The 72089-nt window shown below is 39.7% G+C and overlaps 1 non-coding gene across 1 annotated transcript; it reads left to right on the plus strand.

Annotated features, from left to right (window-relative positions):
* Positions 1-8206: 8206 nt before the first annotated feature.
* On the plus strand, positions 8207-8312 carry LOC145577242 (small nucleolar RNA R71). Its single transcript, XR_014098705.1, has one exon. It is a non-coding gene; the product is annotated as a small nucleolar RNA R71 (small nucleolar RNA).
* The last annotated feature ends 63777 nt before the right edge of the window (positions 8313-72089 follow it).

Below are 72089 nucleotides of genomic sequence, written 5' to 3' on the forward strand. Positions count from 1 at the left end.
AAATACCACACAACAACCAACTACAACCTGACGCTTAAAAACAAGACTTCCCAACAAAAGCTTTTCAAACCTTCCCACGAGTCCTTAATGCCTTCCCCCACACCGACTCGAAAATACTCCCTTTTGATTCAAATACTCCCCCCACACTAAATACGAGCATCGTCCTCGATGCTTCACATGCAAATGAAAAGAATAAGGGAGGGACCAAAAGGGGTGGGGAAACATGCATACAAGGGGGGGACTAGTGGGGAGGGTGGTGGCCCATGAGGGTCCCAACCACCGGTATAACCGGGAGGGAACCCATAGTGACCACGGAAAAGGTCAAGCTGGGACTGGGTCAACTGATCGAAGGGCTCGGGTTGCCCCAATGGTGCGGGGTGCTCGGGATGAACATAGTGGTAAGCGGGGTCACCTCTATAATCACTCCCACCCGAGACACGGTAATCATAGTGACCGGACTCGTCAGGGAAGTTACGCCTAGGAACATCGGGGTTCTCAACACCCTGCCAGAAAGGGTACGTAGGGAGGTTGTCACCGTTCCATGACGCCACGTGCCCTTGTTGGGGCGGTGTGTATGGATAGTTGACAGGAGGGTCGACCTCCCCCCTACGCACACTCAAGTCATATAAGGCGTTAGTTTGAAAAGAATTGTTTTGGTAAGAGGCATACATACCTTGCATGCAAAGTTGCATGCTTTCCATTTGTGCTCTCATGGCCGCCATATCTTGTTGAAAATCGGGTTGTTGTTGTTGTTGTTGCCTTCTTCTTCTTCCTTGTTGTTGTTGTTGTTGTTGGAAATGTTGTTGTTGTTGCTCCGCTACTTCATCCTCTTCTTCTCCTTCCATCCCAATCACATCATCCTCCTCGAACACCTCCTCTAAATCGACATGCACATTGTTAGGGAGCACCCCCAAATCCTTCCTCACCCACCAAGGGTGTTGTGCTCCCTTTCTTGTATGAGAGGTGTACTCCGGTCTCGGTAGGAAGCAATGATGTTGGCGAGAGACAAGGAGGCTCCACACTCCCTCAACTCCCTTGATGCCCCAGATGAATTGCATTGTCTTCAATTGCTTCTCATCAAGAAAAATGTCACTTCCATCCCCTTTTCCCACTATGGTGCATGACCTCAATTTATCCTCATGGCCACACTTTATGGCCAACCTAGTCACCATAGCTCCACAATGGATCTCTTCACTCTTGGCACCCGAGACAATGGCTTCGATACATTGAGTGAAGATGAACCCCAAGTTGACTCTATGCCCCAAATCCGGCATTGTTGCCAGCCAAAGTATCCTAATCTCCTCCAAAGTTATCTTCCCCAAGTCTTGCTTGTTGAAAACCATATACCCAAGTATGCGGAGTAGCAATCTCAAGGTCGGATGCATGATTTCACTTGCCAAAGAATACTTGGCATCAAAGTTGTTGTGTTGGGAGATATGCTTCCACCATCGGCGGGGGTTGTAGTCCGGGAGTTGGACATATTCGGGTAGGAGGATGTCGGCATTGGGGTTGAGGTCAAGGTATTCATTGAACTTGTGGAGGGACATTGTCTCTTTTTTGTTCAAGAGTTGGAAAGAGACGGAGATATTGTTGTTCCCCGAGGTGTGTTTCTCAAAGGAGGCAAGAAACTCAAGGGTAGGTTCTCGGTAGGTGTTGTATGTTTTGGTGACGAAGTCGGTTAGCCCTAGGTTGTTAAAGAGGAACCAACATTGCTCGTCAACACTAAGCTTGGTGGTTATGGTTTGGTCGTAGTGTTTGGTGGGAAGGAGTTTCGGGATTGGAGGACATCATAGTTAGCTCGGTGTTGTCGGTTGGAGAATTTTAGAGGAGGCAAAGGTGGTGGGGGTTCCACATTTTGTTGTGCTTGAGAGGATGATCCTCTAGGTTCCTTTCCACTCTTCCTCTTCTTTGAACTACTACCAACCTCCATTCTCCCTCTTGTTTTTTTTTTTTTTTTTTTTTAACTCTTCCTTCTCAAGGAGAACTACACCAAAATCTTACTCCAAATGAACCAACAACCACAAGAAACACCACACAACCACCACAAATATCACCAAGCAACCACCACAAACAAAATACTTCACAAGACAACACAAATTAACCAAGAACACAACAAATAATTCCAACAAGCAACTCACAAAACCAATCAACCAAAAGTTAGAACAATACCAACAACAAAAATCACCAAACCATACATAATAATTTCCAAATCAAAAACTCAAAAATTTATCATGAAATTCATCCAAAATTGTATAATAGTTCAATAAAAACTAGAAAGGAGAGAATTATACCAACAATGAAGCCAAGAATCTCCTCCAACTAGCTTTCAAGAACAAGACCTCCCAAAATGCTTCAAGGAGTAACAATGGTGGAAAAATCAATTTTTTTTGGATTTTTGATGATGGAAAGTGGAAATGGAACATGAATTTGATGATTTAAGGAAGAAATTTGTGAGTTTTAGGAGTGAAATTGAAGGATTTGAGGTAGTTAGGGTTGGGGTTTTGGGGGTTTTTAGACAGAGAGTGAGAAATGAGAGGAGGAAGTCGAAAATGGGGGTAAAAGGGGTCGGCGCTGCTTGTTAAAGTGATTGTGAGGGCTGTAGAACCTGCGGGGCCGCGCCCGCAGGTCTTCTGGTAGCCGCGCCCGCGGGTCAGGGAGGAGAGCCCTCTCATGGGGCGCGGCTAGCCTTCTACTGAAGTATTTGAAATCTCTGTCTTCCAATCCTCGCGCCCTCTCCTCTGAGAGCCGCGCCCGCGGCTTCTTCAAATTTTCTACACTTCCTCCTTTTTCTCTTAACTCGAATTTAGCTCAAAAATCATCATCATAGGGTCCCCAAAACCCAACCATACATGCACCACGAGGCAAGTACCTACAAATAACAAAAGAAAGCCAAAACAAATTGAATATTAAACTCCATACAATCATGCTAGATGCACCGTTTATCAAAGACACAAATACAATCAAAACTCACAAATCCCACTAATCAAAGTTGTAAAAAGAAAAATGAAAGCAACATGAAGAGAAGAAAGTAGAAGAGGGTTAGAAACTCGGGTTGCCTCTCGGAAGCGCTTTTGGTTAGCGTCGTTAGCTCGACGTTCTTCGAGATGATTAAGGAGGGTGGAATTGACGATGCACATCAATTAGAGTAACTGAAATTGGTTCATCACTTGGGGATACTTCAAAATAAGGCTTGAGGCGGTGGCCGTTGACTTTGAAAGGGGAGTGGCCATCTTGGGAAATTTCATATGCTCCATACGGGAATACCTCCGTAACAATGTATGGCCCACTCCATCTTGATCGGAGCTTGCCCGGGAAGAGCTTCAACCTCGAGTTAAAGAGGAGCACCTTTTTCCCTTTGACAAAATCTTTCTTGATGATTTGAGCGTCATGCCACGCTTTTGATCTTGCCTTATACATACTTGCATTCTCATAGGCACTCAACCTGAACTCCTCTAGCTCATGCAACTCTAAAAGCCTTTGCTCCCCCGCACTATGGAGATCCAAGTTGATTTGCTAGATCGCCCAATGAGCACGATGCTCCATCTCCACGGGCAAATGACAATTCTTCCCATATACAAGCTTGTAAGGAGTGGTCCCAATTGGCGTCTTGAAGGCGGTCCTATAAGCCCATAGAGAATCAATGAGTTTAGAAGACCAATCCTTCCTCGTTCTGGCAACCGTCTTCTCCAAGATCAATTTGAGCTCTCTATTGGTGCCCTCCGCTTGACTACTTGTTTGGGGGTGGTAAGCAAGCCTTCGCTTGTGAGATACCCCATATTTCTCAAGTAGTCGAACGAAGGTGTGGTACTTGAAATGTGACCCCCCATCACTAATAATTGCTCTTGGAACACCGAATCTTGGGAAGATCACTTTCTTGAAAAGGTTAACCACCACCTTTGAGTCATTTGTTGGAGAAGCTACGGCCTCCGCCCATTTGGACACGTAGTCAACGTCAACCAAAATATATTTGTTCCCATTTGAGGAGATGAAAGGGCCCATGAAGTCTATAGCCCACACATCGAAAACTTCAAGTTCAAGGATGGGGTTTTTTGGAATTTCATCCCGTATCGAAATATTCCCCACCCGTTGACATCTATCGCAGGTCTTGACAAACATTCAAGAATCCTTGAATAAAGAAGGCCAAAAGAGCATTGATTGAAGAACTTTTGAGGCGGTTTTTTGACCACTCATATGCCCACCACAGGGAGAAGAGTGGCACATATGGAGAACACTTTGAAACTCGTCGTCGGGGACGCATCTCCTCAACAACCCATCAACCCCTCTCTTTAACAAAATCGGTTCATCCCAAATATATCTCTTTGCCTCATGCTTGAGCTTTTGACGTTGTTGTGAAGTGAAATCCGGAGGTATGGCACCACAAGCCAAGTAATTCACAATATCCGCATACCATGGTGCCGACTTCACCTCAAGAACATATAGCACATCATCCCTTAGAGCATCCTCTATTGGCAAACCATCATCCTTGAACCTTGCACCGCCCAACCTTGAAAGGTGATCCGCCACCACATTCTCGGCTCCCTTCTTGTCTCTCATTTCATAATCAAAGTCTTGGAGAACTAAAACCCATCTCAACAACCTTGGTTTAGCTTCCTTCTTCCCTATCAAATATTTGAGAGCCGAATGGTCGGTGTACACAATTGTCCTAGAACCAATGAGGTAGGCTCTAAACTTCTCAAATGAGTGAATAACCGCTAAGAACTCCTTCTCGGTGGTTGTGTAGTTTCGTTGGGCATCATTGAGAGTTTTGGACAAATAATGTATGACATGAAGCTTCCCATCCTTTCGTTGCCCAAGAACCGAACCAATAGCCTCGTCGCTTGCATCGCACATGAGCTCAAATTAAATAGACCAATCCGGACCTTGGACAATAGGGGCGTTGCAAAGGGCCTCTTTCAACCTACAAAAAGATTCTTGACAAGCATCATCAAATATAAACTCTTTATCTTGTTGCAATAGGGATGTAGAGGCTTTGCAATCAAAGAAAAGTCTTTTATAAAACGCCGATAGAACCCGGCATGGCCAAGAAAAGATCTCACTTCCCTCACGTTGGTGGGGGGAGGAAGTTTCTCAATGACCTCTACCTTGGCTCTATCAACCTCAATGCCGGCATGGGAAATTTTGTGCCCAAGAACAATCCCACTTTCTACCATAAAATGGCACTTTTCCCGATTCAACACGAGGTTAGCCCTCTCACATCTTTCCAAGCAACGAGATAAATTAGATAGACAATCTTCATAGGTGGCTCCTCCAACGGAGAAGTCATCCATAAAGACTTCTATCTCATCCTCAATCATATCACTGAAAATAGACATCATACAACGTTGGAATGTTGCGGGAGCATTACAAAGCCCGAAAGGCATCCTACGATACGCATAAGTACCGTAGGGAAATGTGAAAGTCGTCTTCTCTTGATCCTTGGGGTCAATCGGGATTTGGAAAAATCCCGAATAACCATCAAGGAAACAATAGAAGGAATGCTTTGTAAGCCTCTCCAACATTTGATCAATGAACGGTAATGAAAAATGATCTTTGCATGTACTTGTGTTAAGTTGGCGATAGTCAATGCACATGCGCCAACCGGTTGCAAGCCTAATGGGGACTAGTTGATCATGATCATTTTTCACTACCATCATTCCCCCTTTCTTAGGCACAACTTGCACGGGAGATACCCAATCAATATGAGCAATTGGGTATATAATTCCCGCATCAAGAAGCTTAGCCACTTCCTTCCGAACAACCTCTTGCATGGAAGGGTTAAGCTTCCTTTGCCTTTGCCTAACGGGTTTAGCATCTCCCTCTAGATGAATTTTGTGCATGCATAAAGAAGGACTTATACCTTTGATGTCATCAATGGTATAACCTAAAGCTTTCTTGTGTTTTTTCAAAACATTGATCAAGAGGGAGGTTTGCTCCTCCGTTAGGTTGGAATTAACAATTACGGGGAAAGACTCATTAGAACCAAGAAATACATACCTCAAGCCCAAAGGTAGAGGTTTCAAGTGTACCTTTGGTGCTCCCATACCATTGGTGCTCTCCTCTCTTTCCTCAACTTGAAAGAGATCATGGGTGTGAAAAGCCTCTTCCTCCATGCTCTCATCCATGCACTCGCTCTTGCTCTCCTCTAGCAAATCCTCATAGAATTGAATGTCGTCCTTGTGAGCACCTAGCTTAGAATCATTCAACAATATGCTTTCTAGGGGATCGTTAGAAGCATGCAAATGGGAACGAGAAAATTCACTAAGCATGGTATCTAGAACATCTACTCTAAAGCACTCACAACTTGAGGAAGGTTGTTGCATGACATTATTCAAATCAAACTCAATTGAATCATTGTCAATTTTCAAAGATATTTTACCCTCCTTCACATCAATGATGGCCCTAGAGGTGGCTAGAAACGGCCTACCCAAGATAATAGGAATCCTCTCATCCTCATCCATCTCTAGCACATAAAAATCCACGGGGAATGTGAACTTTCCTACCCTAAGGGGAATGTCCTCAACCTTACCCATGGGAAACTTAATGGACCGATCTGCTAGTTGGAGAGTAATGTTAGTGGGGGAGAGGGTTCCTACACTAAGCTTTTGGTAGACGGAGTAGGGCATGAGGCTCACACTTGCTCCTAAATCATACAAAGCTTTGTCAAACTCAATGGCATTAATAGAACAAGGGATGGAAAAGCTACCCGGATACTTCAACTTGGCGGGAAGTTTGTTGGAAAGGATTGCACTACAATTGGCGGTCAAGCTCACCGTTTCACACTCCCTTCTCCCACTCAATAGATCTTTAAAAAACTTAGAGTAATGGGGCATTTGTTTCATGGCATCAACAAAGGAAGGGAAACATGCAAATTCTTAATCACATCCAAAAACTTCCCAAATTGAGCATCAAGCTTAGCTCTCACAAATCTTTGGGGAAAAGGTAGTCTCTCCTCTCTAGGTTGGAGATTTAGGGGCAAGGGGGTGGTTTCTTTCTCCTTTTGCACCTCAACATCCTTCTCCTTCTTAACATTAGAAGGCTCTTTGGTTCTCTCATCCCCTCTCTCTAATTCTACTTCATTTTGAGGTTCCTCCTCAACTAAGGGGTCACTCCCCACTACCTTTCCACTCCTTGTTGTCACGGCATACAAAGGTTTTGGGTTGACTCCTTGACTAGGGATAGAGGAAGAAGAAGAAGAAGAGGAATTTGGGTTTCAAGCATTTTCATATGAGCATTGGCTCGCTTTTTATCCTCCTCCTGCATTTTCATGATGGCATCTAGCTTAGCCATCATGGGATCATTAGGAGGGGCCTCAATTTGAAGAGGTTGTTGAGGTGGAGGAAGTTGGGTTTGATGGAAACCCGGAGGCCTATTGGTTTGGGCATAGTTAGAAACACTTTGTCCCCTATTGCCTCCGGTGCCTTGGTTGGGAACATTGCTTTGTCGATTGTTTCCCATGTTACCTTGATCACCAAAATTTTGATTTTGATGGTCATGGTATCGGGAGTTGGGTTGTTGGTTTTGATAACCATACCCCCTTTGGTTAGAGTAGCCTCTTCCATTGAAATTGGAAGGGCCTCCCCCACCATGGTATTGGTTACCATAACCACCACCACTTTGGTTCCAACCACGGTTTCCACCTTGATTCCAATTCCCCATTTGATTGGAGTTTGGCCTTAAGTTCCCTACATTTTCCATTCTAGGAGCAAAATTTATAACATTGACATCTTCTACATTATCATCATGTTCATAGGGAGGGGGATGAACTTCACAAGCATACACACAATGGGAGGTATCATGATCATAGGTTTCACAATTTGAGCAAAACATGCATCCTTGAGGCATTTTATTATAAGAAGAGGGGGAAGAAGTGGTCATACCATTGCCTCCCTTGGTTGAAGGGGAGGTATTACCATGAGGGTTGGATCTTTCTTTCATCATTTCGTCCATTTGCTTGGCCATCTTGGAGATTTGGGAAGAAAGGTTGTTGATTGCGTTGGCTTGCTCCAATGCATAGACACCCTTGCTAGAAGTGGCCTCCCTTTCTCCTTCATACCAGTCATCATAATGCTTTGCGGCCTCCTCTATGATGCATTCCACTTCATCCTCTCCTTTGTTCATGATTGGACCGCCGGCTGCGGCATCTAGGCTTGTTCTCCCTTGAGGTGAGAGACCTCCATAGAAAGTGTGGATGAGTTGATACTTGGGTATCCCATGATGTGGGCATTGACGTTGAAGCTCTTTGTACCGGTCCCATGCCGCACTTAGAGTCTCACCACTCTTTTAACGAAAACCTTGAATCAAAGACCGAGCCTCGGCGGTCTTCCTATGGTTGTAAAATCTCCTCAAGAAAGCCGTAGTTACTTGATACCAAGTTGTGAGAGAGTTAGGGGGCACCTCCTTCTCTAGCCATTCTAGACCTCTCCCAATTAAAGAAAATGGAAACATCTTGAGGCGCATGTACTCTTCACTTTCGGACTTAAAGATTGAAAAGGGGTTGATTTCCGGACTTGATGGTGAATTAGGGCTATCTAAGTCTTTACTTGAGGGTGAAGATGGTGGAGTATCTTCCAATTCTCTTACTCCTTCTTTCGTTGGGGTGTGAAAATTTCTACTCCTCGCTCTCGCTTCTCTTCGAAGTAAGGACAAAGATCTCTCTAGCTCCGGATCGATGGGAATCAAAGACCTTGAGCGGGTTCGTCCTCTGTTCATACAACAAAGCTAAGGAGAACGTAAGCACTGACAAGTAACAAGTAGTAGCAAATACTAACAAACAAGGAATGAGATAGTCTCAAATAAAGTAATGAAAAAGCAATGGAAGCCGTCTCCCCGACAACGGCGCCAATTTGACAAGGGAATAAACGCGTCGTCAATTGTCTATCCCTAGATCAAATACAATTTATACAACCTAAACAAACCTAATACGAGTATAAGGCAAGCATAGGGGTTGAACCACAAGGAGACATGCATAAACACCACATTCACTACTTAAGACTTAAGCTACCTCGGGACAAGAAGTGTGAATAACTAAGAGATTAACTAAAGATTAAAAATGATTAAAAATCAATATAATTAAACACCAAGGGAAGTGGGTAGATGTAGTTTCCATTTGATCATGCAATAACACAGAAGCAAAGCAATGGTAAACTAAGCATGCAAGAATATCGAAATAAAGCTCAATCTAACCGCCTTCCGGGGTTAATCGATTTCTCCTAACATAGCCTCTATGTTTCCACACTAGAACCATATATTAGAAGGTGCAATCAATGAACTATCGATAACAATGAACCTTAACTAAGTCAACTTCCGTTTCTTGTTAGCAAAGATTCATCTTTAATCAACCAACAATGTGCACTTGCAAGAAGATTAAAGAATATCAAACATACAAAGACTTTAATCACCATTAACTTAACCCCAACATCATAAGCATGAATCAATTAACAACTACACCATCCCCACACCCTTGGCTAGGTGACTACTCACAAATCATATTGAAGACAATATCAATCATCAAATCAATAAGCATCAACATGATCAATAAGCAAAGAAGGAAAATCAAAATAAGCAAACAAAACTAAATACAAAAGTAAAGAAAGAGAGTAAGAGATTGCTCATTAATTGAAGATGAAGATTTACAAAGATTCAATCAAGCTCCTTCTTCAATATCCAAGTTCATCAATGAAAATCCACACTTTCTCTCTCTACCAATGAAGTTCCTCTCTCTAGATTAGGGCTCAAATGTTTCTAAGTAATGATAGATGATAATACAAACTTGAATAGGAGGCTATATATATGAAGCATAAAAGACGGAAATAATAAGCCTTGGAGAGCCTTCTAGCTTGCAGCCGCGCCCTCTACATCGTGGGTTACGGGGATGCTAAACCCAGACACCCGTGCCTGCGGCATGAAGACCCGCGCCCGCGGCTCCAAGGAGATGGCATCTCCTTCTGAGGAGAGGCCGCGGCACAGCAACAGGAGGAAAGTCAGCTCGCACAGCCGCGCCCGCGGCTTCTGGTGCCGCGCCCGCAGGTCAGGGAGGAGAGCCCTCTCTTGAGGCGCGGCGCGGCATCTACTGAATGATTGATAAGCTGCCCTGCTCAGGTCCCCGCGCCCGCGGCATCAAGCTCCGCGCCCGCGGCTCCCCTGCTTTGCCAAACTTCCAACTTTGATCAACATATCCCCACTCCAAGTCTAGCCAAGATTTCAATGGTTCATCCAGAAGGGCCAAAGACCTACAAAACAAGAGAAAAAGATAGAAAAGACATGAAAAAGGGAACGAAAGAAAGAAAACACGAGAAAGGCAAACAAAGAAAAGAAGAACAAAAAGGGAAGGAAAAGGGGCAAACAAGCTACAAGTGGGAGGAAAAACCTCGTAAAAGGAGCACTATACCGTGGCATAAATGCCACTTATCACTATCTATCAATAAGAGTTGACAAATAAATATGGTTCAATACAAATAATGATGCTAACATTTCGTAATGTGTAGGAAAAAAGTGAGCAAGCGAGAATCAATGCGGTGAAGAAATTGTATAGCCATCATATGGGTTGTAAGACATTTGCGGAAAGTAGACCAAAGTGGATCAACGAGGGTCTATACCCCACATCAAAGCTATCAACATTTGATAAACCAACGTCGTCCACGGTCTCCACTTTGGTATGTCATGCAATTGATTGGTGGTGTGCTATGTATGGTATCGATAAGGGCACCGACAAGTATGTCATCTCGCGTCCGGATACTAAAGTCGTAGAAGATGCACTTGTGAGCAATCTATGATACTTATGATAATATTACAACCTTATTATTATGTATTTTCATATAAACTACAACCTAACTTTGAACTGGTACTTTTTGGTGTTGTTACAGCTCGAGCATACGTTGAAAGTGGTTGAAGGCAAGATCACTCCAAGCATAGACAACAATCCTTTCACCTTAGCTCTTGGAAAACCATATCACCTTGGGCGAGTTATTGGATCGGGAGGAAAACAACTAGGGTGGGAAAAGGTGACGGGTCCAGAATACACCAGATCAGGAAGAAGTAGATCAAGTGTTAATTTGCCACACCGTATGAATGAAAAGGAAAAGGAATCAATTAAGGCGGAGATACGCAAAGAGGTGCAAGAACAATTGCAAAGTCAATTCAATGCCATTTTGAAGCACATGAACTTGCCGATCTTGTCGTTGCCCTCGAATACTCAAGTGGACTCATGTAGTCATCCAAAAGGCGTCGGGGATGATTCAGTTGTTGAGAGCGAGGTAATTTTATTACAATCAAATTTGGTGAAAATATGAACGTGGTCCATACACTTGTTGAGAGCGAGTTACTTATTTTACTATTGAGGTTCCTAGTCCTATGCATGCAGACACATTGGAGATTGCACATCCAACACCTGATCCTTTGCCAGATATTAAGGTAAACGTCAGTAACTAATCAAATGTGCTTCTATTAGACTTACGTCGGTCACTTCATAACTCATGGCCTAATCTAATGTGTAGGAAGAGACACCTTGTGAGTTTCTTCACCCTGGGGAAAACATGGATGGAAAGTTGAAGTTGGTGGGGTATGGTAGCGCATAACCGTTTGACAAGGTCCATTTCAAGTCTAATACTAGTACTCGGTATATCTCGGTCGGCATCACTTCTATACTACCTGGTTTTGAGGACTTACCACTATCGGTGACTAGAGAGGAGTATGACTTCTTTAAGCTACAAGATTCGATAGGCAGCTTTATGAAATGGCCACGTGATTGGGTGAGGTTGATAGGAGGGGTAAGTATCAAATACCTTTTTTTAAAACAAATATAACATATCTTGTAATATGACATGTGCTTTTATGTTACCAGATTTCAAAGGAAAATCAACCCTCAAAAAGGAAGAAGGTGGAGAAGGTGGAGAAGACAAAATCTAAGGTCGTCCAACCTCCAAACAGCATGGAAGAAGGACAAGGGTTGAAGGGTGAACACTTGTCGAAGAAGAGCTCGAGAGGTTCTGCCTTGAGCTGTACTCCACTAGTTGAAGCTGATCTCCTTCGTTCGCTCTCTAAGGCTTGTACTTTTCTTCACAACCGCGTTAGTGAGTTACCATTTGGTAGATCTATTGAATTGAATTTACTTAAAGCGTTGTTCCACTATGATGAGGATGCAATCGCATTTATTTCAAGAGTGGATGTGACGGAATTTCTAACCGGTTCCATGCTTAACATTTCCATCATTCAAATTTTCATGAGGTAATTCAATGGAACTATTCCTAATTATATTGTTGTTGCATTTCTATTTAGATAGAGCATTTAATAAATGATCCACACATTGCTTTCATGAAGGTCACTACAGGAGCACCTTCTTAGTAAAGGTAATTCTGAGGCTACATTTGGGTGGTTATGCCCCGAGCAGACCTCCGTTACCAGATGCTTATGCAACTCGCGTGATGTGCAAGATTACCTCGAGCGGAGTATTAAGGAATCAACCCGAGCGCGAGACAAGTTCACATTAGCGCCATGCTTTGAGGAGTATGTCTAAATATGTCATAATTCAGTTGATTGCTTAGTAATTATGTTGACGTCTAATCATTAATGGATTGTTCTTTGGTTAATATATATGTAGTGCTCATTGGACTCTTTTAGTGATTTGTGTTTCCAATAACACAATCTACCATTTTGATTCAGCTCGTGTGAGTTCACTGCGAAAGCTGCTAGTGAAGAACCTACTGAATAGGTACAAATTACGACCCCCTGTTGAATGTCCTCACCTAAGTTATTGGCTAGTTATATTTCTAACTTTGAGCTTATTTCCCTACAGTGTTATGAAGAAGCTAAATTGTCGTTCGGTTACGGGTCCTACGTTGAAATATGCTAAGGTAATGCCTTGACATAGTGCCTTGTTTAATAAACTTTGCATCGATAATGGCTATACATGATATCATTAACACATGGTATTTTAGTGTGCGCAACAAGACAACGGAGTTGACTGTGTCCTGTACGTGATGAGGTTTATGCTTGACGTAGTCAATAGTTGCACGGAAGCTCAACGCATTGATGAGGTATCGGTTTATTTTATTATTTTTTTCCGTTCGATCAATACTAGCTTCCATTATTACACCGAACACATAAATGGGAAAGAGAAAACCCGAGCCAGCATCCCTACTATATGCTGAACCCGAGGCATGGTCCGAGATTGCTGCACCCGAGACAACTTCACCCGAGGCAGCTACACCCAGGACACCTGCCTAGGCAGCTGCAGCAGTAGCCTAGGCACCTGCCCAGGCTGCTACAGCAGCAGCCAAGGCAGGGCTGCCCATGGAAGCTGCAGCAGCAGCCCAGGCAGGTGCCCAGGCAGCTGTAGTAGCGGTCAAGGCATGGCTGCCCATGGCAGCTGCAGCAGCACCCCAAGCAGGTGCCTAGGCAGTTGCAGCAGCAGCTTAGGAACCTGCCCAGGCACCTGCAGCAGCAGCCAAGGTAGGTTTGCCCAGGACAGCTGCAGCAGCAGCCCAGGCAAGTGCCTAGGCAGATGTAGCAGCAGCCAAGGCAGGGCTGCCAAGGCACTACCAAGGCAGCTGCAGCAGCAGCCAAGGATGGGCTGCCCATGGCAGCTGTAGCAGCAGCCTAGGCAGGTGCCCAGGCAGCTACAACAGCAGCCATGGCAGGGGTGCCCAGGTAGATGTAGCAGCAGCCATGACAGCAGTCGAGGCATCTGCTGTATCGCCGCCGGGGAGTGGCCGAGGCAGCTACTGCATCGCCGTTGGGGAATGGCCGAGGTGATTTTTGTGAATGTGTTTACCTTTCATGAATTTGGTTAATTTTTGTGAACTTGGTGCGTAATTTTTGCTAAAATTGGTTAATAAGTCATTTAATATTCTTTGTGCGTTATACGATGGAAATACGTCCTTAAACTTACTAAAATGCTATTTTCATATGATTATAAACCTTATACACCTAATACTAGGTAATATTGACATTTGATGAGAAAGAAACACTTCATTTGATAAGTAATGTAGAAAATGGGCAAAGTAGACGTCATATAGGCCTTATATGGGCCACTTTGGATTTATAGCATCCTAAAACTTAGTAAATTGCTATATTGGTGTGATTTCAAACATTAGACACTTAAGACTAGGTAATATTGACATGTTATAAGAAAGAAACACTTCATTTGATAAGAAATGTAGAAAATGGGCAAAGTAGAAGTGTTATAGGCTTTATATGGGCCATGTTGGATGGAATGCGTCCTAAAACTTAGTAAATTGCTATATTGATGTGATTTCAAACATTAGACACTTAAGACTAGGTAATATTGAAATGTTATGAGAAAGAAACACTTCATTTGATAAGAAATATAGAAAATGGGCAAAGTAGAAGTCGTATAGGCCTTATATGGCTCATTTTGGATGTAATGCGTCATAAAACTTAGTAAAATGCTATATTTGATGTGACATGTCAACGCATGACATACAAGTTTGTGAAAGAAACATTTTTTTACAATTTTTCATGTCATACGCATGATATACTAATATATAATAATGGTTGGTTGATATTTTTTCCAAAGAAATCATTGAAATTCGCGACATGTGGGCTTTTTTCGTGACATTTGATGGCATCTAGTGAGATCAAACTAGTTTAGTTTACTTGTGAACATTATTTTATTAGTTATGTTTTTAAATATTATTATGTCAATTATATATTAACGTTAATTACTTACATTAAATAGTATGAAGTATTTGTGAGTGTTATTATTATATATTTTGGTGTAATGACATAATACTTTTAATTAAATATATTAATGATGTTACTCATTTTGATATTTATGATAATTACATGTTATTTGTATTTTTGTTGTATTTAATATTAATTAATAATATATTAATATTATTATTAATTAATATTACTAATTAATAATAATATTAATATTAATAATAATTAATATATATTATAATTAACCAGTAATATTATTATTATTGTTACAGGTCACTAATATAATTATTATATTATAATTATAAATAATAAATTAAAAAAAAAATTCAAAAGGGAAACGGTTTGGCGCCAAAACCGCTTCCCATTACCCTTACCATAATGCTGCCAAAAATCAAAAAGGGAAGCGGTTTGGCGCCAAAACCGCTTCCCTTTAACCCAAAAAGGGAAGCGGTTTGAACCGCTTCCTTTTCCAAAGCTCAAAGGGAAGCCCCCCAAGCCGGAGCGGTTCAAAACCGCTTCCCTTTTGAGGGTTTGAACCGCTTCCAAATTGGTTTTTTCTACTAGTGAAAACCATTGACCTCTACACAGACCAAAACTTATAACACATCACTTTATTGAGGTTTAAAGTCTATAAAAAAGATAAATATGCCATATAAGTCGAGTAACGCTATAATTAAATGTTAAGGCTATCAACACAAGATCTTGTAATATCACATTGATGCTTAGAAGAATCAAAAATATGAAATGAATACCTTTGACAACAAACAAATCTGTCATAGAGACTAATAAGAGGAATATTGTAATGTTAGCTACCACGCACCATCCATTTCAATTCCCTTGTTGGTAGAAAGGGGCTTGCAGGTCTTAGCCTTTTGTGTACCCTAAGTTGTCGCTTTGATTGACTTAGTTGTTCTTATCATAATCATAAAATAAGGTATTGATTAATATACATGCATTGTAGCCTTCAACTTTTGACAGCAAGTAGTCAACCATTGGATATTACATCCCTTGCTTACCTATCAGAGTACCTCTTTTTTTCACCTTTGATATCCAATGTCTTTTAGACTTTTAAAAAAGGATTATTATTAGTGTACAACTATGGATTATCAATTAGAACTAAGAATAAACACAATCATGTCAAATAAATAAATAAACACAACAGTGCCAACCATCATGTCCATGTGGTTAAACAAGCAAGAAATTCCAAGCTAATTGACATAATCATACTCTGACAACAACATTAACAATCCCTGCAGCCTAGCTTTATCCATCCTCACCAACACAATAGAAGAACAATGCATATTCAAAATTATGTTGTAAAATACAATATGACTACCGAACAATATGAATCACCTGAAATGATAAAGAAGCCCCAAATTCCTACAAATCAAATCTTAATTAAGAAGTCAAGACTATTGTCATTAGTAGTACATCATTCAATATACCAGGACATAGGTCCATAGATTAATCCTCAAACAAATATGAAGTGCATTCTATTGCTTGCAGGTAAAAGCATTTAAAAGGATGCTTATTTCAGCATGGTGCTATCAAAACCATGTTTCCTAGTTGATCTTGTTTTTTACTCATACGTAGAGTTTGAGCTGCAAGGCTTCTTGTTGCCAAATTTTCCAAGCTTAGAACATTTTGTGGCACCAAAAAATGACTACTAAGTAGAAAAATAACAACAGGGAACAACAAATTGAATAGCATGGCAACTTTAAAACTTAAAAGTCAGTTACTTATAGGTGTTCTAAGGTCGTATAGAGAAACTAGCTTATTGATGAAACTAACCAAGTTAGACATGTGCATTATTCATGTTAAATGAAAATTGGCAAAAAAACATAATTCTACAAAAATAAACAACATCAGACTGAATCAATATGTGAAATACAAAATCTAAAGCATAATATCACCCGAAAAATCCATCACAAACACAAAATTTAGAAATCAAACAAAACCCTTAATAAATGAGCAGATGAAATCGAAAATAAAAAACGAACAACATCGAAAACAAAAAGGAACAAAATTGAAAAAATTAAAGTCGAAATTTAATCAATTAGGGGAAAACATCGCGAAAATCGCAAAAGCTGGAAAAAATCGCAAAATTCTAGAAAAAAAAACCGATGAATTGCAATTTTCAAACAAAAAAATAATAGAACAAAGAAACTAAAAAAATCGAATATAAATTGCAAAAAATTAACAAAAATCGCATAAAAAATCAGAGAAAAAATTATCAAATTCGAATAAAAGTTCACAGTAATTCGCAAAAGAAATGAAAGAAAGAATATAAGCAACACAATCGAACACATAAATTCAATAAAGAAAGAATAGTAATTGTATAGGATAGCTCTCGCTGAACTATCACCCAGCTCCTAAGGTGCGCACTAATGGTCGAGAGAACAACAGTGAGGGGCTCACCAGCCCGATGGAGTCAGCCCGCAGAGCTGACCAGGTCAAACTCTCCACAAAGGAAATCGTACACCTATAAATAGAGGGCAAAGTACAATGGAAAAGAGGTTAGACACACAAGTTATTATACTCTCTACATCTCTTTAAGTACACTTTCTCTCTCTAAACACTTTCTAAATTAGGCATCGGAGGGGGGTTCCTCGAGCCACCCCCGAGGGCAGTTACGTGTGTTGCCTTGTGTAGGTTGTCGACGGGGCCCAGCTCACCTAGCAGAACCCTTGGATCCATACCTGGAATAGTAATCATAAGAAATATTATAACAAACCTTAAGTAAACCTTAATTTCTTCAACCAATTTGCAGCCAAAATTATGAGAGAAAAGGGAGCAGAGAGAAAGTTGTATCAACGCTAGAGAGAGATTATGTGTAAAAGGAGGGGTTGAGATAAGTTTCTCCTTAAATTTACTAAAAAGCCATTACTACAATAATCATTTTGAGCGGTCAGATCTACACAAATTCTACGGTTCAGATTTGTTCTTATATAAGATTAGTTCTTATATAGAGGAGGGTTCTTACATGAGTCTTCCTCGATATATATATATATATATATAATCAAATTACAGTCCTATTAGAATTAATCTTCCTATTTCCTATATCAAATGTATGAATAAGTCAAATTGCATTATCTTAACATTTCATTGTTTCACAGGTAAATAGCTATTTAAAGCATTTAACTATAAAAAAACCTTTGCCTATATATAGCTTGAGTCTATATATAACTTGTGTCTATCTATATAAACCTTTGACTCTATCAAAATTATACATACTCTTCTTCTTAAAAAAAAAAATAAATAAAAAACAAAAAAAAAAAAAAGGAGAATGAGAATTTTTATGAATACATAGAACATTGGACTATGGAATGGAGATCGTCTTGAATAATTTCGTTGGAAATCCTAAGCGGCTTGAGGGCGTGGTATACTTTGACCACTTATCCCCAATATCAAGTGACCTTAGACAATTCATCTAAGTGGGAGAACCGGAAGAACCAGTTCTATCTAGTTTCGGCCCCCACACGGAGGGAAAATCATGAATACTGCCGGTATAATAAGAAACTTGACCTTTTGGGTTAAAAGTGCAAGTTCCCTGGTATCCCGGATGAGGACTACGAGAAGATCATAGGGTCGGGAATTTTTGAACTTACAATATCCACCCTCTCAGTCGGGAAAGTAATATGCGTTCCTAAGAACTAGATACTAAACCTTGAGTGGTTGAGAGACGAGGCATTGTCCGCTGTAGTCTGAGCACGATGTTCTATAAGCGTAGGTCCATCATGCATCCGACAACTTTGCCGTCTACATTGCTACATTGTTCAATTATATTGCACAAGTCTTGAACTGGCAGTCGTTTGTTTTTGCATCAACCGCTTTGGAAATCCTTCCACACGACAAGACTCCCAAGCACTCTGTCGCCCAAATCCGCAAGGATGCTGCGGAAACTAAACGTGCCCAGATAAAGGCCAAGGTAAAAACCGCTTGCCCCTTCTTTGCGAATACTTGAATTTGGTTGTATATGGAGATGATTTCTACCGATTGTGTGCTTAATGAACAAATTCTTTTGCAAGGTGGAAACAAGGAACCTCCCAGGTCCTTTAACAAGTTGCTCAAACGGGCTTGAGACGATGATGTTTCAGCCCCGCCGAATCTCAAAGGGCATGCATCATCCGCTCAGACTACTCCAAATTTTCCGTTAGGGAAGGGCCGCCTGAGCATCAGGGGGAAAACCATCAGCTTAAAGGGCTTCGGCCTAGGAATTGATCTTGGAAAAAAGTCGGGTGCCCATGCGGTATCGAAGGGTGGCGAGTGTTGGGTTACGATGAGTCCAACTCACCGTAGAAAATAAAACCCAAGCCCAAGAAAAAACTCACAATTCGTGTAACCAAAATGCATAAATAACAAGATTAGAGAAAAAACTAAATTACCCTTGTAGCGTGCTTCGCTCGACCAAATGGAGCTCTTACTTGAGAAAGCTTAAGCCTCGCAAGCACAACGGCCTTCGACGATATCCAACTACAACACAATCGCGACAAGTCTCTTACTTGGAGGTTATCCAAGCCGGACCAGAACACTACTCGAGTAATTAATGAGCTTATAAGTTTTCTCTCAAGTGGAGATGCCTAATTGAGCACACTCAAGTGAGTTTTCCCAATTCCCAAGTGGGATATTTATAGGGAAACTCAAGTGAGAAATCCACTCTCCCATCAATGTGGGAGAGTTGGTAAAATCAATTTTCCTTTTTTATTTTTAAATCAAAAATAAAAGAAAATAGCCAACAACTATTGCCACACGCACCAACTGGGCGTGCACAGCCTTGGGTGCCAAGGCAGCCTAGTTGGCACCAAGGCCCTTGGCTGGGCTGCCCGCATGGGCCAAATGCTCGGGCTGCTGACGCGCCATACCAGCTACTACTATGCGTGCCTGCTAACTCGCTTGGTGCGCCATAGTTGCTGCTGCTATGTGCGTGCCTTTCTAGCTTGCTGGCGCACCGTAGCAGTTGTTGCTATGTGCGTGGCATGCTAGCATTGGTGCGCTAGCATGCACCAGCCAGCCTAGGCTCGGCTTGGTGCGCATGCTAGCCACCTTGCTATACCAAATGCCCCTAGCACTCAGTTTGCTTGGCGGATTCCGATGCTAGGGGTATTTCGGTAAATCGTTAATTAATTATTGATTTTACCGTCTCGTCTTTTATTTATTCTACTTGACTTGCGACGCTCGGTTTCCACACTCCTATCTCGATTTCTGACGTCTAAATATTTATTACTCGAGCGACTCCTTAATTCCTTCCGAATTAATTCATCGTGTCGGATTGTTAGTTGTTTGGGTGTGACCCGAAGGGTTCAGTCAAGATTACGCTGTAATATTAATTATACATTAATAGTACTGATCGGAAGTGAACTCCACCTAGGCATTTTGATCACTTGAACTTACTGAATAAATAGCTTTCCAATAGCTTCGAACCCTCTGTCGAAATACTACACTTGTTTAAAGGACACCATTCCTTTCAATCTCCCACTTGTCCTTCCGGACAAGTGCGCTTTTAGTGTATAGCCTTTTCCTATGTCACTTAATGTCTCTTCATGAACTATAAGGTAAGATTATTTGTCATCCTTATTACGTCCAGAAGTGTTTCTCGAAATCCGAGTTTGACTGTCAATAAAAAGAAGATTTTTAAAATCCATCCGAGCACGGTCATGCATTTTCAGTCTCACTCTTTAAGAAGCCTTGTAAACAATAAAGACATATTTCCTATTGTTAATAGGGGGACATTCCTAGTCTTGTAATGTAAGATTCTCTTACTAGGAGGACCTACCCGTCCTAGTGTTGCCGTTATAATCTCCATGTACGGCAGACGTTTGACTAACATCAAAACGGACTAGTACTCAAACAACAGAACTCACAATACTCATGGTCGAGGAAAGAAGTTCTGATAGCCATAATGAGAAGTATACTTATGAGGATTTTTAAATCTCTTAAAGTATTCGCATAGGTCGATCCAATATTGTTCTAAACCAATACCTGTGCAAATGATTTATGACAATCATGTCCTTATAGCACAAGAAATGGTTCTATAAATAAAACTACACACTTAATCTCAAGCGGTCATTAATCGTCCATCATTTAAATGACCTTGAGTAGGGATAAATTTTTATTATAATATTTAATGATCACTTAATAGGTGTTTCTTTATCCAAGACTGGTCTTGATACCCTATTTTGAATATTCTCAAACTCGAGTGGACTTAATATTTAATACTAAACCACAATTAAATAGAAAAGGAGTGATAAAATTGCATGAAATTAAATTACTTCAAAAACTGAATGGTTCATATTAGTGTCTTACATTAAAATATTCAAAAATTAATAAAAAACACTAAAAAGGGAAATCAAAGCCAATCTCCAACGTGCCTGATTCCCATTGCCTCAACTTGCTTGTTGTGCTTCACTTGAGGCAGAGGTTTTGAAAGGAATGGTGTCCTTCAAACAAGTGTATTATTCTGATAGCGGGTTCAGAATTATTAGAAAGCTAATATATTCAGTAAGGTCAAGTGATCGGCATGCCTGGGTGAAGGCCGCTTCCGATCAGTAATATTAATATAATTAATATTACAGCTTAATCTTGACTGAACCCTTCGGGTCACACCCAAGCAAATATATGCGAACCAACTCGACTAATTAATTCGGAAGAAATTAATTCGTCGCCTGAGTGTTAAATATTTAGACGTCGGTAATTTGAGCTTAGAGCGTCGAAACCGATTATCGGAAGTCGAGTCTAAAATGATAAAAGACGAGACGCGCAAAATAATAATAAATCGACCATATTCCCGAAAATACCCCTAGTATCGGTATGCCCCGAGCATCCGAATGCTAGGGGTAAGACGAGCTAGCACACCGTGCTAGCAGCCCCGGCCAGCCGCGCCTAGGCACAGCAGCAGCCGCACCCGCACCAAACCGCAGCAGCTGGTGCGGGCTGGGCTCGGGTCAGGTGCGGGCTGGTTGCGGGCCAGGTGCGGGCCGGGCTCGGGTTGGCTCGTGGCTTGGCTCGGGCCATAGGGCCATGGACAAGGGGAAGCTTGGAATATGGGAGTAAGTGGGAGAGGACATGTGGCACAAGGAGAGTATTGAGTGGGGAGCAAGTATGGTCCCCTACTCTCCATGTGGTCCTCACCAACCCATCTCACATGGTAATGCCACTTGTAGATTTATTATTAGTTTGCAATTTTAATTTAATTTAGCTTTAAATTAATTTGTGGAATTTCATGATCCCACATTGATGGGATATAAATTCCCACTCATACTTTCCTCAATAAATACCAAGCTTGGGATTTGGAGTAAAGTGCTTGAGTGGGAGTTAAAAAGAGCATTCCATAATTTTTGGGAAACCTCTTAAACTCACATAACACTCGGGTTTAGGTCGGACCTTGCTAACCCCAAGGTAGTAGACCTTAAAGTTGTGTTCGCCCATTTGTGGGTGGATACCGTCGGAGGCGCTGCGCTTAACGTGCTAGTAGCTTTCAAGTAAGAGCCCCGGGTTTTGGGCGAAGCTCGCTTCGAGGGTAAGATTCGTTATCTTTTCTTTGTGAATATTTATTTATGCTTTGTGATTTCAATTATTGCGAGTGGTTCCTCGAGAGGGGTTGTTTCCGAGGTGAGTCGGACTCACCAAACCCCAACAGGTTTAGTAAGTGGATCGGCTACATTGTCGTCCATTCCAACTTTACAAATTCGGATTTCACCCTCTGATTTCCTTTCTCTTATCATGTGAAATCGCCGCTTGACATTTTTGACCTTCTGATGTTCCCTTGGCTCTCTAGCCTAAGCAATAGCTCCATTGTTGTCTCAATAAAGGGCTATTGGACACTTGATGGAGGGTACAACATCAAGTTCACCAACGAACTTACGAATCCAAACTGCCTCCTTAGCCGCTTCAGCAGCTGCCAAGTATTTGGCTTAAGTTATAGAATCTGCAATTGTGCTCTTCTTGGCACTCTTCCCAATAAAAGCTCTTCCATTTAGACAGAAAACTTATCTACACTGTGATTTGAAATAGTCTCTGTCTGTCTGGAAGCTTGCGTTGGTATAACCTTCAACAATTAATTCTTCTAAGCCACCACATAGCAGGAATTTATCGTTGTTCCTTTTCAGGTACTTTAGGATATCCTTGGCCGCAATCCAATGCGCCTCTTCTGGGTCTTATTGGTATCGGTTTGTGGCACTTAAGGCATACGATACATATGGCGTAGTACATATCATGACATACATGATCGATCCAATAAGCGAAGCATATGGAATCTTATTCATCCTTTCTCGCTCATCAGGTGTCTTTGGACACTGCTTCTTGCCTAGGGTTATGCCATGTGACATGGGTAGGTGTAGGGAATATTTCAAGCATTACCCCAAACTTGAGCCCCACTATGATCATACACTTAAGCACGGTGGCGTCTAAAGGGAAGGAAGCTAGAGCAAAAGAGTCGCCAACAAGTTTTAGGAACTTGTAAACCGTTCACAGGGTGAAGGTTACACCCCTTAACGATCCATGAGATCGCCAACTCCAATAGGTCTGGGACCATGACTAGTGTTTGGGGAAGAAGGTACAAATCTGCCCTAAAAAATATTGAACCTGCCCTAATAATAGGTTTACCCTAAACCTGTTATCTATGTTGGTTGAATATTAATGCACAAATAAATCTATTATTGGCGATCACTTGAATTATATTAAAATTAACCCTAAACAAGATTATTAATTATCTTATTAAGCGTGATTACAAGTACAATTTCCCTTTAATCCTGCAAGAGAGGGCGTGATCAAGCAACAACAATAATAATATATATCAAGCAACAATAATAACAATCATCATAATTATAATCATAATCATAATGACAATCATAATTAAAATAATGATGTTAAAGCATAATAATAGCAAGATCCTAGGCATGATACTAACAAGATTAATAACAAACCCTAACATGTCACTAAACAATAAAAATCAAAGCTTTAGCCCTAACATGATACTACATGATATTAATATGATATTAGAAAGCATAGGAAGCGCCCTAAACATGATACTAGGAAGCAATAAAACATCCTAACATGATACTAGCAATCAACAAAACAATCTAAGCATGATTTCTATATCAAAAGATCAATAAAGCAATTAAAGCACTTACTTCGATGCCTCGTACCTCTTTCTAATAACAAAATACACGCGTTAGTAACTTCAAGGAAAATATAAAAAAAAATAATTAAATTAAATAATGGAAATAGGGATTTGGGACCAAACCCTTAGAAATTATAACTTTTCACGTCTGGGGCGAAGGCAACTTCGAACTTGGCTAGGTGTGTCTAGAACTAATGTATGAGGAATTTTGTAAGAGGGTAGGTTTAGAAAAAGAAGAGAGAGAAGAAAAGCTTCTAGCTTTAGAGAGAGAAAGAGAGAGATGATGATTGTTGAGAGTTGATGATAGAAAAAAGGGGAGATATGACCTCTATTTATAGGAAAAAAAGAGAGTCGAAAAATAAGAAAAGAATCCGAATTCGAATCGAAATAAAACTCGTCGGTCGGCAGTTTTTGCGAAATTTTTTTTATCATATCTTTTGATCCAAAAGTCCAAATAAGTCATATAATATGTCGTTGGAAAGATCTTGAAGTCTAATTTCCAACCCTATTAATATCAGATTAAAATCTTTTGTAGATAAAAAGATATGGCCGAAATAGTGGGATGGTGTCAGTTTTGGATAGAGTTTCGTATTCCATTCATATCTTTTTTGTTATAGCTTGGAATTAATAATATAATATATCATTGAAAAGATAATTTCAAGATCTATCCAACCATATAAGATTTGGATAAAGATTATGAGGGACGAAAATATTATCTGACTTTCTTTGAACATCTTTAAATTTGAATAGAATTAGGACATAAAAAAGGAAAGTTTTTAAAAACGGAAAGTTTTATTCAATTTAAAATTCTATGATCTTATCTTTTCAAAAAGATAATTAAGATATTTTAGAAACTTATAGAAGCTTCTAATTAATCCTAATTATTTAAGGAATAGGATTAAACCTTTGGACCCTCCACATGATCATTGGGTCATAGGTAAAATACGGTTTGGGCCCGGTTTAGTATTTTGGCCATAACTTCCTCATTATTCATCGGAATTGGGCTTATAATATATCGTTGGAAATCTCTTCTTGAGCCCCATACAACTACACCATTATTGGACCCTTGTCATGGACCAATCTAAACTATATTGGCTATTTTCATAAAATAGGGTAAGAAAAGAAATATTTTCAAAAACAGAAAGAAGAGATATTTTAATAAAAACATCCTCATCACTAGACTTTCACACTTTCACTTTGTTCGATAATCAAATGACATGAAAGGTATTCATCACTGGGTTTGGTTTTGGGGAGACACATTTGGGTGTCTACAGTACGTGACCTCTTCTGGCCTCCTACATACTAAATCCTGCCAGTACCTTATCGATATAAGTACTCTGGCTCAATCCAATAAACCTCTTAGATCTATCCCTATAGATCTTGATGCCCAATATGTACTGAGCCTCCCCCAAGTCTTTCACTGAAAAACATTTTCCAAGTCTTTCACTCTAACATCGGAATGCTATTTCCAATGAGCAACATGTCATCGACATAGAAGACTAGGAAGGCGATGTCACTCCCATTGACCTTCTTGTAAACATAAGATTCATCTAGATTCTTGATAGAACTAAAGTTACTGATGGCTTCATCGAATCGCACATTCCAACTTCTGCAAGCTTGCTTTGGCCCATAAATGGACTTTTTAAGCTTACATACTTTCCCAGCATTGTTTTGGTCGACAAAACCTTCAGGCTGTGTCATATACACAGTTTCTTCCAAATTTCATTTAGGAAGGCGGTTTTGACGTCCATCTGCCATATTTCATAGTTGTAATATGTAGCACTCGCTAGGAGGATCCGAACGGATTTAAGCATTGTGACTGGAGAAAAGGTTTCATTGTAATCAATACCATGAATTTTCCTGTAACCTTTTTCTACCAGTATATCTTTGTAAATGAATACATTTCCATCTTTGTCGGTTTTTAATTTGAAAATCCACTTACATCCAATAGGTGTGTAACCCTCGGGTAAGTCAACCAAGTCCCAAACTTGATTTTCAAAAAAGGAATCCATTTCAGATCTCATGGCCTCTTGCCATTTAGTAGAGTCGGTGCTTGCCATTGCTTTCTTGTAGGTTGCCGGTTCGTCTTCATCCATTACCAGGATGTCCCGATTCTCGGTTAACACAACACTAAGATACCTATCAGGTTGAGACCTCGGCCTCTGCGACCTACTTAGGGTAACGGACTAAGCATTTGCATTGTCGGTTTGACTTTGCACATTTTAACCAACGTCAACAGATGTTGTTTGAGTACTTTGACTGTGAATCTTATTTTGTTATTTGTCCTCTCGAACTTCATTGAGTTTGATTTTCCTACCACTTGTCATTTTTGAAATATGTTCCTTCTCCAAAAAGACACCATCGCAAGCAACAAATACTTTGTTCTCGGATTTATTGTAGAAGTAATACCCTTTGGTTTCTTTTGGATAGTCCACAAAGAAAACCTTGCCAGATTTGGGGTGAAGTTTGTCAAAAATCAATTTCTTGACATGGAGGTTTCTTCGTCCATAACTCGTATGGAGTCTTTTCTACAGCTTTTTATGGAGCACGGTTTAGTTTTAGTGCCGCGGTTAGAAGTGCGTGTCCCCAAAAAGAGATAGGAAGATCACTAAGACCCATTGTTGATTGTACCATGTCCAGCAAGGTTCAATTTCTCCTTTCGGATACTCCGTTCCATTGTGGAGTTCTTGGAGGTGTAAATTCTGAAAGTATACCCTTTTCTTTCATATGGTCATCGAATTCTTGGCCCAAGTGTTCACCACCTCGATCCGATCGAAGGGCTTTGATTTTATTGCCAAGCTGATTTTCTACTTCACTCTGAAATTCTTTGAACTTTTCAAACGATTCAAATTTGTGCGACATAAGGTAGACATATCCATATCTACTATAGTCGTGTGTGAAGGTGATAAAATATCGATGGTCGTTTCTTGTGGTGGAGCTCATTGGCCCACATACATCGGTGTGTATTAGGCCCAACAAGTCACCTGCCCTTTCTCCCAACTTGGAAAATGGCTGCTTTATCATCTTGCCTAATAAACATCCTTCGCAATTCTCAAACGATTGTAAATTGAATGAGTCATCAACACCTTCCTGTACAAGTTTCTTGATGCATTTGATGTTAATGTGGCCAAGACGACAATGCCACAAGTACGTCTGATTTGACTCAATGGTCTTAGCATTCTTGGTGGTATAATTAACACTATAAACTTGTTTGTCTAATGAAAGCACATTTTAGATAAACATGTCATACCATAAACATATAAGCAAGACTTTTAAAACAATAGTCTTGTGATCAAAACAAAGATGATGTCCAACGTCAAAATATCAATGTATGGTTGATAAAAAAAACTTAAACAAGTTCTATGTCAAGACAAACTATGGGATTACAAGCCTTCCGGAAAGATTATCTTCTTCTTCCGCTTGTATATCCATATCCACTTGGTAAGCCCTTCTTACTTGGTTCCTGAAATAGGAGCATATAGTGAGTCATTAATGGTATCTAATACCTTATGAATTGCTTTTATTTAGGTGTAGTTTATAAAGAAGTTACCTGAGGTAGAGATTTCTCTTCCCTTTGCCTCATCTTCCAGGTACATGCTGCATTCTCTCTTATAGTGGCCCCGCCGACTATAGTAGAAGCATCGCATTCTTACCTTGTTCTTGGACTCCTTCTTCTTTTCCCTTAGAGCAAGCTTGAGTATATTACTTCCGCAACGATTGGCCTATTGAAGCTCATTGACAACCTCCATCAAAGAGTGTTTGTCACAATTGGCAGTTAGCCGCATCTTCAATGCGATATAGCTTGAGTGAAGAGAACTCAATAGCATGTGAGCAGCTTGCTCATCCTCCACCGGCTTGCCAATGAGCGCCAAGTGAGTGAATAGCCTTGTCATTCGAAGCACGTGAGCTCGAAGTGGAATTCCGAATCTTAGTCTAGAATTGTAGACTTGCGCCCATACCTCTTGCCTCTCCTTGGCAAGGCAGCCCTCTTGCGGTGGCTTGATCTTCATGTTGGAGAGTGACCAAGTAACTTCCTCCACGAGACCATCATAGTTGCCTTTGATGCTATTGGTGACCCTCTAATTGACTATATCCTCTAGAGCTTTGAGGAGCATGTCCAAAAAATAGTTGGAGAACTTCCCCTTCCGTTGTTTCGGGATGGAGTTCGCCATAAGTCATGAGACTCTTTTGCAATCCCAACCTCATTCCTCATGAGCCTTATCGCTCATAACCCCTTTTGAGTAGAAACTCGGGATGGGTATGTCAAGAATGTGCTCTAGGTAGCAATTTCGGAGGGTCTTTTGGAGTTCTTCTTCCCACTCCTTAAAGTTCACCAAGTTCAAGATAAATGGTAAATTTTCGGGAAGTTCCGGGCACATTAGGTTGTTGTCGTTGTTAGTTGAAGACATGATTCTACAATTGAAAAAATTTTAAATGAAAAACCATTCATAATCTTTTAATAAGATTGACATCATGCATATTAATCAAAGTTATTTTAACGTCTTATTCATACATTAAATTGTCCCCTTTTGGTGAGAATATGTCGATTCCAAGATCCAAAGAATCAATGAGTAGTTAAGCTTGCTTTGGCTTGACTTAACACTCAATATTATAAGTTAAGCAACTCTTTTCTAATGGATCAAAGCCACTCTTGGTTAGATAAATCGTCGCATCTAATGCTCTCTCAACAATTTATCAACTTTGCCACGACATGTTAGGACTCTATCACTCATATCGTTGAGTATAACCTAAACCAACATGCATACCCGATATGCCTAACGTATCCTAGGGAAAAATAGTGATGCCTCGCTTTGGTGTAGCCAATAACTACTCTCAAAAGGTCGATAAATGTTGTTTTGGAATTCCAAATTTTACGCAATATTTTAGGGACCTAGGGTTTCTATGTTGGTTGATCTAAGTGAACTTAATTAATCATCGCAACATTCGAAATCCTAAAGATGCGTCTAACATATTATTCATATATATAATCATAAATATATATCGAAAACATAAATAAATGATGCATTTGGCAATTAGCATGACCCCTTGAGTCTTCAAGGGTCTCATTTGCAACTTCATAGCTTCGTCTTCCAAGAACCCCCGTCTCCAAAATTTTAATTAAAATTAATAATCATAATTAAAATAATTAAAATAAATAAAACAGACAAAACGCAAAATAAAGCCTAACGCTTTCGTGTGCCTAACACCAAGCAACAATGCTTGGTTTGCTAGGCACCAAGCTTTGACTAGACATGCACTAACCTGCTTATGCACCAAGCATCACACGTACAAGCTCACACTTGCACCAGCCGCACACGCCACGCACACCACACACACGCACAGCAGCGTGCATGGCGCGCATAGCTAGCTGCTGCTGCTGCGCCATGCTACTGCTTGCTTGCTGTCCGTGGCGCGCCATGCTGCTAATCAGCAGGCAGCAACCATGCACGGCTGCACGCACCAGGCAGCCACCTCTTGGCAGCCACATGCGGGCTGCTGTGCAGCCCAGCTATCCAAGGGTGGTTTCGCCTTGGTTTTTGTGCCAAAACCTCAGGATTTAAAGCCTAATTTTGCGTGACTTAATTAATTAATTCCAAAATGATTTTAGAATTAATTTAGTGAGCAAAATGATAATTATAACAAGTCCAACTTAATAAATTCATCCAAGTGCACAAAACCAAAATTATTTCCATGAACTATTCTTTAATAAAATTGGTTCAACTTGATGTAATAAAATAAATAGGGCTATTCTCACTATTAATTTAATTAACTTAAATTAATCATGAGATTTGACAAAAATAAAGGGGAGTGGGAATTATGAACACAAAATCCAAATAAAGATTCCAACTTTTACTTGTGAATCCTGGAAATTATATCTTCCAATATGAAGATACATTAAAATTCTATCACAAGATTGAAACTTTATGATTCCAATCAACTTAATAAATTATTAAATCAAAGAGTTCAACAAAAATTCATGGAATTTAGTAATTCAAAGTTCCAACCACTTAAAACAATTAAAGATTGGATCTTTAGTACTTAGAAGCATCAAATAATAAAATTTTCACATTTAATGCAATGGATTTGAAATTATGTGAAAATTTAACCAATCTTTCAAGCACTAATTACTACAAAGTAACCATGCTTAAAGAGGTAAAAAAATGCAGAAACATTAAGGAAAGAACCAACTACATAATCACCATAAATATGCCATTAAGATTCAAGGTTAAAAGATTTAAAAAATTTTGTCAAAAATGAAAAACCCTCGAAAAAAGGAATTATAGTCGGATTTTGGCTTTTTCACAGCCCTGACAACTTTCCAAAACGCTGTTTCCACCCAAAATTCACTGTTTTTGGGCAAAAATCTTGGTTCGGGGCCAAAAATCAAATTAATACGGGATTAAAATTAATAAAACCGAGCTACTAATCTAATTAGTAGCATAAACCAGAAAATTAAAATCATAAAAAACACCTTGAAAATTTTTAGTTATAAAAATAAATGAGCAAGGCTCCGATACTGCTGTTGGGTTTTGATGAGTCCAACTCACTGCGGAAAATAAAACCCGAGCCCAAGGAGAAACTCACAATTAATATAACCAAAATGCATAAATAACAAGATTAGAGAAAAGACTAAATTACCCTTGTAGCGTGCTTAGATCAACCAAATGGAGCTCTTACTTGAGAAAGTTTAAGCCTTGCAAGCGCAACGGCCTCCGACGATATCAACCCACAACACAATCGCGATGAGTCTCTTGCTTAGAGGTTAGCCATGCTTGACCAAAACACTACTCGAGTAATTACTGAGCTTATAAGTTTTCTCTCAAGTGGAGATGTCTAATTGAGCTCTTACCTAAGTGAGTTTTCCCGATTTCCAAGTGGGATATTCATAGGGAAACTCAAGTGAGAAATCCACTCTCCCATCAATGTGGGAGAGTTGGTAAAATCATTTTTCTCCTTTTATTTTTAAATCAAAAACAAAAGAAAATATGCAACAACTAATTAATCAACAAGTGGCATTCTAAGAGGATTGGTTAGTTAAGGACCACAAGGAAGGGGGGGGGGGGACCAAAACTTGATCCCTTAGGCTTCCCCAAACCGACACCCCTATTGCCACACGCACCAACCAGGCTGCGCCATATGGTGCGCCCAGCCTTGGGTGCAAAGGCAGCCTAGCTGGCGCCAAGGCCCTTAGCTGGCTGCCCGCATGGGCCGTGCTCGAGCTGCTGGCACACTATAGCCACCTTGCTATACCAAATGCCCCTAGCACTCGGTTTGCTCGGGACATTCCGATGCTAGGGGTATTTCGGTAAATTGTTAATTAATTATTGATTTTAACGTCTCGTCTTTGATTTATTCGACTCGACTTGCGACGCTCCGTTTCGACGCTCCTAGCTCGATTTCTGACGTCTAAATATTTATTACTTGAGCGACTCATTAATTCCTTCCAAATTAATTCATCGTGTTGGATCGTTAGTTTCTTGGGTGTGACTCGAAGGGTTCGGTCAAGATTAAGGTATCATATTAATTATACATTAATAATACTGATCGGAAGCGGCTCTACCTAGGCATTCCGATCATTTAAACCTACTGAATAAATAGCTTTCCAATAGCTCCGAACCCTCTATCGGAATAATACACCTGTTCGATGGATACCATTCCTTTTAGCGAGCCACCCAAGACTACAGCCGTTTCAGCAGTGACTGTAGGTGATGATAGCCTATGGATTCTCGAAGGTATCGCTAACCCTTTCAATAATAAGCCTAAGCTTGGCTACGCCCCGCGAGTGAAATTGCACTTCCAGGAGACGTATGAAGGATCGTCGGGCAACCGTCAGCAAATAGGTGCCGCCTATATAGCTCACTCAACCAATCTTAATTATGGTGCAGATCAATCCCCCCGATGCCCGGACGTACAACAATATGCCAAGTCTATGCTTAGGGCCATCTCTAAGAAGGAAAAGGATGCCATCCCTAGCATAGAGACGTTCAGTGCTGAATGAATCCTGGCCCTTTTCTCTGAGGTATAACATCTTCCTTTAGTTTCTCAAGTACATTTCCACCTGCATTCTTAACACACCGTTTGTGTTTCATAGGCTATGCTGAGAGTTGATGGGCTCAAGAGGTTGTATACTCGCAAGCAAGAAGAGGTAAAGCGGGCCAATAAAGAGGAAAAAGATTCCGCAAACGTTTCCCAATATCAAAATACAATAAATGAACTTGAGTTTAAAGCATTAGAAATGGTGCAGGCGAACAACATCAGGTGTCTAACGGCTGCCTTGGAGACCGCCAACAAGAAGGCTACTAACTTCGAGAGTGCTCTCAAGAATGCCTAGGAGGACCTCAAAGCCTTGGATGGTGTCGACAAGGAGAACACAACTCTCCGAGCAGACGTCGACCGGCCGAAGAATAAGATGGTCGTGGCTTAGAGAAACTTCAAGACAGCCTTGAAAGCCGAGCAGGACCGTCTCATTGAGGAGAACGAGTCAGAATGTGCCGAGCACATGAAGATGGCTTGGGACATCCTTCATCTAGGAAAGGAGTATGGCATCTGGTCCTTGACGTATCAGTATGTTAGCGAGGTCCTGGTCGCTAGAGAACAGGGCAAGCCAGAGCTAGAATCGTTCGATGCCTGGGGAAACAGGGATATAAGAGGAAGAGGAACCGACTAAGAATGCAGGCCTGAGGAGGAGAAGAACAGGAGCAAGTAGAGAACACTCCCTAGGACTCCGCTGTTTCTCCGCCTGAGAAGGATGGCCAGGGCAACCCGTCTACACCTCAGTGGTTCAAGCTTTTATTTTTCAATTCGGCTTAGGCCGGCTGCATTTCCAGCCTGCGCGCCGAGTAATTTCAATGTATGGATCAACAATTTATCATTTTGCAGGATATGACTTCGATATAACAATTACTCTCCCGGCCATTTGGTCGGGTTTATTTTATGAAAATGCCAATTGAGTCAGTTTTGTTCAATCTACTTTTGTTTTTACAATTTTTGAGTTTTTGCATATATACGCTTGAGTTTTTGCCTAACTTAGTAATAGCATACGGTAACTAACAAACCGACTATCCTTTTCCCCTGGGCGGCTGTGTGGTTGGTTTTAATATATCACAATAGTGATTTGATGTGTGGTAATCTAGGTTGTTGAAATCCAAAGCACCACCAATCAAACAATTAAGAAAAATAAAACTTACTCCTAGTATAGGATAAGTCTGAGTCAAACCACGAGGAATGAGGGGGAGAATGCTATAGCCTATGGTCAAGTTACTTCGAAGAATGAGAGGTAAGCTGAGGTGTAACTAAGGTTTCAATCAACGAAACAATGAAGAAAACAATATGATAAACACTAGGGATTAAGGTTCCACATGCAAGCTCAATGATCATGCCAATCGATGAAGAACTCAATTGATTCAAACGTTGCATGGGACAAACAATAGTTGCAATCAATAGAATTCAAGAGCAATCTCCTATAAGTCAAACAAGGGTTCACTATGAATGACTAATAAGGAAAATCACAATCAAATTCAACCAATTAAAGCAATTCTCAAATCAAGGGTTCATGTCATTGAAAATTACTATGAAATGTAGATTAATCATCAAGGTTGGTCACTCCTAATCAAATTAATCACATGCACAACTATGTAAACCAATTTAATTGCATCAATTTAATCAATCAAGAATCATCAACTAGCAAACATCATAAATCAAGCATGCTTCCCCTTCTCCCTAGATACTAATCTACTCACTAAACATAATGAATTTGAAAGACAAAACAAATTGAATCACAAATATCATCATTTCAAGCTTAATAAAAAAAGAAGATCAAATCAAACAAATTCTCAAACTAAAGATCAATAATCAAATCAACCATGCAAGAATTAAAGAAAGAATCAAGCAAAAGTAAATTCAAGGGAATAAATCCTCACTAATTTTCAATGATTAAGGAAGAAATCCAAGCTCAATGAACTAATTTTAAGTACAAATCAAATAATCAAGTGTTTCTCTCTCTACTAAATCTGGAAAAATGTATCAAGTACTAAAAAAACGTCATCCCCTAAAAAAGGAAAGGTCAAGAGGTATAAATAGTAAAAAAAAAATAAGGGGATAAAACGCGACGGTGTGCGCGCACGGACAGGGGGGTCTGCGCGCATGCAGACCTGCTGCTCTCTTGCGGCTCGCGGCTCCTCTTGTGCTAGCTCGTGGCCCCTCGCGTGAAGCTTCGCTCCTAGCGCTCTCGTGCATCACTATAGTCGACGCTCTCATGTGATGCCCGCGAGGAGGGCATCCTTGAAAACTTCATTTTTGTTCGTTCATGATCAAGTCAAGCGATGATGGTGATGCACGAGAGCGCCAAAGCCAAAAGTAGGAGCTTGACTCTTAACTTGCACATATGCATACCAAATGATACGAAAGCTCATCCCAAGCATCCGAAAGACTAGGAAAGCCTTCCAAAATGAATCCCGAGGCCGAGCAAGTCCTGAAAAGAAAGAAAGTAGAACAAGTAAAAAGGAAAGGACGAAAATACCCTTAAAATGTAAGAAATTGCAAAGTAAAGGGAATGAAAGAACTAAATCATAAAAGACCAAAACTAAAGCATTATTTGAAAATAATATCCATAAAATATAAGAAAAACATCCTAAAATGCTACCATATGAGTGCCATAGATGACACTCATCAAATTCCCCCAAGCTAAAGTTTTGATCGTCCTCGAGCAAAACAAAATCCAACCCAAGGGAAAATGAGGACATTATTCAAGAAAAAAAAGAAACAAGAAAACTAGAGAGGATGGAGATATACACTAACTCACTTTCGTAGGAATCACTGTCAATTTTAGCAACTAAAGACAAGTCATTTAAACCTCTAGACCGCTCTAGAGGACGAGTGATGCTCTCGTAAGGGTTTCCTAAGAGATTAACTCATAGCTCTCACAAATCAAACAAATAAGACAAAGCTTAAAAAGGAAATCAAAAGAAAAGTAAAGAAAATATATGTTCTTGAAAGGACTTTTGCAAATGAACAAGCACAAATGGATGCAATTCTTCCCAAACAAGTAAGGCAGTGCATGTTTCAAGATATCCAAGGTTGATTGAAACATAGAATATGCTAAGCATAGAGAACTAATAAGACACAGTTCACCTTCATCTCAAATCATTTTACTACAATCTCCCAATTAGCTTCAAATCCACCTTTAGCGAGCATCTCAATGATTCCTCGAAGAAACCGGAAAAAGAAAGAGATTTAAGGCTACTCGACATCTCGACTATTGCACACCGCTCTATAGGCTTGAGTCACATCTCCCTCCACCGACTTGTGACTCAACCAAAAACGTCAAAAGGTCTTGAAAAAAGTTGTAATGTAAGGGCAAAAAGGGTGAAGGTAGGCTAAAATTTGAAATTTTGTGGTACACCTAAATTGTGAAGCAAAGGGTGATCAATCCTCAACACCATAATCGAGCAGTCACCAAACAAAAACCCCAACAACCCCAAGCCTATTCAAAGCAAAAATACCAAACATATATAACAAAAGCGTAAGAACGCTTCCCCCCAAGCTTGAACAAAGCATTGTCCTCGATGCTTAAAATAGGGAGAAAAACACTTACATCAAAATATTTATGAGATTTTACATTTTTCACAGTTTTATCACTTTTGCCAAAGCATTTGAATTTGCTTTGCTTTTTCTCATTTTTTTTTTATTTTTCTATTTTTCACATTATTTCATTGTCCTCGCCTTTTTTAACTATGGACGGTTTTTTCAACTTTGCATTTGCTTTTTATTCGCAAAATATTTACAACACAAACTTGCTTTTATTAAAAGAACCAAATAATCATTTTCATCCACCAAAACTTCAACAATAGAGACCAAATGCTTCACAAAAACCAATGATGGGAACAAGAATGAAACAAAAGTCTGAAAAGCTAAAGAACTGGCTTAAAAAGAAGGGTATAAGGCTCAAATGGTTAGCAAGAAAGCAAATGAAAACCCAAAACAAAGAAAAGAAAACTATCCTAGAAAAGTAAAAATTATCACCCCGAAAAGATGCCTTTGTCCTTCCTAAATGGCTCGGTCGCAATTTCGGGAGATGAAAGTCAAATTCTAGATAAAGCATACAATAGTCAAGGATCCATGTGCCGCTCATGCAAAATATGTAGAAGGCTTGAAAAGAATGAATCCTCACATGGTTGTAGCAAAAACTTACTATTAGTTTCAAATTCACAAAAAGGGAGCAATTTTAACTTTTCAAAAACAATTAGCATAATCTATCCAAGAGTCAACCAAAGAAACTCTCAAACCGTGCACACCGTTACCATTTAAGAAGAAAAGCATTCAATTATACAAGTCCAAAAGTATTATGTCCAAAGCAAGAACAAAACAAAACACAATGCAAATTTGCCTTGAAAGAAACAAAAATCTTTTTTTTTTTTTTTTTGGAGTTTTTCAAAAATAAAGAACATGGAAATGCATAAATGTGCATGGGATATATGAACCAACGTCCCACCAAACATGATAGAATACCATCCCCCAAGCTTGAATGAGAAAACATGCTCAAACCTAAATCAAATACTCCACGGGAGGGAAAAACAAAGAGATCAATCCAATAAACCAACACGTGGCAACAAGTCACAAACCATTAGAGGAAGAGCAAAGAAAGATATTACTGGATTTAGGTGGGTGTAAATACCTGCAAATGACCCAATTTAACCTTTCAAAGCAATGTTCCACTAAAATTGAATCTTGTTTTCCATGTGCTACCAAAAATAGGAGTCAAACTTCCTTGATTCTTGATCCAAACAAATGCACCAAATTATATCAAATCATGTTCCTAGAAAAAGGCACACAAACATTTCCATGAGAGAGAATCTATTCTAAAAACAAAAGAAAATGAAAGCAATAAAACACGGGTTACTTCCCGGGAAAGGCTTGTTTAACGTCCAAGCGAGACCGCTCTAAGAAATAGTAATTCAACGCACGTAAGAGCTTGTCAAATGAGCTACCACACATTTCATGGGGGTGTAGATAGGCAAATGACGGAATAAGAACCTGCAACAAGATCATTGCACGCAAGTGAAGAGGGAGATGCCAAAAGAAAGAAGAAGAGGGGTCAAAAGGAAATTCAAGAAAATAAGAAGAAGAAAAAGAGGGAAAATAAGAAGGGAAAGAAAAGGAAAAAGGAAAATTCTCCTCACTAAATTTTTGGTTGGCATACTTCCACTCTTCCTCAACAATGATGGAATAAGGGACATGAAAGTCATCCATAGAAGACGGATCCCCAATAGACTCTTTGAGATAGGAAGGGAGAGAAATAGGGCAAGGAGGGATGTGATCAAACCTTTGAGAAAAAGGGGTATGAGAAACGGGAATAGCTACTCCCTCACCACAAGGTCTCACATCGCTAATGAGGGCATAAAAATCAATCATAGAGTCCTCAAATGAAGAACTCTCACAATCTACACCTCCCTCAAGCTTAAAAACTCCAAAGGAATCAACCTCAACCTCCTTTCCACCACAATAAACAACATTTCCTTCTATTTTCTCAAAACCCAAGGCCTCAAAACCGTGCATGAATGGAGGTAGATTCATCTCAAACTCATCTATGTCCCAAGAAGCGTTCTCGATTAAATCATCGAAAAATCTATAAGTCCTCATATGACTCTCAAAAAACAAATGGGACATTACCTCAAAAGAGTCTATATACTCATAGATAGAAGGGTCACAAACATACACTTGAGACTTATCAAGATAGTAGAGGGGGTAAGGGTTCACAAATTCCACATTAGCTTCATTCCCAACTCCTTCACCATCAATCGAATGCTCTCTAATGGGATCCTCACACTCTCTTGGTTGCTCAAAATCATCATCATCATCCTCAATACAAACATTAGTTTGAGATTTTTCACAAACAAGCATAAAAGATGACAATTGATTTTCCAACTCTTCTTTTCTTTTCAATTCTTCACGAAAAAGATCTTCACACTCTCTAATCATCTCTAATTAGCTCCTTAAAGTTTCCATTATTTGTCTCTCCAAGGGCCTAAGATTAGGATTCATCTCCAACTCCCTCAAAGATTCATTAATTTGGCTATAAGAGGTTAAAGACTCATCACAAGAGTTTGGAGAATGAAAAGGTGAAGAGGTTTGAGGATCAAGAGTAAAAGAAGAGTCACAACCAAAGGTAGGATCATAATCATTATGAACATAAGCATTTTCATTAAATTGGGGAAAGGGGGCACAATCAAGCATATGAGATTCATCATTTAGGGAACAAAGCACATCACAAGAAGGCATGGTATATAATGAAGAGTATTGAAACACACCATTAGCATCAACTTGAGCATGTACCTCATCATCACAAGCAAAAGAGGAAATAGAGTTGAATTCATTTATTCTAGGTTCTTTAATGGGATCATGTGACAAATCATGGAAATACATGCTAATATTAGAAGAATCAACACATTGCACATCAACATTAGAATCATGATTACCACTATAATAGACATCTCTAGCAAACAAAACATTAAAATCCCAAGCATCATCGATTGACAATGCTCTAAATTCACCATTATGCATGCTTTCAACTTCATTCCTAGTTTGCTCATTCAAACAAAAATAACAAATCTCACAAGCCTCACAAGGATAACAACGATTAAGTTCAAAAACCCTATAAGTCTATGAAAATATTCACAAAAGGCTTATTATCATGTTGAGGAAATGAGAGACATGCCATTTTTTTTTTTTAGAAAAAAAAAACAAACATCAAATAAAATAAAAGTATATACAATGACCTAGACTCAATCAATCAAAAACACTCAAACATAGACACCGTTCCCCGGCAACGGCGCCATTTTGATGTGTGGTACTATAGATCGTTAAAATATGAAGCACCACCAATCAAACAATTAAGAAAATCAAACTTACTCCTAGTATAGGACAAGTCCAAGTCGAACCACGAGGAATGAGGGGGAGAATGCTATAGCCCATGGTCAAGCTACTTCGAAGAATGAGAGGTAAACTGAGGTGTAACTAAGGTAAAAATCAACTAAACAATGAAGAAAATCAATATGATAAACACTAGGGATTAAGGTTCAACATGCAAGCTCAATGATCATGCCAATCGATGAAGAATGCAATTGATTCAAATGTTGCAAGGGACAAACAGTAGTTGCAATCAATAGAATTCAAGAGCTATCTCCTATAAGTCCAGCTAGGGTTCACTATGAATGACTAACAAGGAAAATCACAATCAAATCAACCAATTAAAGCAATTCTAAAATCAAGGGTACATGTCATTGAAAATTACTATGCAATCTAGATTAATCATCAAGATTGATCACTCCTAATGAAATTAATCACATGCACAACTATGTCAACTAATTTAATTGCATCAATTCAATCAATAAAGAATCATCAACTTGAAAAGATCATGAATCAAGCATGCTTCCTCTTCTCCCTAGCTATTAATCTACTCACTAGTCATAATGAAATTGAAAGACAAAACGATATCAAATCAAACAAATTCTGAAATCAAAGATCAACAATCAAATCAAACATTCAAGAATTAAAGGAAGAATCAAGCAAAAGTAAATTCAAGGGAAGAAATTCTCACTAGTTTTCATTGATTAAGGAAGAAATCCAAGCTTAATGAAGTAATTTGAAGTACAAATCAAGTAATCAAGTGTTTCTCTCTCTATTAAATCAGGAATAATGTATCAAGTACTAAAAGAACGTTATCCCCCCAAAAAAGGAAAGGTCAAGGGGTATAAATAATAAAAAAAAAATAAGGGGCCGAAAGGCGAAGGTGCGCGCAATATAGCCTCGTTCGCGCGCACGCAGGGGTCTGCGCGCATGCACCACTGCTGCAATCTTGCGACGCGCGGCTCCTCTTGTGCTAGCTCGTGGCCCCTTGCGTGAAGCTTCGCTCCTAGTGCTCTTGTGCATCCCTATAGTTAACGCTCTTGTGTGATGCGCATGAGGAGGGAAGCCTTGAAAACTTCAATTTTGCGCGTTCATGATAAAGACAAGTGGTGATGGTGATGCACGAGTGCGCCAAAGCCAAAAGTAGGAGCTTAACTCTTAACTTACACATATGCCAACCAAATGATGCGAAAGCTAGTCTTAAGCATCCAAAAGACTAGGAAAGCCTTCCAAAACGAATCGCGAGGCCAAGCATGTCCTGGAAAGAGATAAAGTAGAAAAAGTAAAAAGGAAAATACCCTTAAAATGCAAGAAATTGCAATGTAAAGGGAATGAAAGAACTAAAACATAAAAGACCAAAACTAAAGCATTATTTGAAAATAAAAGCTATAAAATATAAGAAAAACATCCTAAAATGCTACCATATGAGTGCCATAAATGACACTCATTATGATTGCCCCCAAACCAAGTACACAGCTGTCAAATCGCAGAAGCGGATAAGCCTTTAGCCTAGACGGTTAAATTGTTATATTGAACTATTTTTTTATCGTCTGGGGTGTTTGCAATCCAATTATACACTCGATGTCCTTTTGTCCCATTGTGAGGACCTTTTGGAAGTGAAAATAATCTAAGTTAGAACTTCGCTCGGTTACCGGTTGTCGTCTTTACACACACGGTTCTCATAGACTTGGTTGATTTTTTTAGATTACTTAGGTCAGGCGGTTATGAGTTGGAGCAGACGCATTTATAAATTTGAATCATTCGGACATTGGCCTCATGTTGTCTTTTTAATATGGTCGTTTAGCCACTAAGTTTTTAACTTTGCTTATTTTTTACATAAGAATGGGTGATCTGCATACATTGCATAGGCGACGCTTCTGAGATAATACGCATGTATATAAAGAAATAAATAATCAAATTGAAAATAAAAAGAAAATTTTCATTGATAGGCCTTTCATTTACAAAAATTTACAAATCTTAGAAGTATTACTTTTTTAGGTTGTCTATATTCCAAGTTCTAAGCAGCCGCCTGCCGCCTGGAGTTTACAGGCGGTAGGTTCCACCTCTTACTTCTTTATAGATCCGGTAGGGGCCTTCCCAATTAGGAGTTAACTTCCCTTGCTCATTGGCCCTACCTGTTGCCTCCATTTTGCGTAGCACAAAGTCCCCAACTTTTAAAGGTTGTTTATGTACTTTCTTGTTGTAGGCTCTTGTCATTCTCAGACTGTAAATTTCATAACGCAAGGCGGCATTGCCCCTGTGCTTTGGGAGCGTGTCCAATGCTAGTCGCATGGCCTCATAGTTTGCCTCTTCATCGTATAGCATGACTCGGAGAGTCGGCTCATGATGCTTGACGAGGGGAAAAACTAGGTCGGTGACTAATCCTCCCTAAGCCAAACAAAATTTATAAACACTTAACAAACCTAAATACAAGTATAGGGAGGTAAGTCAAGGGTCGAACCCAAAGGAATGGTTGTGAACCAAACAAATAAAACACTAGGGAAAGGGGATCAACAGGTAATCATGACAATTGCAACAACTTGGGAAAAACATGCCAATCAAAGGTTGTGAAGACTAATGATAAGAGCTATCAATTGGAATCAAAGAGCTTCTCCTAATCGTTAAGCTAGTGGTCTCTACGAATAACAAACTAGGAGAATCACAGTCCAAACCGATCGATAATTGCAATCCCTAAATCAATTGGTCGTGTCATTAGCAATTACAATGCAATCTAGCATAATTCTCAAGGCCTAATCGAATTACACACATGCAAACTTACATTAATCACTTTAATCTCAAAAATTAATCAACACAAATCCCAAATTAATTACAATCAATCAATCATACAAGTTTCACCCAATCCCTAGCCAAACAACTACTCAAGAATCATCATCTAACAGCAACCAACTAAGAAATCAAGAATCAACAAAATATCAAGAACAATTACACTAATTAAGATCAAACATCCAAATCAAATCAAACAAATATGAATCTAAACAAAACAATAAGATGAGATAGAGTTAGAGATGCTTATTGATAATAGAGAAGATCTTCAACACAATTGTCACCCTTGTATCATTAATCTCTCAAATCACCATTGAAATCTCTCACTATCTCTCTCTAAATCTACTCCTAAACTAACCCTACAACTAGAGAGAGAAACTCTCAATTGAGCTAAAATTATAATCAAAATTATGTCTAAAAACTTCTTACAAAAATCGGCTGCAAAAGGTATTTATAAGAGGTGCAAAAACGAAACCGAGCGAAACCAGGAAACAAGAAGGAGTGCTCGCGCGGGCAAGGGCACGCGCCCGCGCTCTTCTAGGTTTCTTCGACTTCTTCGTGACAAGGGAATAAACGCGTCGTCAATTGTCTATCCCTAGATCAAATACAATTTATACAACCTAAACAAACCTAATACGAGTATAAGGCAAGCATAGGGGTCAAACCACAGAAAACGGATAAACACCACTAAATGTTATCGACAATTAAGCTAGTCCGGAATAGGAGATAAATAAACTAAAGTCTAAATATGCTAAAACAAGAAATAAAACATTAAGGGAAATGGGGAAATTCTAACCTAGAACATGCTCAAGATCCAACTACACCACAACCATCCCCTTAATGGGGAAATTACTCATTAATCATGATAACAACAAGATTAATCAACAAATAATCAAGAATCAACATGATTAACAAGCTATACCAACAACAAAAACAATAGTCAAGAGAAAGCAAAAAAAATAGAGGATAGAGAGTTAGAGATTCTCATTGATTGAAGATGAAAGTCTACAAACAAGATGATCAATCTTCTTCTTCAAAATCCAAGCTCAACAATGGTGAAACCCTCACTTTCTCTCTCTAAACTACTCTAATCCTAAGCTAAACCTAGAGAGAGAATCTCTCAAAAACAAGGGAAAAAAATCTAAAAGAATGAATTTCTCCCGTACAAAACAAGCCCCGCAATATATAAAGAATCGCGCAAAAACGCTGAACAGGACCCGCTGTGCCCCCGCGCAAGGATCTGTGCGCCCGCGCATGGTAGTTGTGCGCCCGCACGTGCGCCTTTGCAGCGGTCTGTGCGCCGTCGCAGCGGCCTGCGCTCCCTCTCAGCGGCCTGCGCGCCCGCGCAATGTAGCTACGCGCCCGCGCATTTGTGGGTTGTGGGGCTTGTGCTTGGGTGTGCGCGCCCGTGCTGCTGGATGCGCACCCGCGCACCGTAGCTGCGGGCCCGCGCGGTGTGGGTGTGCGCCCGCGCACATGTCGCGTACAGGCCGCACAAAACATTCTGCCTCGATTCTGCAATTTCGCCAATTTTGCGCGGGTTCTCACAGGGCTGTGCGCCCGCACATTATTCGCGCCCTTGCACCTTGCTTTCTTCGATTCTTCTCTCATGCTTCCTTGGCTTCTTCTTTGCAATCCAAGACTTCAAATACCTAAGCACAAACACCAAGGGAAGCAATAAGGTATAGGGAACGGTGCAAACACGCAATGAAGGCAAGCATTCAACAATATACGCGATTTCATTAAAAATACATCGAGACATGTATGCACGCATTATTTTAACAAAACAACTGCTGAACACCCTAAGACAAGCTAAAACAAGGCATAAACACTATCTTAGGAGTGACATAAAATGTCACTCATCAAATTCCCCAAGCTAAACCTTTGCTCGTCCTCGAGCAAAGCTAGAGCAAAAGAGAACAAGATGAAATAATTGGAAGCAAAAGAAACAAAATAGAAACAAGGAGAAAAAATGTACACTAACTCACTGACGTAGGAATCACGGTTTTTTTTAGCTACAACAAGCCCTTAAAACCCCAAAGTCGCCTATGAGGACGAGTGAGGTCTCGTGAGGGTTTCCTAAGAGCTTAACCCACAACTCTTGACAAAAACCAAGGCAAGGCAACAAAAGGAAAAGAAAAAGAAACATGAAAAGAAAGAGAAAAACACAAGTTCATATATGGACAAGAGATAGGGACAAGTATTAGTGAATGCAAACCTTTCTAAATAGATAAATGAATGCACGTTCGAAGATGTCAATGGTTGATTGAAACATAAGACATGCTAAGCATAGAGAACTACTTAGGACTCAATCCACCCTAGCCACAACCAATCGGGCCACGTTCTCTCCACTAGCTTCAAATCAACCCTTAAGCTAGCTTCTCAAGATTCCACGAAGGAACCGGAAAAAGATAAAGAAATGAAAAACTTTGAGAAGGTAATCTCGACGTCTCAACTATGCATACTCTTTCCATAGGTTTGAAGTCTATCTCCCTCCACCGTTCTTTTGACCTAACCCACTAGAGTCTAAGGGTCTTTTTATTGGTTGTAACGTAAGCCTAAGGGTTAAGGCGGGGTAAAAATTTTAAATTTGGTGATAATTCCTAAGTGAAGCAAAAAGTGCGGCCGACACTCAAAAACAACTCAAGAAGTCTCTAAATATCAAGCAAAAATACCACTAATGCCATTCCCCCAAGCTTATTCAACACAAACACACAATATTCAATTCCCCCAAGCTTGTTCAAAGCATTGTCCTCAATACTTAAACTAAGGAAGAGAATGAATCCATCTAAAATATTTTTGTTGTTTTGCTTTTTTTTTTTCAAATTTTATTTTTCTTTTTTTTTTTACTTTTTTTTTTTACTTTATTCATTGTCCTTGCCTTTTTTAATTTTTGAACGGCTTTTTCTTGAAACTTCACTTGATTTTCATAAATTTGCATATTTCTTTACAAGCTCAACTCTAACCAAATCTCAAAATGCATCTTGTTTATGATCAACAACTCAAAACTCAAACCTCACATGTCAATGCTTCACTAACTAAAAGGGTTGGTAAACATAGGCCATTAGGTTTGTAACATGGTTTAAACAAGAGCGGGAAACATAAGCTCAAATTGGTTAGCAAGTAGGTTTATGCACAATAGAAAATCAAATTTGTAACAAAACAAAAAGAAGATAAAGAAAAAAAATGAGAAAGAAGTGCCCTTTTCCTCCCCTAGAGTGCTTCGATCTTGGGAGCTATAAGTCAAAACAAGGATCAAGACATGCATAGCTAAGGATCCAAATGTGCCACACAACAAAGTGATGAAGGCTAGAACAATGTTACCTCACACGGGATTATAACTAAGCAAATACCAACTAAGGGTGCCAAATCCACTATAGAGAGCAACACCATCTTACCACATACCACGTGAACTAGGGCTTCATGGATTCCTAAAAGTTCTTAACCCGGCTACCTTAGCATGTAATATCCTAGAGTCAACCAATAACACTCTCAAACCGTGCACACATTAACCACTTAGGAAGAATGGCATTCAAGAGTAAACAAATCCAAAAGATATAATGTCCAAAATAAGTACAAACAAAACACATTTTTGCTAAACTTGCCTTGAAGTAAACCAAAAATCTTTTAGGATTTTCCAAAAGCATGAAAAACATGGAAATGCATATACTCAAGTGCATGACATATATGAATCAACATCCCACCAAACATGATAGAATACCCTCCCCCAAGCTTGAATGAAACCAAGCTCTCAAATCATAAACGATGAAACCAAGGAGGGGAAAACAAGGAAAAATTAATCCAACATTACCAACACATGATCTTCAAGTCACAATAAGTAAGAGAGAGAGGGAAAAAAAGGATATTACCGGATATGGGATAAATGCAAAATCACACAAAAAGCCCGAAATAACCTCTTATGGGCCACAATCTCTACAAATAAGGCTTGAATTCCACATGATAGGTAAGTTGAGGCACATTTCCTTGATTCTTGATCATCACCAATGCGCAAGAGTATATCAAGTTGTGTACCTAGCAAGGAACACAAACGCGTCCATGAGAGAAAATCTAATCTAAAAACAAAAGAAAATGAAAGCAATAAAACACGGGTTACTTCCCGCAAAGGCTTGTTTAATGTCCAAGCAAGACCGCTCTAGGAAATAATAACTCAACGCACGCAAGAGCTTGTCAAATGCACTACTACACATTTCATGGGGGTGTAAATAGGCAAATGACGGAATAAGAACGTGCAATAAAATCATTGCACGTAAGTGAAGAGGGAGATGCCAAAAGAAAGAAGAAGGATCAAAAGGAAAGTCAAGAAAGTAAGAAGTAGAAGAAGGAAAAGAAGAATGGAAAGAAAAGGAAAAAGGCAAATCCTCATCACAAATTTTTTTGTTGGCAAAATTCCTCTTATCCTCAACAATGATGGAAGGAGAGACATGAAAATCATCCATAGAGGGCGGCTCCCCAATAGGCTCTTTGAGATAGGAAGGGAGAGAAATAGGGTAAGGAAGGATGTGGTCAAACCTTAGAGAAAAAGGGGTATGAGAAACGGGAAAAGGGGTAGCTACTCCCTCCCCTCACCACAAGGCCTCACATCGCCAATGAGGGCATGAAAATCAATCACATAGTCCTCAAACGAAGGGCACTCACGATCTACACCTCCCTCAAGCTCAAAAACTCCAAGGGAATCAACCTTATCCTCCTTTTCACCACAATAGACAACCTTTCCTTCAACTATCTCAAAACCCAAGGTCCCAAAATCGTGCATGAATGGAGGTAGATTCATCTCAAACTCATCTAAGTCCCAAGAAGCGTTCTTGATGAAATCATCCAATAATCTATAAGTCCTCATATGACTCTCGAAAAATATGTGGGACATTACCTCAAAAGAGTCTATATACTCGTAGATTGAAGGGTCACAAACATACACTTGACCTTACTCATCTAGATGGGAAAGAGGATTAGGATTTTCAAAATCAACACTCTCTTCATTCTCTACTCCTTCACCATCACTCGAATGCTCTCTAATGGGATCCTCACTCATATGGGGAAGAGAAGAAAAAGGAAGGGCATTTTCTTGAGAGTTGGCTAATTGGAGAATTTGGCTCTCAAGCATCTTCATTCTAGCTTCCACCTCCCTATTCTCAACTTCCCTCATCTCGTTATACCTCTCCATCATCTCCATTATCTTCATTATCCTCTCTTCCTTCAAATTTTCCATAGAATTACCCTCATAAAAGGATTCATTATCAACAATACGAGAAAAAGAGTTGAAATCACTTGTACTAGGTTCACATATAGGATCACAAGACAAATCATGGGGATTCATGCCACCAATAAAACTATTATCACATTGAGAATCAAAATTAGCAACATTACATGCCCTATTGCGTACATCCTTAGCGAACCGTACAAAAAAGCTCCAAGCACTATGAACCGTTAATGCTTGAAATTCACCATTAAACCTACTTTCAACTTCATATCTCGTTTGTTCATTCATGCCATAATAACAAATCTCAAAAGCTTCACAAGGATTACAACCATTATAGTTCAAAAACTTTACAAGTCTATGGAAATAGACATAAAAAGGCTCACCATCATATTGAGGAAAAGAAAAACGTGCCATTTTTCAACAACAAAAACAAAACAAAGAGAACAAAAATAAATCAAAGGAAAAATATATACAATGGACTAGTCTCAATAAGATAACACAACGGTAATGGAAGCCGTTCCCCGGCAACGGCGCCAATTTGACAAGGGAATAAACGCGTCGTCAATTGTTTATCCCTAGATCAAATGCAATTTATACAACCTAAACAAACCTAATACGAGTATAAGGCAAGCATAGGGGTCGAACCACAGAGAACGGATAAACACCACCAAATGTTATCGACAATTAAGCTAGTCCGGAATAGGAGATAAATAAACTAAAGTCTAAATATGCTAAAACAAGAAATAAAACATTAAGGGAAATGGTTTAGGAATAGCATTCACTTGAACATAAACAAAGGCATAGAAATTGAATTAATTATGAACTAAACATGCTCAAATATCGAAATAAAGGATCCAATTAGCCGCCTTCCGGGGTCAATTGGCTTCTCCTAACATAGCCTCTATGCTTCCACATTAGAACCATATACTAGGAGGTACTATTAAATAACAATCGGTAACAATGAACCTTAGCTAAGTCAACTTCCATTCCTTGTTAGCAAAGATTCACCTTTAATCAACCAACAATGTGCACTTGCAAGAAGATTGAAGAATATCAAGCATATAAAGACTTTAATCACAAATAAATAAATTCTAACCTAGAACATGCTCAAGATCCAACTACACCACAACCATCCCCTTAATGGGGAAATTACTCACTAATCATGATAACAACAAGATTAATCAACAAATAATCAAGAATCAACATGATTAACAAGCAATACCAACAACAAAATCAATAGTCAAGAGAAAGCAAATAAAATTGAGGAGAGCGAGTTAGAGATTCTCATTGATTGAAGATGAAAGTCTACAAACAAGATGATCAATCTTCTTCTTCAAAATCCAAGCTCAACAATGGTGAAACCCTCACTTTCTCTCTCTAAACTACTCTAATCCTAAGCTAAACCTAGAGAGAGAATCTCTCCTAAAACAAGGGAAAAAAAATCTAAAAGAATGAATTTCTCCCGTACAAAACAAGCCCGGCAATATATAAAGAATCGCGCAAAAACGCTGAACAGGACCCGTTGTGCGCCCGCGCAAGGATCTGTGCGCCCGCGCATGGTAGTTGTGCGCCCGCGCGTGCGCCCTCGCAGCGGTCTGTGCGCCCTCGCAGCGGCCTGCGCTCCCTCTCAGCGGCATGCGCGCCCGCGCAATGTAGCTGCGCGCCGCGCAACGTAGTTGCGCGCCCGCGCATTTGTGGGTTGCGCGGGTTCTCACAGGGCTGCGCGCCCCGCACATTATTCGCGCCCTTGCACCTTGCTTTCTTTGATTCTTCTCTCATGCTTCCTTGGCTTCTTCTTTGCAATCCAAGACTTCAAATACCTAAGCACAAACACCAAGGGAAGCAATAAGGTATAGGGAACGGTGTAAACACGCAATAAAGGCAAGCATTCAACAATATACGCAATTTCATTAAAAATACATCGAGACATGTATGCACGCATTATTTGAACAAAACAATTGCAGAACAACCTAAGACAAGCTAAAACAAGGCATAAACACTATCCTAGGAGTGACATAAAATGTCACTCATCACTTCGCCGCTTCGTGCGCTCGCAAATGCGTCTTGTGAGCTCCACTTGATACATGTTAGGGGTGGCAATTTCCAAGGGCCTCCACGGAGGGTTCGACACCACATCATCATGAGAGCACAGCTTGAGAGCGCAAGAGCTAAAACTTGGAGCATCCACTTCCTTTGATCTTGAGCTTTCCCAATGCTATAAGCTCACTCCAAAAGCATATTCCAACTTAGAAAATCACCAATATCGTGACCTAAACCTCGTACAATACCTACAACCACGAAAAGATGAGAAATAAAGGAGAAAACACAAGAAATACCATGAAAACACAAAACAAGAGTGAAAAGGTAGATAAGGAGAAAATGCATAAAACTAAGCATTTATTAAGAAAAAAAGAAGGTAAAAACAACCTAAATACTCATTAATGCTCGATGGGCAAGACGGCTTCACCGTCATATACCATGAGGAAAGGGGTTTCACCGGTTGCCCCTTTCTCGGTTTTTATGATGGCCCATAGGACATTAGTTAACTCTTCTACCCATAAGCCGCCATCTCTCTCAATTTTTTTTTATGCCGTTTGTTGAAGGCTTGTGTTGAAGGCTTCAACTAGGCCGTTTGCTTGGGGTCGGCCGATTGATGCAAACCAGTTTAAGATACCTTGATCTCCCAACCAATTCTTGAGCTGAGGCGTTTTGAACTAAGGGCCCTTATCAAAAACCATAGACATAGGTACCCCAAACCGGGGAACGATATTCATCCAAATGAAGGAGATGACATCCTTTGTCTAGATGTTTTTGACCGCCTCTACCTCCACCCACTTGGTGAAATAATCCACATCCACGAGGATATATTTCTTCTCGCCTGGTGTAGGCGTATATGGACCCAGAATGTCCATGCCCCATTTAGCAAATGGTATCGGGCTGTGAATAGCCTTTAAGTTAGTGGTCGGACGATGGATTTACTTGCCAAACCTTTAGCACTTGTCACATTTTTTCACCATCTCCATAGCGTCTGACTCTAGAGTGGGATAGAAATATCCTTGCCGCCTGGCCTTGACAGCTAGCGATCTGGTGCCTATACGGGAGGCGTAGTATCATGCGTGCAATTCTTTGAGAACTTCTTGCCCCTTTTCTGGGGTAACACACTTCAATAGAGGCTTTAAGAAACCCGTCTAGCTCTCCATTTCGAATCTCGAAATTTATAGCGCGTTTCTTTAGCACGGCTACTCTGTGGGCTAAATCATACAGCGTGTCATCTAATAAATATGCTCGGATGTCGTCCATCCAGATAGAGATTTGGTCTAGAATTCCAATGGGGTCTTTTTCAATGCTTCGTTTTTCCATGACTTCCCAAAAGACTGATCGAGGCGTATCACAGGAGGCGGATGACGCCGATTTGAACAATGCATCCGCCTGATTGGTCTCAGACCTAGGCACTTGACTTGGGTGAAATTCTTCAAGTGTCCTAGTTTCAGTTTTGACCGCCTGTAGATATTTGATCATAGCGGGATGGGTGGCCTTATAGTCACCACGGTATTGGCTAACAACTAACTGTGAATCAGAACAGGCGTCAATTTTTGTTGCCCCTACCGCCTTACACATGTGGATGCCGGTTAGCAAGGCTTCATACTCTACCTCATTGTTTGAGGCTTGGAACTTGAACCGTAATACATACTAGCAAGAAACTGACAAATAATGCCTGCACCATAATCGTTCATATTAGAGCTCCCCTCTACATACACTTTCCAAACCTGATCAGTATTATCCGCGCAACCGGCCTTGTCATTTCGACAATGAAGTCGGCGAACGCATGACCTTTCACTGCCTTTCTTTGTTTGAAAATGATTTCAAGACATTGCATTTCAATAGCCCATTTGAGCATCCTACTTGATGACTCCAATGTTGTCGTTCGCCGCTTGAGTGGTTGGTATGTATAGACCACAACCGGATGTGCCGAGAAGTAAGGTTTCAAATTCATGAAAGCCATGTAAAGAGCAAGGTTAAACTTTTCAACCATTGGGTACCGTAGTTTAGTATTTCGAAGAACATGGCTAATGAAATGGACCGGGAGTTGAATGACTTTTGTCTCAGCAAGGGGAACAGTAGTGACGTAGGGAAAAGTAGGTCGTTTTCTACCCTTTCCGAGAGCCAAAGAAAATTTATAAACACTCGACCAACCTAATACGAGTATATGGTAAGTCAAGGGTCGAACCCAAGGGAATGAGTAGGTGTAAGCTATAGCCTAGGTCAAGCTACTTCGAAGATTGTAGGAAGATATGGTTGGTAACTAAGGTATCGAGAAAACTAGATAAATCGAGAAATTTAGTGTACTAAACACTAGGGATATTGGTTCCACATGCAAGCTCAATGATTATGCTAACTGAAGGATCACTCAATCAATTCCAACATTGCAAAGGACAAACAATAGTTAAAATCAAAGGAATTCAAGAGCTATCTCCTATAAGTGAAGCTAAGGTTCACTATGAATGGCTAACTAGGAAAATCACAATTAAATTCAATCAATTAAAGCAATTCTCAAATCAAGGGTTCATGTCATTGAAATTTGCAATGCAATCTAGATTAATCTTATAGGTTGATCACTCCTAGTCTAATCAATCACATGCACAACCATGTCAACCAATTTAATTGCAACAATTCAATCAATCAAGGATCATCAACTAGCAAAATCATCAATCTAGCATGCTTCCCCTTCTCCCTAGCAACTAATCTACTCACTAATCATGGTGAAAATGAAAAACGAAACAAATTCAATCACAATCATATTCATTTCAAGTTTAATCAAGAAGGGATTCAATCACTTAACAAATTTCTAAATCAAAGAATGAAACTCAAATCAAACATTCAAGAATTAAAGTAAATTGCAATGAAAGTAAATTCATAGGAAAGAAATCTCAAAAACTTTCATGGATGAGAAGAAGAAATCCAAGATCAAGTTGAAATCAAAGATCAAATTCAAGTACAATCAAGTAATCTTAAGCTTCTCTCTCTACTAAATCTGGAAAATAAGTGTCAAGTACAAATTAAGTCGTTCCGCCCGAAAAAGGAAAAGTTTAAGGGTATAAATAGAAGAAACGAGCGAAGGGGGTGAGGTGCCTGGTGCGTGCGCACCACCTAGCCGTGCGCACACGCACCCCCTGTTCCGCGCGCGCGCACTTCAGCTCGGTGCTCGTGGCCTTGCCTCCTTTGCTTGCTCGATCAATCTCCGCGCTCCCGAGCATCCCTATCGTTGGTGCACTTGAGGCGATGCTCGTGAGAAGGGCAGCTGCTTTATCTTCCAAGCATTTGAATGCCTCCAGCCAAAGCATAACTTCCAAGGTCCTCGAGCTCGCGGAGCTAGCTTGAATTGCGTTTTCGGAATCCCGAACTTTGCACCATCAACTTTCTTGAATGTGCTCGAGCTTTCTCCTTGGTGATCATACCTCGGGAAACTCAACACACCTACAAAACAAATCAAGGAAACAAAGAATCGAGTGAAATGGTCGAGAAATGAACAAAATGACAAGAAAACCATTAAAAGCATGCATATCTCTAAACTTACAGACAAACACTCAAAGCAAGCATTATTATGTAAAAACACGGAAAGAAGGACTAAAAATGAGAATAAAACTATAAAGAAAACCTACCCTAAGAGTGCCATGAATGACACTCATCAAATTCCCCCAAGCTAAACCTTTGCTCGTCCTCGAGCAAAATAAAATCAAGCTTAAAGGAAAATGATGACATTAATTAGGCAAGCAAGAAACGAGAAAGACTAGCGAATAAGAGAATATACAGTAACTCACTTTCGTAGGAATCACGGTCAATTTTAGTAGCAATTGACAAGCCATTTAAACCTCTAGATCGCCTTAGAGAAGGAGTAATGCTCTCGTAAGGGTTTCCTAAGAGGTTAACCCATAACTCTTTATTAAAAGGAGGCAAAACATAAAAGGGGAAAAGAGAAAATTTAAACCTTGAAAAGAAAAGAGGTGCTTATACAATGGACTTTTGCACATGATCAAAACACAAGAGGATAACAAACTTTCTTAAACAACAATGGTAAGCACGTCCTAAGATATCGAGGGTTGATTGAAACATAGGACATGCTAAGTATAGAGAACTACCAAGACGCAATTCACCTTCATCTAAAAACAATTTTAGCACATTTTCCCAATTGGTTTCAAATCTTCTTTTAGCGAGCATCTCAATAATTCCTCGAAGGAACCGGAAAAACAATAGATTTGAGGTTTTCTGCACATCTTGATTTTGCATCCCCTCTTCTTAGGCTTTAACTCATAATGCCCTCCCTCGGTATATGACTCAACCACTAGATCAAAAGGGCTTTCCCAAAGGTTGTAACGTAAAGGCAAAAGTTTGAGGGTAGGCTTAAAATTTAGAATTTGGTGGTACACCAAGTTGTGAAGCAAAGATTGGCCAAATCTGAACACCAAAACAAAGAGATCACCAAACAAAAACAAACTAACACCCCCAAGCTTATTCAAAGCTATAACCACAATCATATATACAAAAGGCATAAGATGCTTCCCCCCAAGCTTGAACAAAGCATTGTCCTCAATGCTTAAAATAGGGAGAAACATTTACATCAAAATGTTTTTGAACTTTTTCATTTTCTACTTTTTTTATTTTGCCAAAGCTTCTTGAATTTGCTTTTCTTTATCTCATTTCTTCAATTTTACATTTTTCACTTTATTCATTTTCCTTGCCTCTTTTAACTATGGACGACTTTTTTCATTTATTCACTTGCCATTATTCACGAGATATACAAAACACAAGCTTGCTTATAAATAAGAACCAATATCCAAACTTATATACCACAATCTCAAAGAACATGCTTATTTGCTTCACAAAAACCAAAAAATGGAACAATAAAAAACAAAAGGCCAATAGTTCTAAAGATGTGGCTTGAAAAGTAGGGAAAAAGGCTCAAATGGTTAGCAAGTAGGCAAATGTAATCCCAAGAACTAAAAATTATGAAGATTATCCTAAAAAAGAAAAATTACCACCCCTAAAAGATGCCTTTGTCCTTCCTAGATGGTTCGGTCTCGTGTTTGAGAATTATGAGTCAAGATTCAAGATTAGATCCGCAATAGTCAAGGATCCATGCCGCTCATTCAAGTAATTGTAGAAGGCTTGAAAACTATGAAACCTCACAAGGATGTAGCAAAAACACGCTAAAAGCTTCAAATTCACCAAAGGGGAACGATTGCGAGTTTTCAAAAACAAAAGAATCTGGCGTCAAGGTCCCAATAGTTCTTAAGCGACTACCTTAGCATGTTCTATCCTAGAGTCAACCAAAGATACTCTCAAACCGGGAAAACCATTGTTTTTAGGAAGAATAATAGCCAATGTGAAAGCTCAAGTGGTGCTAAGTCCAAAGCAAAAGCAAAATTTTAAGAAAGAAAAGCAATTCCTCAAAAACATTTTATTCATATTTACAAAATCCTTTTTGTTTTTTTATTTTTTAATTTTTTTCTCTTCTTTTCGTTTTTCTTCTTTTTTTTTTCTTTTTTCCAAAGAAAAGTATAAAATCAAAATGTATGAAAGCAAAGTGTAAAAAGGAAAGTAGAAGAAAATAGAAAAGGGAAACAAAAAGAAAAAGAAAAACATAAGAAAATAGAAAAGGAGGAAAAAGAAATAAAATAAGAAATACAAAAGCAAAGAAGAAGTAGAAATGCAACAAGGCAGTCATTCTAACACACATAATTCCCAATCGACAAACAAGTGAACATTCAGCTACAACGCAAATGTTCCCAAACACACTAAGGTGTTAGAAAGCAAACATCCTCGAACCGTTCAACTTCTCCTAATCTAAACCTAAACTAAGCATCCAAGAGAAGAAAATAAAAAGAAGATCAAAAGGATCTCACCAGGCGTCGAAGCTATGCTACATTAAACAAAGTGAGAGAGCACCATAATGAAGCATCAATATCCAAAGCATAAGCGACGAAGTAGGGTGAGAGAGAATACAGACTATATACAAAGAAGATTGTTAGTAACTTCAATACAAAAGAAAAGAAGAATATAAACGATAAAATGTATGTAAATAAAGAAAAAGTAATATATGATAGCATCAGGAATAGGGTCAGCAATGAAATCAGGAAGCAGAATCATCAGACAGAAGCAGAGTAAGGAAACAAGATATCAAACAATCATCATCAGGAATCATAATTACAGAGAAATAGAGATACACAGCAGACAGCGATCAGCAGAACAAACAACAAAACCAAGAACTGGACAGAGAAATCAGCAGAAATACATCATCATCATCACCAAAGAAGCAAGAGATACATAGAGATCAATACCAGAAGAAAAAGAGACCAGGAGTGAACTACAATAGCGAGGAGGGAAACAGTGAAGCACACAAACGACATAAATCACCCCCAAGCTCAGAAGTAACTATCCCCCGAACTCCAAACCTAATAACACATAGGCAAAACAGAACATCATATAAAACCCATAGGAAAAGGGGGGGGGGGGGGGGGTAGCCACAATAGTCTCACTCCACACTATGGTAAGGGGTAGAATGAGAACTCCCCTCACCGGTCTCTAAGACATGAACCGAGCTAGCCATCTCACTCACCTCAATAGGAGCTTTCCCCTTTAACCTCCCCTCCCGCCTAGCACGGTCTATCTCAAATAAATGAGACCAATCATCCAAAAACGGCTCTCCCGATAATCCCTACCTACCAAAAGTCTCGGTGTTCGGGAAAGGCATAGGGTTCGCGGGATCATATGTATAATCGCATCCACCAGGCCGTTTATTGTCTTAAGTGGACGAGGTGGTGCCCGTGAGGGATATGAGGACCCTCCCAATAGGGGTAACAAGGTCTAGGACCCACGATAGGGTCAAAGGGTTCCCATTAAGGGATAGGTCCTTGTTGGACCGGGAGGTATGGGTAGTTCAAGTAAGGATTAATCTCCCCCCTCCTCACATGGTAGTCATACAATTGATTAGCATGAAAATCATAGCCAAGAGAAGAATCACGCCCCAAAGGCATGGAAAACAAGACATTACTGATGGAATCTAACTTTGCATGAATAATATATAAATCAAATGCAAAAGAAGAAGTAGAAGGAGGGATAGGAGTACCTCCTTGTTCAACCAGGGGTAAAGCTTGGAAATCCGTCGAGAGAGCTTCATTGGAGGCGGTTCTTGTATGATTTGACTTCTTCCGAAGAGAGGGGTCGATGTTGCATCTTGGAGGTCTCTAAGTCAAAGAATCCGTCTTTGACTTATGGTTTGTAGCCCTCCTTACTCGGAATCAAGAACCAATCCTTCACTCGGGACATCTTCTAAATGAAAACATTATGCTTCTTGGTACGATCAAGGAACTTTTGGTTTACAAGGGCATAGACATTGAGGAAATGAGAGGGCGTCTGCTCCCTAGGGTCGACTATCGGAGGGAGCTTGCATAGCAAATCTTTATATGAATCATTGAGGCAAAGAGAAAGGATAGAGATCATGCCTCCAATTTGGATGCTACCCGAAAGCGAAACACCATCTCGGATATTTAAAAATCGGTTGATTAGATGTTGAGTGAAATCCACAAGCTCGATCTCATGCAACTCTTGGTCGGCAATCCATAGACAACAAAGCTCCTCACGGGAGATAGCTCCCAAAGAGTCCTTAGAGCATAGGGCATAAGCGAGAATACGATTAAATTATCTCATAGCCTGTTGAACGATTGAGTTTGTGACTCCGATAACCGATGATCATTGTTGAAAAGTTGAAAGGTCAAAGTTCTTGAAGAGTCACCACTTGACTCTCGGACCACTTCAAGGGATGATAGAAACTCATACGTCACCCTAGCATAGGTAGGGGCGCTCAAATCCAAGAACTCTAAGAGACCAAGGTTCTTGGCTTGGTAGCGAACGTCATCATCTATTCCAAGTAGCTTGGTTGTTGTTTGATCGTAGAATCTTGTTGACTTGAGCGTCCTCTTGGATAGTTCCTTGAACCTATCCCAATGTAATTCCTTAGAGAATTCAATGCCGTATGTCCCTACCACCTCGCGGGGAGGTGGAATAACGTGCCTAGCTTTGCTTGAACTTGTTCTAGCACGCTTCTTATGACGAATGGGAGCCATCTACAAGAAGCAAAGAGATTCTTGAGCAATTCATTTACAATTATCATTGTTCAAGAATATTCAGAAGAAATTGCTCTAAAGTCAAGCACAAACATTATTCAATCAAAAATGAAACAAGAAATGGTCACACATGAACTATGCCATGAATATTAAGACATAAGCTTGAAGCAACTAGTCATGAAGTAAAGGCAAAATTGGACACAAGAGACTAAATCATGAATCATTGTGAGCAAATTATTCCCAAAACATTGAATTATCAAAGAAATGAAACTATCATATAAAATACCCATAAGAGAGAAAATGACCAACAATGGTAATTCAAGCAAGGTATACAAATTCATCATGAAAAAGCTTTAATTTAACATCCAATAACATCATTCAAAACAAATTACAAGCTAAAAGAACCAACAATTGAGTTCCACCATGAAAGAAAAAACAAGAGTTTCAAGTTTCAAAAATGAGGAAGAAGATGACTAGAAAGTGAGAAATTTTACCTTAATGAAGCTTTGAATTACTTGTAAATTACACAAATTGAAGAATACAGAACAATTAGAACACCCAAAGTTAAGATTCAAACACCAAAACAAACCCTCAAAAATTCGAATTTTAGCCCCAAATTTTGGAAAATTAAATCGAAATTTTCAGATTTTTTTTTTATTTTTTTTTATTTTAAATTTTTGTAAGATTTAAATGAGGTTAATGTAATTTTGTGATGAATTTAAAATAAAAGGTTAAAGGGTTTTACAAGAAATGAAAGAGTAGAGGAATGAAGGGGGAAGTCGGGGTGAGAGAAAGGAGTGAATTAGGGGGTGAACTAGGGAGAAGAGGGCACGAAATAGGGGAGCTTGTGCTGTGGCTGGTGCGTGCGCACCAGCTACGATAGGGGGCAGGGCTTGCTGCTCGAGCTTGGGGCTGCAACACAGGCCACAAACGCTGCCTACCTGGTGCGTGTGTGCCAGGTAGGGGCTTGGGGGGGGGGGGGGCTGAATTTGCTTGCGACGCACCAAAATGAAGCTAAAAATCTGACCACTATAGTGCGCACGCGTAGGGAGGGTGGTGCGTGCGCACCAAGGAGGTACGGGGGGGTTCAAAAATCGTCAAATGTCATCAAAAGTAGCTTAAATTTCTGACCCCATTGGTGCGCGCGCGCAACCTATGATGCGTGCGCACCAAAGAAGAAAATTCCGGCCATGAACATACTCTCGTGCTTGCACTAACGAGATAGGTGAAAACGCACTTGGAAAAGAGTCGAAAATCAATGAAAATGCAAACACGAGAGCATAAAATCCCAACAAACTTCTTCACCTAAGCTTAACCAAACCTCATAAAACCTTGAATTAACACCGACATTGTTGGAATTTTTCATCGATCCAATCTCATGGTACCTAAAATCAAGAAAACAAAGAAGAATAAGATAAGTTCTCAAAAATAAAAGAGAAATATAAAAATGAAAAATCAAAAGAAAAGGGTTAGTAAACCGGGTTGCCTCCTGAGAAGCGCTTATTTAACGTCATAGCTCGACGTTCTCCACCTATTAAGGTGGTTGTCGGAGAAGCAATATGTGAATAAGGCCAACAAAAGCACCATCGAAATACTTCTTCAGTCGATTGCCATTGACCTTAAATGGAGACGAATAATCCATCATTGAAACCTCTACAACACCACTAGGAAAGACATTATTAACCAAGTAAGGACCGATCCATCTTGACATGAGCTTTCCTAGAAACAACTTCATTTTCGAATTGTAGAGAAGAAATTTATCACCAACACAAAACTCTTTCTTCTTAATAAGCTTATCATGAGTTTCCTTGGAACGAGATTTGTAAATACTAGCACAATCATAAGCATCAAATCGAAGCTCCTCTAGCTCATGAAGATCTAACCACCTTTTCTCCCCTGCACTTCCCAAATCAAAATTTATCTTCTTGATTGCCTACAAAGCACTGTGTTCGAGCTCTACCGAGAGATGGCATGATTTGCCATAGACTAGGCAGTATGGAGTGGTACCTATAGGTGTCTTGAAAGCCGTTCTATAAGCCCAAAGAGCACCATCCAACTTGTCCGAACAATCCTTCCTATTTCTTGCAACCGTCTTTTCAAGGATTAACTTGATTTGACGATTGGAAACCTCGACTTGGCCGCTTGTTTGAGGATGATATGGAAGGCCAAATCGTTGATGAACTCCATGCTTTCGCAATATCTTTTGAAATGCATTGTGATTAAAATGAGATCCCTTATCGCTTATCACAGCCTTTGGAACACCAAACCTTGGAAAAATGACCTTCTTGAACAACTTCATTACCACCTTGTGGTCATTAGTTGGGGAAGCAATGGCCTCAACCCATTTAGACACGTAACCCACCACCACAAGAATATATTGATTTCCAAAAGATGAGGGAAACGGTCCCATGAAATCTATTCCCTAAACAACCTAGGCTTTGATTCCCGGATCAACCTAGGCTTTGATTCTTTCTTGGAAAAAAGGTAATTGAGAGCCGCATGATCCGTGATGAAAATGGTCTTGGAACCTAACAAATAACCACGGAACTTTTCAAAAGCATGAACAATAGCCAAAAACTCCTTTTCCGTTGTGGTGTAGTTCCTTTGAGCACCATTTAGAGTCCTAGACGTATAATAGATCACATGTAGCTTCTTTTCCACTCTTTGACCCAAGACACCTCCAATTGCCGAATCACTCGCATCGCACATCAACTCAAAAGGTAAATCCCATCTTGGGGCTTGAACAATAGGAGTAGAGATTAGAGCCTTCTTCAACTTATTAAATGCCTCCAAACACTTATCATCAAATACAAACTCATCCTTTTGAAGAAGATCATTGAGGGGCAATGAGCGAGAAATCCTTGATGAATCTTCTATAAAACCCGGCATGTCCTAAGAAAGTTCTCACTTCTTTCACATTAACCGGAGGTGGAAGCTTCTCAATAACCTCAATTTTTGCTTTGTCCACCTCTATCCCCTTATGAGAAATCTTATGGCCAAGGACTATGCCTTCCTCCACCATGAAGTGACACTTCTCCCAATTCAAAACCAAGTTCACCTTCTCACACCTTGCCAAACATTTCTCAAAGTTTTCAAGACATGCCTCAAATGAAACACCGCCCACGGAAAAGTCATCCATAAACACTTCCATTTCCTCCTCCAACATATCTCATAATATACTCATCATGCATCTTTGAAATGTTGCGGGAGCATTAAAAAGGCCAAACGAAATTCTCCTATAAGAAAATGTTCCATATGGAAAAGTGAAGGTCGTTTTCTCTTGGTCGTCCGGGTGGATAGGGATTTGGAAAAATCCCAAATAACCATCAAGAAAACAATAGAACTTGTGCCTCGTTAGTCTCTCAAGAATTTGATCAATGAAAGGAAGGGGGAAGCGATCTTTCTTGGTGGACGTGTTTAGACGTCTATAGTCTATACACATCCTCCATCCCATGACAGTCCTTGTCGGAATGAGCTCACCTTTCTCATTCTCGACGATGGTCATGCTTCCCTTCTTTGGGACAACATGAACGGGAGAGACCCACCTAGAACTCGAGATGGGGAATATAATTCTCGCATCCAAAAGTTTGGTGATCTATTTCTTCACTACCTCTCCCATTTGGGGGTGTAGCTTTCGTTGTCTCTCAATAGAAGGTAGAGCACCCTCCTCAAGGGTTATGTGATTTGTAAATAAAGCGTGGCTTATACCTTTGAGGTCATCAATGGTAAAACCCAAAGTACCTTAGTGCTTTTTCAAAACATCACACAACTCTTGAGCTTGGCGCTCACTAAAAGAAGAGCTGACAATCACGGGATAGGTTGAGTTGGGTCCCAAGAATTAATACCTAAGGTGTGATGGAAGAGGTTTGAGCTCAACCATTGGAACACCTTTACCTTCCTTTGATGTAGCCACTTGCAACGCTTCTTGGCTAGAAATGCTCATACACATTTGCTCTTCAACATCCTCAAAGCTTCCATTGAGCACATCTTCATACAAAGTCATCTCCTTGCTAGGAATCCCTATCTTTTCCTTATTCAACAAAAAATTCTCAAGAGCATCGTTAGAAGTGAGCAATTTCTCATGCATATAAGACAGAACATGATCAAGAGAATCAATCAACATGCAATTTTCTAAAGAAGAACTTGGATACTTCATACTATCATTCAAGTCAAATTCTATCACGTCATCCCCTACTTTGAGTGAAATTTTAGCACTTTTCACATCTATCAAAGCACCCAAAGTAGCAAGGAATGGTCTCCATTGAATGATAGGAATGTTAGCATTTTCGTCCATCTCAAGCACCACAAAATCCACCGGAATAACAAATTTTCAAACCCTCAAAGGGACATCCTCTACCTTACCCTTAGGAAACTTAATTGACCTATTGACCAATTGCAAAGTGATGTTAGTAGGTAAGAGTTCCTCTATCTCAAGTTGTTGGTACACCGAATATGGCATAAGGCTAACACTAGATCCTAGGTCACACAAGGCATTCTCAATTTCCAATTTATAAATGTCTTTGAAGAATTTTGCGTAGTTGGGCATTTGGGTGACTTCGGTAAATGGTAGAGAAAGGTGAAGTTGCTTGAGCATGTCAATGAATCTTCCAAATTGTTCATCTAGCTTGTGTCTTATGAATTTTTGTGGATAATGAAGCTTGGGTTTCACAATTTCTTTCTCCACTCTCACCTCACTAGGCTTCTCAATCTCGATCTCACTCAAAGATGCACCATCTCTCTCATCTTCAACCAAAACCTATTTTGTGCCCTCCTTGGTCTCATTCTTCCTAGGAAAACTCTCCTCAAGAACCTTACCACTCCTTGTGACAATAGCATTGACAAATCTCTTGGGATCTAGGCCTTGGGAAGGTAAAGAAGAAGGACTAGCATGGTCTTTCAAAACATTATCAAGTTGAGAAATTTGGTTTTCAAGCATCTTATTATGAGTCATCATTTCATTATATTTCTTGTCACTTACGGCCATGTGAGTGTTCAATAACTTTGTTTGATTTTCAATGATTTCTTCCAAATTGGTTCTATGAGAAGAAGAAGAGGATTGAACATAGGAATTATCATTTTGGGCCTTTGGAGCAAAATCAAGTGGGGGACCCCTTTGAGAATTATTTTGAAAACTTCCCCTATTTTGATTGTTCCAATTACCTCTACCTTGATTATGGTTACCATAACCTTGGTTATGATTACCATAATTTTTGTTATGATTTTGGATATTATAACCTTTGTTGTTACAATTACCTCAGGAATTTTGGTTCCCATGGTTCCTATTACCACCACCTTGGTTGTAGTTGTCAAAATTGCCATGGTTGTTATAATTTCTATTCCATTGACCTCTTTGATTCTCAAACCTAGAATCATTATTATTTGACACATAGTTCACATGCTCGTTCACGTTTCCATCTTGATCATTACAAACATCCATACATGCATGAGGGCAATTAGAAACATCATCATCATACGAGCCACAATCATCACAAACACAAGCATCCGCTAGGCATGTTACTAGAAGAGGGAGGGGGTTGAGAATTAGAGGACATACCTCTCCCCTTATATTGGGAGGGAAGACTTAAAACTTGGTAGGTAGCACTTTCCAACTTCGCCTTGATAGCGGACATCTCCTTCCCCAAGTTTGTCATTTGTGAGGATAGATTGTTGATTGCATTTAGATGATCAACCGAGTACACCGAAGAGCTACTCTTGCTAGTTGACTCTCTTTCTCCATCTTGCCAATCTTTATAGTACCTCACTACGTCTTCTATTATATCTACCACTTCCTCTTCAGTTTTGTTCATGATAGGACCTCCGGCTCCTCCATCTAAACATGATTTTCCTTGAGGGCTAAGGCCTCCATAGAAGATTTGAATAATTTGGTACGTAGGAATTCCGTGGTGAGGAACCTCTCTTTGATACTCTTTGTATCTCTCCCATGTTTCACAAAGACTCCCACTAGGCCTTTGCTTGAAACCTTGAATCAAAGCTCTAGCCTCCGCTGTTTTCTTTTGTGGAGAGAAACGGGATAGAAACTCCTTGGTCACTTTATCCCTTGTCCTTAGAGAATTCGGCTTGACTTCCTTGTCTAGCCATTCCAAGGCACGTCCTATGAGTGAAAAGGGAAAAAGCTTGAGGCGGATGAATTCTTGGGAAATTCCATTCACCTTGATAGTATTCCACTAAATTGTCGCCTGTTTATCAAAGTGATCATTGCCGGTCTTATTTCAAAGTCATTTGCCGGTGTTGTAGGTGGAGCAATCCCACTCTCAAATCTATATGCACCGGGAATCCCCAATTCTTTCAACGCCACCCTTGGATTTTCTCCCATTCTTGCTTGTTCCTCTTGTTGTGGTTCTTCTTCACTTGAAATGCTAGGGCTCAAAGATCGTTTAGCACCCCTTAACCTTGCAATAGTTTTCTTAATTTCCGGATCAAATGCACTAGTGAATGACCATGTGCTCTATGCATTAAATCTAAAAAGAAATGGTTAGTAGCACGGCTACAAGTGTATCCTAAAATATAATCTTTTTGTATTTTCAATTAAAGGTGAAATAGACTTAACATTTATAAAAAAGACCAATATCATTCCCCGGCAACGGCGCCATTTTTTACGTAGGGAAACGTAGGTCGTTTTCTACCTTTTCCTAGAGCCAAAGAAAATTTATAAACACTCAACCAACCTAATACGAGTATATGGTAAGTCAAGGGTCGAACCCAAGGGAATGAGTAGGTGCAAGCTATAGCCTAGGTCAAGCTACTTCGAAGATTGTAGGAAGATATGGTTGGTAACTAAGGTATCGAGAAAACTAGATAAATCGAAAAATTCAGTGTACTAAACACTAGGGATATTGGTTCCACATGCAAGCTCAATGATTATGCTAATTGAAGGATCACTCAAGAAATTCAAACATTGCAAAGGACAAACAGTAGTTGCAATCAAAGGAATTCAAGAGCTATCCCCTATAAGCTAAGCTAGGGTTCACTATGAACGGCTAACTAGGAAAATCACAATCAAATTCAATCAATTAAAGCCATTCTCAAATCAAGGGTTCATGTCATTGAAATTTGCAATGCAATCTAGATTAATCTTATAGGTTAATCACTCCTAGTCTAATTAATCACATGCACAACCATGTCAACCAATTTAATTGCAACAATTCAATCAATTAAGGATCATCCACTATCAAAATCATCAATCTAGCATGCTTCCCCTTCTCCCTAACAACTAATCTACTCACTAATCATGGTGAAAATGAAAAACAAAAAAAAATCATTCACAATCATATTCATTTCAAGTTTAATCAAGAAGGAATTCAATCACTCAACAAATTCTAAAGCAAAGAATGAAACTCAAATCAAACATTCAAGAATTAAAGGAAATTGCAATGAAAGTAAATTCAAAGGAAAGAAATCTCACAAACTTTCATTGATGAGAAGAGGAAATCCAAGGTTAAGTTGAAATTAAAGATCAAATTCAAGAACAATCAAGTAATCTTAAGCTTCTCTCTCTACTAAACTGGAAAATAAGTGTCAAGTACAAATTAAGTTGTTCCCCCAAAAAAAGTAAAAGTTTACGGGTATAAATAGAAGAAACGAGCGAAGGGGGCAGGACACCTGGTGCGTGCGCACCACCAGGCCCTGCGCGCGCACAGGTGGGTCAGCGCGCACGAACCCCCTGTGCCACGCACGCGCACCCCTTCTCGGTGCTTGTGGGCTTGCTACCTTTGCTTGCTCGATGAATCTCCGCGCTCCCGAGCATCCCTATTGTTGGTGCACTTGAGGCGATGCTCATGAGAAGGGCAGCTCCTTTATCTTCCAAGCATTTGAATGCCTCAAGCCAAAGCATAACTTCCAAGGCCCTCGAGCTCGAGTAGCTCGCTTGAATTGCGTTTTCAGAATCCCGAACTTTGCTCCATCAACTATCTTGAATGTGCTCGAGCTTTCTCCTTGGTGTTCATACCTCGGGAAACTCAACACACCAACAAAACAAATCTAGGAAACAAAGAATCGAGAGAAATAGTCGAGAAATGAACAAAATGACAAGAAAACCATTAAAAGCATGCATTTCTCTAAGCTTACACACAAACACGCAAAGCAAGCATAATTATGTAAAAACACGGCAAGGACTAAAAATGAGAATAAAACTATAAAGAAAAACTAGCGTAAGAGTGCCATAAATGACACTCATCAAGCAGTGAGGGCAGGATCTAAGATGGCTAAGTACATGTAAAGCGTCTCTTTGGGAAAAGGGCTAACAAGCCTTGGGAAAGAGTGTAAATGTTCTTTCAATAAATAGAAAGGTATTTGTGACCTGACCGGCTCAGGAATCTCCACAATGTCGCCATGCAACCGGTAAGCTTTTGAACTTCCTTGACAGTGCGGGGTGACTTCATGTCAATTACCGCATGTATCTTCTCGAGGTTAGCCTCTATCCTCTTTTGATCAATAAGGAATCTGAGAAACTTCCCAAACTCAACACCAAAAACACACCTCTTGGGATTCAACATAACCTTGCGCCGCTTGAGTGTGGTGAAGGTTTCTCGGAGGTCAGCAAGATGATCCGTCTGTTGCTTGGATTATACTATCATGTCATCCATGTATGCCTCTACCGTCCTCCCAATTTGATTAATGAAGACTGTATTAATCATCCGTTGGAAAGTAGCAGGCGCATTCTTCAAGCCAAACGACATCATATGTAATATTCCGTATTTTTATACGTATTTTATTTTAAATAATGATTTTGTGAAGTATTTAAATAATTCAAAATGAATTATTCATGGCATTTTAATTATTTATTTTAATAAGTTGGGAATAATTTAGAAAAGTTTTATAAAAGGAAAATTTTATAAAAGTTAAGTTTTATTAGGAAAGGGAATAGTAAGGAAAGAAAGCGAATTCAAGGGTAGGAGGGTTTCTAGAGAAAAAAAAAAGGGGTACAAATATTCAACACATGGCAAATTAAACTTTGCCCAAAATGGAGAATACCAAAGGTAAATTTTCTCTCCCTTCTCCCTTATTTTCTTTTTTCATTCATTCTTTTTCCCCTTCCCCTTTTTGTTTTACACGGCCGGCGCCACAACCACGTACCACCAGCCGACCACCACAGCCACCGGCGCAAGCACCAGCAGCCGCGACAATTACCGGCGGGCGCGGCAACAGCTTAGCTGTGTCGTGGTGGCTATTGCTGCCGCTTGCGGCCTTTTGAAAAAAAAAAAATTTAATTCTTTTGCTTTAATCCTAAATCTAATTATTAGTTATGGGTTTTGTGATGATTTTCATATTGTTGGATTTAAAGTAGTATGTAAATAAATTTTCAGATTTTGATTTTAATTAAAAAAAACCCCAAATTTAAAACCCTAGATTTGTAAATAATTGAATATTGAAGGAATATGATTTAGGGTGGTTTAAATCTTTAATTTGAGGGTTTCAAAGCATATTTATAGCAAGTTTTAATGAATTAACATTGTTGGAAATTTTTTTAGTAAGCTAAAATTAAGTTTCTTGAAGGAAATTTTGACTACCTGTAGGGAATATTTCAAGCATCCCACATTTAAGCCCCACTGTGATCATACACTTAAGCATGGTGGCATCCAAAGGGAAGGAAGCTAGAGCAAAAAGAGTCGCCAACAAGTTTTAGGAACTTGTAAACCGTTCACAAGGTGAAGGTTACACCCCTTAATGATCTAGGAGATCGTTAACTCCAATAAGTCTTGAACCATGACTGGAAGTTCGGGGATGAAGGTACAAATCCAACCTAAAAGAGATTGAACCTGCCCTAAAAATAGGCCTCTACATTATTCTTCTCGTATTCATGTGCGCTTTCTGACTAACATACAATCAATAGGTTAACCCTAAACCTGTTTATCAATGTTGGTTGAATATTAATACACAAGCAAAACTATTATTTGCGATCACTTGAATTATAATCATATTAGCTTAAATAATATTATTAATTATCTTATTAAGCGTGATTATAAGTACAAATTCCCTTTAAACCTGCATGAGAGGGCGTGATCAAGCAATAACAACAATAATATATATATCAAGCAACATAATAACAACAATAATCAATCATAATAATATTCTCAATAAAGCATAATGATAATAGCAAGATCCTAGGCGTGATACTAACAAGATTAATAACAAATCCTAGCATGTCACTAAACATTAAAGATCAAAGCTTCATCCCTAACATGACACTAACATGCTATTAGAAAGAATAGGAAGCATCATAGAAACATGCATGACATTAGAAAGCAATAAAAGCATCCTAACATGATACTAGGAATCAAAATAATCAAAGCATGATTTCTACATCAAAAGATCAATAAAACAATTAAAGTAATTACTTCGATGCCTCGTACCTCTTTCTAATAACAAAATACACGCGTTACTAACTTCAAGGAAAATAATAAAACAAACAATTAAATTAAATAATTGAAATAGGAATTTGGGACCAAAACCTCAGAAATATTCAACCATTCACGTCCAGGGCGAAGGCAACTTCGAACTTGGCAAGGTGTGTCTAGAACTAATGAAAGGAATGGTGTCCTTCGAACAAGTGTACTATTCCGTTAGCGGGTTCAGAATTATTAGAAAGCTAATATATTCAGTAAGGTCAAGTGATCGGAATGCCTGGGTGGAGGCCCCTTCCGATCAGTAATATTAATGGATAATTAATGTTACAGCTTAATCTTGACTGAACCCTTCGGGTCACACCCAAGCATTCAACAAACCGAAACGACGAATTAATTCGGAAGGAATTAATGAGTCGACCGAGTAATATTTATTTAGACGTCGGAAATTCGAGCTTAGAGCGTCGAAACCGAACGTCGGAAGTTGAGTCGAAAAATAGTGAAAGACGAGACGATAAATAGTAATAAATCAACAAAAGACCAAAATACCCCTAGCATCGGAATACCCAAGCAAACCGAGTGCTAAAGGCGTATAGCCAAGCATGGTGGCTAGCATGCGCACCAAGCCGAGCCTAGGCTGGCTGGTGCATGCTAGCGCATTCATGCTAGCATCGCAAGGCTAGGCGCTGCCTAGTGCGTGCTAGCATGCTAGGCGCAGCCTTGTGCGCGCAATGGCTAGCAAGCCATGCCGCAACAAGCTGCTGGAGCTAGCACGCTAGGCGCGCCAGCTCGCCACAGCTAGCAGCAGCATGGCTAGGCCATTGCTTGCTGCCTAGCAGCGCTGGCCAAGGCACAAGGCCAGCAGCAGCAGCCCGCACAAGCATGTTGGGCGTGCTGGCCAGCAGCGGCTGGCAGCCCGCATGCGAGTGCTGGGCTTGTTGGGCTTGTTGGGCATGGCTGCCACGGACAGTAGCACATGGCAGCCCACCTTGGCTGCCTTGGTGCCCAAGGGTAGGTGCCATGTGGCTTGTGGTCCTTGAGTGTGTGGGGAGTGAGGTGGCCGGTTATGGGAGAGGGAGTGGGGAGCAAGTTTGGTCCCCCCCTCTCCAAGTGGTCCTCACCTAACCACTCACATGAGCTTGCCACTTGTTGATTTATTACTAGCTTGATTATTGATTTTATTTTAGCTTTAAAATAAAATGGAAAAATCATACTATCCCACATTGATGGGAGAGTAAATGATACTCCCATCATTTCCTATAAATACCCAAGTATGGGCATTGGGAAAGATGCTTGAGCAAGAGTTGGAAAAGGCATCACAATTAGTGAAAACCTTTGAACTCAATATAATTACTCGGGTTTTGTTGGTCGGGTCTTGCTAACCCCAAGACATTGGACCTAGTCGGTTTTGTTGGTGCGGGTGGACTTCGTTGGAGGTCTCCGTGCGAGCGGGACTTGAAGCTTTCAAGTAAGAGCTCATTTGGAGCGAAGCACGCGTCAAAGGTAATTAGCTTATCTTAATCTTGTGATTAATTTAATTATGTTTATGGTTTTATTTATTGCGAGTGCGGTCTTGGTTTTGGGTTTGTTTCCGCGGTGAGTCGGACTCACCAAACCCCAACAGCGGTATCGGAGCCTCGCTCGTTTATTTTAAAATCATAATATTTTCAAGGTGTCATTATGGCTTATTTTTCTGGTTTTAAGTTGCTAATTAGATTAGTAACTCGTTTTTCAAATTTTACCTCGTATTAGAGCTATCTTCAGCTCCTGAACCCAGATTTCGACCCAGAAATAGTGAATTTTGGGTGGAAAAGGTGTTCTGGAAATGGTTTTACCCTTTTTGGGCTCGGTTTTTAGCCAGAAAACGACCAGAAATGCATTTTTCGAGGAATTTTTCGTTTTGACGAAAAATTTTAAGTCTTTCTAACCTTGAAAATTGATTGCATATTTATGGTGGTTATGTAAATGGTTCTTTCCTTATTTTATATGCAATTTTAGACCACTTTAAGCATGCTTACTTGGTAGTAATTGGTGCTTGAAAGTTTGGTTTTATTTTTCACATAATTGCAAATTAATTGCATTAAGTGTGAAATAGTTGTTCTTTGTTGCTTCCAAGTATTAAAGATTCAATCTTTACTTATGATAAGTGATTGAAACTTTGAATTACTAAATTCCATGAATTTTGGTTAAACTTTGTTGATTTAATCATTTTTAGTTGATTGGAATCATAAAGTTTAAAACTTGTGATAGAAATTGGTTTATCTTCATATTGGAAGATATAATTTTTCATGGGGTCACAAGTATTAAAGTTGGAGTCTTTCTTGAACTTATGTTCATTTTTCAAACTCCCTTTTATTTTGTCAAAATCTCAAGATTAATTTAAAGTGATTAAATTAATAGTGAGAAATGCCCTAATTTATTTTGTTACACCAAGTTAAACCAATTTTATTAAAGAAGGATTCTTGGTAATAAATTTGGTTAATTGCTTTGGATGAATTATTTAAGTTGGACTTGTTATTTTTCATTTTTCCTCAAAATTGATTCTAAAATTAATTTAGAATTGATTTATAATGTCACACACAAAATTCGATAATTTTCGAAGCATTAGCACGCAACACGAGGCCTAAGAGCCCCGAGCTAGCTCTCGGCCAGCTGGGCTGCTCACGCAACCCATATGTGGCTGCCGAGGCTGCTGGGTGCTTCGTTCTTAGGTGCGTGGTGCTGTGCGTCTGTGTGTGCGAGGAAGGGCGTGGGCTGCTGCTCGCTGCCAGCAACATAGCGCACCAGCCAGCAGCAAGCAGCAGCATGGCGCAGCAGCAGCATAGTGCTGTGCGCGCTGTGCGTGCTGCTACGCTTGGCTTGGCTGGGCGTGGCGTGTGCGAGCACAAGCAGCCCATGGGCATGCTTGGTGTTGCGGGGGTGCGAATGGGTATGTTACGAGCTTGTTGTTCGGTACGTACGATCCCATAATTGGCACAATAACCCCGGGTTATTAAGGCGATGCTATTTTAAAGTTAATTTTAGCGTTGCTTAATATGTAAATAAGGGTAATTTTGGGTTCCAAGTCTTAGTGCTAGGCACTTAGACATTATGGAATACGTAATTTTTCTTAGATTGTCGTTTTTAATTATTTTAATTATTTTGTTTATTTAATTAAAATTTTGGAGGCTAGGCCTCGGGTTTTTGAGCGACATTTGCAAAATTAATTTTGACAAGTATTTGGGTTCACCGACTTAATTAATTGGATTAGTTAATATTGGATGCGGAATCTAGTGGGAGCGTCTCTTAGTTATTACCATAACCAGTTAAAACAACTTTGACTAGTTTAATTAGGCGTGTTAATTGGATTAACCACCTAGATTAATTACTAGTTCTCACGCGGTTTTATGCATTGTTACTTGTTTGATCGTTGTAAAATGCATGGGCCATTCACAGATAGTGAATGGATGAATGGAATGTAAAATTCTCTCACAGGTTTTATGAAATGGCAACTAGTGGGGCCCGATTAGGATAGAAAATACGGACTGTGATCCGTGATGTATTTTTGTAAATCTAAATACGGTCTGCGAACCGTTGAGTATTTTTGTACCTTAATATTTAGATTAGTCTTAATCGTAGATACTAGCAATTATATTATTTGGTCAAGTCTTGAAGACGGGGTTCTTAGAAGACGAAGCCATGAAGTTGCAAATGAAGACCTTTTGAAGACTTGAAGATCTCAAGGGGTCATGCTAGTTCCCAAATGCATCTCTATTTATGTTTTCGATATATATTTATGTTTATATATTTGAATTATATGTTAGATGCATGGTTAGGATTTCGAATGTTGAGATGATTAATTAAGTTCACTTAAATCAACCAACATAGAAACCCTAGGTCCCTTAAAATTGAGTAAAACTTGCCATTCCAAAACACACTTACCAACCGAACGAGGGTAGTGGTGGGCTACGCCAAAGCGAGGCACCACTACTTCTCCAAGGAACGTAAGGCATACTGGGTATGCAAGTGGTTTTGGTTATACTCAACAATATGAGTGATGGAGTCCAAACATGTCGTGGCAAAGTGAATAAATTGTTTAGAGAGCATTGGATGCGACGATTTATTCAACCAAGAGTGGCTTGGAGCCATTAGCAAAGCGTTGCTTACCTTAGGAGATTGAGTGTTAAGACAAGCCAAAGCATGCTTAACCACTCTTTGTTTCTTTGGATCTTGGAATCGACTTATTCTCACCAAAATTGGGGACAATCTTTAATGTGTGAATAAGACGTTTTAAATAAGCTTGATTAAAATGCATGATTTCAATCTTATTTAAGTATAATGAATGGTTTTTCATTTCAAATTCTTTCAATTGTAGAATCATGTCTTCATCTAATGACAACGACCTTATGCTCCCGGAATTGCCCAAAAAGTTGCCAATTTCTCTGAACTTGGTAAACTTTAAGGAATGGGAAGAGGAACTCCGAAAGACCCTCCGAAATTGCTACCTAGAGCACATTTTGGACACTCAAATCCCGAGTTTCTACTCAAAGGGGATTATGAGTGATGAGGCACATGAGGAATGGAGTGAGGATTGCAAAAGAGTTTCCAGACTCATGGCAAACTCCATCCCGGTACAATGGAAGGGGAAGTTCTCCAACTATTTTCCGGACATGATGCTCAAAGCTCTAGAAGACGTAGTCAATTTGAGAGTCACCAAGAGTACCAGAGGCAACTATTATGGACTTGTGGAAGATGTGACTAGGTCACTCTCGAACATGAGGATCAAGCCACCGCAAGATGGATGTCTCACCAAAGAAAGACAAGAAGAATGGGCTAAGGTCTATAATGCAAGACTTAGACCCGGGATGCCACTTCAAGCTCATGTGCTCAACATGACAAGGCTGTTCACCCATCTGGAGCTAATT

This window comes from Chenopodium album, chromosome 13, assembly GCF_948465745.1.
Source record: "Chenopodium album chromosome 13, dcCheAlbu1.1, whole genome shotgun sequence".
NCBI lineage: Eukaryota > Viridiplantae > Streptophyta > Magnoliopsida > Caryophyllales > Amaranthaceae > Chenopodium > Chenopodium album.